This window comes from Armigeres subalbatus, chromosome 2 (genome assembly GCF_024139115.2).
Source record: "Armigeres subalbatus isolate Guangzhou_Male chromosome 2, GZ_Asu_2, whole genome shotgun sequence".
NCBI classification, from domain to species: Eukaryota; Metazoa; Arthropoda; class Insecta; order Diptera; family Culicidae; genus Armigeres; species Armigeres subalbatus.
Window position 1 is genome coordinate 268,083,826 of NC_085140.1, and position 72,089 is coordinate 268,155,914.

A 72,089-nucleotide genomic window follows, 5' to 3' on the forward strand; every position below is an offset into this window, starting at 1 on the left:
TTTCTTCCCTCGGATTCGTCGTCTTCTTCTTCTTCTTCTTAATCTTATTGGCATTACATCCCCACACTGGGACAGAGCCGCCTCGTAGCTTAGTGTTAGCACTTCCACAGTTATTAACTGCGAGGTTTCTAAGCCAAGTTACCATTTTTGCATTCGTATATCATGAGGCTAACACGATGATACTTTTATGCCCAAGGAAGTTGAGACAATTTCCAATCCGAAAATTGCCTAGACTGGCATCGGGAATCGAACCCAGCCACCCTCAGCATGGTCTTGCTTTGTAGCCGCGCGTCTTACCGCAGGGCCCTTTCGTCGGATATTTTACTTTTCAGCATAAAATTCTGTATTTAATTCTACAAGAACTGAATGAGTATCATTGTTCTTGATTGTAAATTGTGCCGTCCAACTGCAAATCACTGTTTTTGGATGTTTCTGCATACATTTTTGCATATAAACTTCCAACGAATTTAGCACCGCCCAAACGTTGGCCGATTTGGCTGAAAAGTTGGCCAGAGCATCAGGGCATCAAATAAAGCCGAATAAAAAGGCGGCCCATCAAAAAAATTGAAAATTGACGTAGGACTTACGTCTTTCTTTACTATACTGGGTGTCATTTAGATTTTTGGAAATCGAGAGCGTTACGCTGGAAGGGAAGATTTCAAACGATACTAGCGCCTTTATCTTTCGATGGATTTTCAATATTTATATATCAATCGACTCGGACACTCTCCAGCAATTTGCATATTTCATTGAAACTTAAGGTTCTTAACGATAGACTATTGAAAATGTCAATTCTTGTCAAAGCTACCAAAAATTTCATATGTAATCAATCCCGTGTATTCCTAACACGGACATCAGAATGCGGTATCTCACGGGCCTTCGGGTCTAGCGGAAGATTTTCTTCGTGTATAAAAGAAGCAGTGCCTGCCGTGTGCGAGCCATCTCCTTTTTTTCGAACATTCCAGTTCGAGACAGCAACACGTACGGACGTGTTTTTTGCTCGCGCATTTTTTCGAAGTGTTTTTCTCGTTCTTTCGCTGTTTACGTTTTCGCTTGTCGCGTTGGCGTTATTTTCTCCCGGACCCGTCATGGGAGACTCGGTGGCCGATTCGGTCGCTGGAAAAGTGCCTAAGCGCACTGCTCTTGGAGGCGCGGGTAACCCCTCCAAGCAGCTTTTGCAGAGCAACGTGTTCTCGCCGTTGCCGCTTGATGACGCCGGCAATCCGCCGAAAAAGAGGAAGAAGCAGCAATCGCAGCTGCCGCAGGTGCAACCGGAGCGGAAGGAGAAGTGCCCGCCCGTGTTTGTGAAGGGCGATCCGCCGGATTTACGACCAGCTGAATTCGCCAGCTGATCGCTAAGGGGTTGAAATGTACTTTTCGGCTCTGCAGCGAGGGCGTGAAAGTGATGCCGGCCAACAGGGACCATCATCAATCCGTCGTGGAGTTCCTCGAGGTCCACAAGTATGAGTACTACACTCATGACCACCCCGGCACGAAGCCGCTCAAGGCCTTGCTGCGAGGACTTCACGACATGAAGGAGGAAGAGCTCCAAGCAGAGCTTGAAAGTTGCGGACTGAAGCCAGTAGCCGTCCACAAGATCGCTCGTCACGACAAGGCGAGGAAATATCGCGACCAGCTTTACCTGATCCATCTGGAGCACGGTTCCACTACCTGGAAGGACCTGAAGCTGGTTGGCGTTATAAATTACACCGTCGTTGACTGGGAGCGATATCGGCCAGTGCACCGCGATGTCACGCAATGCACCAACTGCTTCAATTTCGGGCACGGCACCAGGAACTGCCGCATGAAGCCGCGCTGCAACAAGTGTGGCGAACCCCATCCGACTGACGAGTGCGACAAAATGGAGGTGGCCGATCCCAAATGCGCCAACTGTGGCGACAAACATCGGGCTACCACAAAGGGCTGCCCAAAGCGAGCCGAGTTCCTGGAAATCCGGAAGAAGGCTTCCACCAGGACCATTCCGAAGAAGAACCGTGTTCCTGTAATCAACGAGGTGAACTTTCCAGCTATCCCGGCTCCCCGTCGTGTGATTCCAATACTCCCATTGCTACAGCCGCACAAGCGACTGGCAGCGGCAGCTGCATCGGTCCAAGCTCCAGCATCGTCGGCACCATCCACCAGCGAATGGCCCCCGCTTCCTCCTCCTGGGTTCCGTCGGCAGTCGGAAAACGAAGCCGTCCCACCGGAAGAATCTGCCCCGCTGTACACTCCGGAGCAACTGATGCCGATCTTCGCGCAGCTCGCCACTCGACTGCGCGGCTGCAAAACCCGATTCGACCAGGTCTTCACACTTGGCATGTTCATCATTGAAAATGGCTGCTAGGGTGGGCCTGGTCAACTGGAACGCTTGCTCGCTAAAGAGCAAAACAATCGAGCTGAAGGATTTCCTTGAGGAGAAGGAAATAGACGTGGCGTTCATCACCGAAACGCACCTAAAACCGGAGGTGAACATCAACATCCCCGACTTCCGCATCGTGCGACTCGACCGGCCGACCAGGGGAGGTGGTGTGGCCATCGCTCTTCGCTACAACATCAACTGTCGTCTGCTTCCAAGTTTCCAGCTCAGTGTCATTGAGGCCATCGGTGTCGAAATCACCACTTCGGTCGGCACAATCGCGCTCATCGCGGCGTACTGTCCAACGCAGGCCAAAGCCGGCGATGGATCATCGGCTGCCCTTCGGAGGGACATCGTCAAGCTGACGCGGAGGCAAGGCCAGTATATCATTGCCGGCGACTTGAATGCCAAACATCAAGCCTGGGGCAACAGTCGCGGCAATCGAAACGGCACCATCTGGAGCAACGACATGGAGGAAGGCCACTACACGATCCTGAGCCCGGATTTCCCCACTCGGCTGAGTCGGTCCGGTGCCCACGCAACGCTCGACCTCTACATAACAAACCTGAGTGACCACGTCTCGCAGCCGGTTGTATACCAGGAGCTCAGTTCGGATCACTATCCGGTGGTGGCGGAACTGGGCTCCTCGGTCAATCGGCACCAGCAGTTACGGCGGAACTACCACCGAGTGAACTGGCAGCGTTTCCAGCAGTGCGTCGATAACACCGTCGACTACGAGGTGCGTCCGGAGACGCCGGAAAGTATCGACCGCCAGCTGTGCGCTATCGAGGAGGCGATCACGGCGGCCCGAGAGCAACACGTACCGACGGCTCGGCAGGTAAGCAACTCCTTAAACATCGATACACTCACCAAAGATTTGATTCGATTGCGGAATGTCACTCGCAGGCAGTTTCAGCGTACTGGACTGCCTGAGCTTAAGGCACGCTGCAATCGAATCACAAAAATTATCAAGGCCAGAATGGTGGACCTCAAAAATAACGACTTCTCGAATAAGATCCGCACTCTCCCAGATTATGCTAAGCCGTTCTGGAAAATGACCAAAATTCTAAAATCCAAGCCTCGGCCCATTCCACCTTTGATCCCACTAGACAATAATGGCTCTAAGGATCGCTTGATAACTCCTGTAGAGAAGTTCACTGAAATAGGTCGTCGCTTCGTCAGCTCACACTTGGCAGAACATCGTCAGTCCACACGAAGCAGACGTCAACGAGCATACTAACAACATCCATTTGATTCCCAACGACTTCTCGGAGGAGTTGGAGATTTCAGCTGGCGAATTGACATCCTATATCAAATCATCGAATAACATGAAGGCCCCAGGCTTCGACAGCATCCTGAATCTCGAGCTCAAACACATGAGTGCTCCGTTCTTTGAGCACCTCTCGCTGATCTTTAATCAGTGTCTCCGGCTTAGCTACTTCCCATCGTCCTGGAAGTCAGCGAAAGTCATCCCATCCGGAAGCCTGGGAAGGATCCTTCCTCCCCAAAAGTTATCGACCCATCAGCCTTCTCTCAGGGTTATCCAAGCTATTCGAAAAAGCTATTCATCATCGGTTACTTGAGTCTGCCGAAAATCTCAACATCTTGCTCGAGGAACAGTTTGGTTTCCGACGCGGTCGGTCAACTGTACACCAACTGACCCGAGTTACCAACGTCCTCAAACGGAACAAGTTTGTCTCGAAAACATCCGCCATGGCCTTACTCGATGTCGAGAAGGCATTTGACAATGTATGGCATGATGGCCTGGTGTACAAACTACAACGCTACAATCTTCCCAGCTACCTGGTGAAAATCATCAACAATTACCTGTCGGCAAGGACATTCCGGGTCTCAATCAGCGGAGCGAGTTCCAATGCGCACAACATCGTCGCAGGCGTTCCCCAGGGCAGTATCCTCGGGCCCCTGCTTTTCAATCTGTTCACCTCCGACATGCCAGAACCTCCAGAAGGCGGCATTCTGTCTCTGTTCGCAGATGACACATCCATCGTCTACAACGGTAGAGTGATCAGAGCGCTAGTGGCAAAACTCCAACGAGGCCTGGATGCCCTGACAGAGTACCTCACCAGCTGGAAGATCTGTATCAACGCGGCGAAGACCCAGGTCATCATTTTCCCCACTCCAAATCCCTAAACTTGTTCCGCCTGGGGACTGTAAAATCATCCTCAATGGCACGACCGTGGAATGGGCCAATGAGGCCGGCTACCTTGGCTTGACCCTCGACAGCAAGCTTATTTTCAGGCAACAGGTTGACAAAACGGTGACAAAGTGTAACGTCTTGTTGAAACTATTGTACCCTTTGATCAACCGCCGGTCGTCATTGTCCCTGAAAAATAAGCTTGCTGTCTACAAGCAAATCATCCTCCCTGTGATCGAATATGGCATGCCGGTCTGGGAGAGCTGCGCTAAAACCCACCACCTCAAACTTCAACGGGTCCAAAACAAATTCCTGAGGATGATCCTCAACACCCCTCCCAGGACAAGAACATCCGAGGTCCACCGTCTGGCCGGAATAAAAACCTTACATGAACGCTTTGGTGAGTGTAAAGAAAAGTTTAGGGTCCGTTGCTTGCATTCGGATCAGGCTTCAATTAGGGCGCTAGTTCCAATCTAGGTTATCAAATTTCTTATTGTAAATATTAGTGTACATAGTAGTTAGGTTATCATTCTCATTCTATGCTTGGTGATGATCGGATGCAGTGGTGTTGGTTGCGATCTATGCAATTGCCTATCGCATCGCTCGGAGTTAATGGCTAGTGGCCAATGATGGCTGAGGCAGCGAGGGCAACGGTGGTGGATGAAGAATAATAAAATTAGATGGATTTGGTCTGCTCATCCACGAAAAGTGATTGGTTTCATAATCCACATGATCCCGGGATGGGTACGAGTCATGGCATATGACGGGCCATATGTTAAGTTGTGCTTGGTACTAAATGACACGTACATTAAAACATGGTTATACTATAACAGTGGGCTATACTATAACAGCGGGCAGCAGGGACTATGTCCAATCCCTCCCCAGGCCATCTGCGAGTTGTGGGGCTTGCCTAGGATGTGGTGGGGTTTGACAGTGGGCCCTGTTAAACCTCTATAAAAAGCTGCATGTATCCGCAAGTAGGCCCCACCAAAGCGACCGTGTGCCGCTCAAAGCGCACAAGCCCAAGTCCTGGTGTTAGGTGGGACGCTAAACAGCCCTGACACGACGGCCCTCCGACGAGACAGGAGGTTTGCGCAGGCCCAATAAGCCGCCTAGAAAACCAATCATTACGAACAATATAAGAGATAATGCGACTCGATATAATCGACAAAGACCTAGGCGACGAATACAGGACCACGATTGGAAGCTTGGAACATGGAATTGCAAGTCGCTAGGTTTCGCAGGTTGCGACAGGATGATCTACGATGAATTACATCCCCGCAACTTCGACGTCGTGGCGCTGCAGGAGATTAGCTGGACAGGACAGAAAGTGTGGAAAAGCGGGCATCGAGCGGCTACCTTCTACCAAAGCTGTGGCACCACCAACGAGCTGGGAACCGGCTTCATAGTGCTGGGTAAGATGCGCCAACGCGTGATTGGGTGGCAGCCAATCAACGCAAGGATGTGCAAGCTGAGGATTAAAGGCCGTTTCTTCAACTATAGCATCATCAACGTGCACTGCCCACACGAAGGGAGACCCGACGACGAGAAAGAAGCGTTCTACGCACAGCTGGAGCAGACATACGATGGATGCCCACTGCGGGACGTTAAAATCGTCATCGGTGACATCAATGCACAGGTATGAAGGGAGGAATGTATAGACCGGTCATCGGACCGGATAGTCTGCACACCGTATCGAATGACAACGGCCAACGATGCATAAACTTTGCAGCTTCCCGCGGAATGGTAGTCCGAAGCACCTTCTTTCCCCGCAAAAATATCAACAAGGCCACATGGAAATCACCTAACCAAGAAACGGAAAACCAAATCGACCACGTTCTAATCGACGGTAAATTCTTCTCCGACATCACGAACGTCCGCGCTTACCGCAGTGCGAATATTGAATCCGACCACTACCTCGTTGCAGTATGCCTGCGCTCAAAACTCTCGACGGTGTACAACACGCTTAGCAGTCGGACTCGCCGCCTTAATATCCGGCTGCCACGAGACGGTAGACTAGCCCAAGAATACGCGCAGCAGCTGGAAGTGGCACTCCCAACGGAAGAGCAGCTAGGCGCAGCGTCTCTTGAAGATGGTTGGAGAGATATTCGATCCGCCATTGGTAGCACCGCAACCGCTGCACTTGGCACGGTGCCCCCGGATCAGAGAAACGACTGGTATGACGGCGAATGTGAGCAGTTAGTGGAAGAGAAGAATGCAGCATGGGCGAGATTGCTGCAACACCGCACGAGGGCGAACGAGGCACGATATAAACAGGCGCGGAACAGACAAAACTCGATTTTCCGGAGGAAAAAGCGCCAGCAGGAAGATCGAGACCGTGAAGAAACGGAGCAATAGTACCGCGCTAATAACACACGAAAGTTCTATGAGAAGTTAAACCGTTCACGTAAGGGCCACGTGCCACAGCCTGATATGTGTAAGGACATAAACGGGAACCTACTTACGAACGAGCGTGAGGTGATCCAAAGGTGGCGGCAGCACTACGAAGAACACCTGAATGGCGATGTGGCAGACGAAGATGGCGGTATGGTGATGGACCTGGGAGAACGCGCGCAGGACATAATCTTCCCGGCTCCGGATCTCCAGGAAATCCAGGAGGAGATTGGCCGGTTGAAGAACAACAAAGCCCCTGGGGTTGACCAACTACCAGGAGAGCTATTTAAACACGGTGGTGAGGCACTGGCTAGAGCGCTGCACTGGGTCATTACCAAGATTTGGGAGGAGGAAGTTTTGCCGCAGGAGTGGATGGAAGGTGTCGTGTGTCCCATCTACAAAAAGGACGATAAGCTGGATTGTAGCAACTACCGCGCAATCACATTGCTGAACGCCGCTTACAAGGTACTCTCCCAAATTTTATGCCGTCGACTAGCACCAACTGCAAGGGAGTTCGTGGGGCAGTACCAGGCGGGTTTTATGGGCGAACGCTCCACCACGGACCAGGTGTTCGCCATTCGCCAAGTACTGCAGAAATGCCGCGAATACAACGTGCCCACACATCATCTATTCATCGACTTCAAAGCCGCATATAATACAATCGATCGGGACCAGCTATGGCAGCTAATGCACGAACACGGTTTTCCGGATAAACTGATACGGTTGATCAAGGCGACGAATGATCGGGTGATGTGCGTAGTTCGAGTTTCAGGGGCATTCTCGAGTCCCTTCGAAACCCGCAGAGGGTTACGGCAAGGTGATGGTCTTTCGTGTTTGCTATTCAACATCACTTTGGAAGGGGTAATACGAAGAGCAGGGATTAACACGAGTGGTACAATTTTCAATAAGTCCGTCCAGCTATTTGGTTTCGCCGACGACATAGATATTATGGCACGTAACTTTGAGAAGATGGAGGAAGCCTACATCAGACTGAAGAGGGAAGCTAAGCGGATCGGACTAGTCATCAACACGTCGAAGACGAAGTACATGATAGGAAGAGGTTCAAGAGAAGACAATGTGAGCCACCCACCGCGAGTTTGCATCGGTGGTGACGAAATCGAGGTGGTAGAAGAATTTGTGTACTTGGGCTCACTGGTGACTGCCGAAAATGACACCAGCAGAGAAATTCGGAGACGCATAGTGGCTGGAAATCGTACGTACTTTGGACTCCGCATGACGCTCCGATCGAATAGAGTTCGCCGCCGTACCAAACTGACAATCTACAAAACGCTCATTAGACCGGTAGTCCTCTACGGACACGAGACCTGGACGATGCTCGTGGAGGACCAACGCGCACTTGGAGTTTTCGAAAGGAAAGTGCTGCGTACCATCTATGGTGGGGTGCAGATGGCGGACGGTACGTGGAGGAGGCGAATGAACCACGAATTGCATCAGCTGTTGGGAGAACCACCCAAGTAACAATTTACATGCTTGTTAGATTTATTTAATTCTTATAGCGGATTTATGACAGCAGTCACCATGGCTAGTTGCTCAGATTTATTGGCGATCTTATTGCTATCAATAAACCTCTAATAAATCTGTTCGAAAAGCTTCAAACGTCAAATGCCGACTGGTCTTGTTAGCAGCTCTACGGTTGTAACGAAGAGCATAATAAGTCCAATTTTCAAAGCTTGATCAAAGCCATAATTTTGGATCGTAATGTGGTCAAATGAATAACCCCAATAAGAATATTTACATTGCAAAGGGTTTATAACGGTGTTTAATAAGAGCAACATTTTTCTGATCGAAACCTATGATGGCCATATTGGAAATGGAGAACCATTTTCAAGTCAGTGAAATTCATCACTGGAATTTATGATTAGACGGTGTTTTCGCCGCAAAAGACACGTTTTTGGTAAAGGGTATAAAAAACAAACATATGTGGGTGTAATATCAATTAGTTTAGTGAAGATTTACGTTATTGATATTATAATAATTTTAAATTCATTGCCCAAAACTATATTATTTTGCGGGCGCGTAGTGCTTAATCTCATTTTTGCACTAGCTTTCACCATGAAATCGAGCGCGCACCTCATTTCCATGAAAGTACATTGGAGAAAAAACTTAAAAAAAGTATTATTTTGTAGTCATCCTCATCATGATTTTCATCAACACTTTAGTTTGTTATTATTTGTTTGCAAGATTTTGTTTCTCTTTTTTCAATGCAAATTTTTGACAGCTGCCGCAGCCAAATTCCCTTTTTTTGCGGGCGGCTTGAAACGGATTTTTATATACTCTTATAAGGGGTTTATAGTGGTAATCTAGAGAGGGCCACTTGGACATATCTTACTCTTAAAGTGGTCATCAGAAGGTAATCCTGTAGTAATGGGTTTTATTGTCAGTTCTTGTAATGCGATCTTGAAAACCATTTCTAGAGCGGAATAAAACTTTAAATGTTACTTGGGCATCCATCGTTCACACCGCGAAAATCGGACGACTGCGATGGGCCGGGCACGTAGCCAGAATGTCGGACAGTAACCCGGTGAAAATGGTTCTCGACAACGATCCGACGGGCACAAGAAGGCGAGGTGCGCAGCGGGCAAGGTGGATCGATCAGGTGGAAGATAACTTGCGGACCCTCCGTAGACTGCGTGGTTGGCGACGTGTAGCCATGGACCGAGCCGAATGGAGGAGACTCTTATATACCGCACAGGCCACTTCGGCCTTAGCCTGAATAAATAAATAAAATAATATACTATAACAGTTCTGATTTCCTAGCAAAAAAAAAATCAACAACAATGATGAGAATAAAAATTGGATTAAAATAATTACTTCCATTTATTCACAGAAGGCATTAGCAATTAAATATGCACAATCAGCAATAGTGTTAATATCCATTTTCGGTTAGAAAATTTCGCTGTATTACATGTAAATGTTTTGAAAAAGTCCGCAAAAAATAATTTCCAGAAGAATATTGTTTTTTTTTTGTTTGCTTTGTTTTTCATTTTCTGAGAAATTATATTATTAAACTTGACGTAGACTTCTAGTTTGGAATCAAAACATAATATAATTTTTCGTTGACGTATTAACAGTACCTCCTCTATTTTAGTAGGGTTACTGCTCCTTGACTTGTTTCTTATTGTTGTGATTTTTTTCAGCAGTAAGCACGCATGTTATCAAAAAGAAGCAACGGAATTTGTGCTGTATTTCTTTGTTTGGTAAACGGGTTCATCTAAAATAGCACATTTTGCCCAAGTCTGAAAATTTTATTAATAGAATTTTAAAACTTCAAATACTATCATCATTAAGAAATCTTAAGTAAATAAGGGCTTAATAGTTAGAAACAAAGCAATTCTAATTATGTATTTGTTTATTAGTTTTATTTCCAGAAGCTTTAAATAAACATAGGTATTGCTAAAAATTCTACACAGCATGGAAGTTGTCGTTTCCAATATCAATATTGCGCTTTTTGCACTTTATAAGAGTTTTGCGAGATTTTTTTTTCTCACAGTCATCTTTTTCTCACACTCAATACACTCAAAAAAGTTTGATTTTCCGTGTATAATATTTGTGTGTGTGCTCAGTCTGAAAACAAATAGACGTCAAATCATGGCGGGAATCGATTTAGTGTACACGCTTGCATGTGACTAACGAGTAATGGGTTATAATTGGGTAAATTTCAGTAACAAAAATCGATCAACCCGAAATGAGAGTGAGTGTGAGAAAAAGAAGCGGGCAAATCACAATCTACACATAACTTTTCAAATTGGTGAAATCGGCAATACACCCGATTATTTTTTTACACGGGGAATGCGTTCCGTGTAAAAAAAGTTTTCAGTTCAAAATCTGACAATCCGTGTAAAAAAAGTTTTATGATTTCTCTACGAATCATGCAAAATGGAGCAACTTTGCAAAAATTTTGTATGGGATTTTTTTTGCACGGCCGTGTAAAAAAATCCGTGTAAAAACAAAATCGGGTATACCTATAATCAAACTCCATAGATCCAAAAGTTAGAAGTCGAATGTAAATACGTTGCGTTTATGTAAGTCCTACGTCTACTCGCGGTTATGTTAAAAACATTACCCATCGCTAGTTTTTTCATTATACACAGAAAGAAAAATCACTATTGAAATTAAAAAAAACCGTTGGTAAAAATAAAAAGTTGCATTGGTTCTTTTTCGTAGAGATTAGCAAAAGTTCAAAATAAAAGTACTTTAACTTTTGTGGCAACCATGAATGAAAAGTTGTAAACCGTTCTGAAATTAAAAGTTTGAACTTTTGAAACAAAATTGTAGAACTGTCAAATCAAAATTGATACACTGGAAAAATAAAAAGATGTTTTCTTCATTAAAAATAGAATAGAATTCATTTTAATTTTGTTTTTTAAATTTTCATTTCATTTATTTACTCATTTCCTACCTTTCTCCGAGACATTTTTTTTATTTAAAATCAATATGAAATGTCGGCGATAGGTACTATGCTCCACTGACTGGCGATAATGGACCTTCTGGAAGTTCTCGCTGAAGCAGGTTTCTGTCGAAATAGGCATTCTCTAAAACTTCCATCGATTTTGCCTGACGAAAACAATGCAATAATAATAATAATTTAGTATTCGTCTGTGTTTATATAGTAAATAAGAGTATTTGTGACCTACCTTGTGATTTTCGTTACATTTGTATGCATTCTGACGTTCTGCTAGCCATTGATCTTTCTGTTCTAAAAAGCAAAAAAAATGCATATAATATTTACTGCTTGTCAGCTCGTCCTTTTATACTGTAGGCATTTGGCCCCGAAACTTAAGTTTGTTTTTCACCTACCTTAAGAATTCTTGTTTTCGATGATAACGATTCAATCGCAATTGGCCTCTATCAGTCAAAGGGCAACACAGCAGCCGTTCTTTTATTTCATGCTTCTTCTTCAGGTGAAAGATAATGTTTTCTTTTCCGCCGACATCAGATGGGACTTTTTTGACAGCAGCTGCTCCGGGAACGAGCGGGTTCTGAATCCTGTTTATTTGACAACTAACAAGTTTTCTGTTTGAAAGAATGAACTTTTGAATGTGCTATCAGTTAAGGTGAAGAGTACTTTTAAATCAAACGAAAAACTTTCACAGAGGACAAATTTATTTTCATTTCAATAAAATCGAAACACCTTTCTAAATAGAAGTTCAAAATTTTTAATTGAACAATTTTTGTTTTTTCTGTGTAGAGACATGTTACAACTGCGAACTTTAGATTACACCCAGGTTTTTTTTTACACGGTTGGAATTCATTAATTTCTCGGTTAACCTGAACTTTTACAGCTTTTTAAATACCCCCTGAATTTTCTTTGATTTTTTGTGAATTTTTTCGTGGGGTTAACTCATTGTTTCATTGACGCTGAAGGTCTTAAACGACCAAAACCAAACCGTGTAAAAAAAAACCTGGAAGCTTAGCTCATTATCTTACACTAGTTTATTTGTGGACGCGATAGCGCCCGTGGCAAGTGTTTTTTTTGTTTCAATTTTTTGAGTGATATATACAGGGGTTAGACAAAAAGGTTGAGATAGGTAAAAATAAGTCGAAATTCAAATCAGCATAACTTTGCGTATAATAATCCGATTTTGATAAAACCAGGACCATCAGAAGCGCGCACTCTTCTAGTATACTGTCGCCCTGCAAAACCTGAGATTGGTCCTTGGCCACCGGAAATGTTCCGGGTTTTCCGAGGGTATGTTCAAGATGCATTTTTTCCACTGCTTGTCATTTTAAGTGACGTTAACTTTCATCACGTTTTATGCTTTCTCCGGAAACTAGAACTAATAGGCCGGCCAATGGTGGCTGTAGATCGAGAATCCATCTAAACTACACAGAGATACGGCCATTTCCGTAAAAACGGTACCGGGAACATGATGAAATGATAACAGATCGGAATAATGCAAATATGAGTATCTGACTTCATGGATTTGCGAGACGATGATTACAGGAACATTTCCAGAATGATAGTGTCTACTGCCACCCTTATAGCAGGTTCCATGGGCTTTCCAGGAGGGGCCGGTTTTGGTACCATCTGGAACCATGCATATATGGTCGTTAAAATTCATGTTTTCCCAAGACGATGGATATAGGATCTTTATTAGAGATATATTGTGAGGGCTGTGAGACTTTTGTAACAAGTTCCGGAAGTTCTGCGAAAGTGACATTTGTTCAGGGTGTATGGCCAATCTCGTATCGTTTTCACGAAAATGGCCATATCTCTGCGTATACCTAATGGATTTTCAATCTACAGCCAGCATTATTCAGCATATTAGTTCTAGTTTCTGGGGAAAACATAAAACATGATGGCAGCAAACGTCATATAAAATGACAAGCAGCAGAAAAAATGCATTTTAACATACCCTAGCAAAACCCGGAACACCACCGGTGGCCAAGGGCCAATCAGAGGTTTTGCATAAGGCCAGTATACTAGAAGAGTTTCCGCGTCCGATGGTCCCAGTTTGATCAAAATCGGATCATTCTACGCAAAGTTTTGCTGATTTGAACTTCGACAATTTTTTGCCTATCTCAACCTTTTTGTCTAACCCCTGTACTTTTCTGCATTTAAAAAAATCAAAATTTTCAACGTCTGTTGTCTGTGATTTTTTTTATCAAATGCTGTGTCTGGTTGTCTAAGGTTGTCACTGGTTTTATTTTCTGCATCTGATAGTAAAAAGGAATTGAAGTGTTAAATATTTTATTTTTTGTGAGAATTTCCCCGCGTGCTGCGTCTGGTTGGCTAGTCACCGGACAGACAAACAGGGCTATTATATATATTAGAGTCCTATAAGAAGAGTAACGTCATGTGCCACGTTTGACAGGTCTCCTGCTCATTTGGAACGCGCTTTTGTATGGAACTGACAGACGATTCTGTTCCAATTCTGACACTTGACGACACTGTTATTATAGTCACTGTAATATATATGATTACTTTGATTCTTACCATGGTTTGAACTACGAAACATCTAAATTATCAATACAGTGAACGTTCGCTAATTGGGGTTTTTCTAGTTGGGGCGCTTTTTAGTTGGGGGTTCGCTAATTGGGGCGAAACCCAATTAAAAAGCAGATAAACGTCAGAATGTGATGTCAACCACACGTTGACGTTTTGTTTCCGTGTTTGGCGGGATCGATATTTTCTGGCGCGTAAAATTTTCCTTTGTTCAATGCAAAAAGTAAACAACATTGACGCTTGTTAAAACGCCCCAATTAGCGAACGGCATTCGCTAGTTGGGCTGAGGTTGTGCCCCAATTAGCGAACGATCACTGTATTAAAAAATGGATTTTTTATTATTTGGAATGTAAACAAAATGCTCCAGTTAAGCGCATGCAGCGCTCCTGGCGGACAGCAGAGCAGTAGATAATGACTGCATTACAAGTTCAAACGACGATACATTTTAATTCAAATCGTGATGATCCGTTTTTACCTGAATTGTATGAATTTTACTATTTTAACTATTTGAAACTGATTCTCGATTGCACAATGATGTCAATACATTACAGATAAAAATAGCTTTCTTTTGATATATTGATCTCACTCCTGTGTCATGATCATGAAATGCGACTTTAACCGATTCAATACGGATTGGTCATATATGACCCAAGTAGAAAATCAGCTGTCAAAAATCAGTTTTAAGAGATAGAGCCTTGCTTTTTTCAGCAAAAATGTTCAAAATTAACTGTTCCATCCAAGAAAAATATTGCCCAGGTCAGGCTACGATGATCTAGAGCATCCAAACTATCCTTGAGTTCTAATTTTGATGTTCTAAGAAATCAACACCATTTTTTACTACATTCTGGTTAAATAATTGAAATTGAAATGCTTTATGATAATATCCTGCGCCTGTCCAGCGGTATAACAGATCTTTTCCAATATCTACGATACTTCAAACAGTTCTTGAAATCAGAGCTTAATCAGAGGTCAACAAAAAGATCTACGATGTCCACACTATTTTTATGAGTTGGAACAGCTCCACGGTTCCTCATTACACTATTACAGATCCACCACCGAATTCATTCGACATCTATGACACTCCAAACTCTCCTTGAGCTTAGATCTTAATATTCAAATCGATCAATATGAAGACCTTCGATGTCCCCACTTGTTTTATGAGTTGGAATAGCTCCAGGGTTTCACATTACATTAAGCTCATGTTCTCGTTACGGTGGATTCATTTTTTTGTGGGTGGTTGATCGGCCACCAATGTTGCTTGTGTTTGACGTTTACACACTACCGCCATCTGGTTGCCGATTGTACACTCACAGTGCATTTAGCATTGGGCCATATTGGGCGATAATGTTTCTATGACGATGATTTTGATTGCATTTTGTTCTAAGTGAGACGCCTGTTTCTCTGTGGTCGAAGTGTGCACTCATATTGTTTATCAAAGGGGCGGGGCTTATGGTTTTACTTCATTAGATACAAGAGAGCTGGTACTGTGACTGTAGCAAATTCATGACCAGTGAAATTTTCTCGCTAGGTTCTGAGTTTGGTTATGTGCTGTTGTGATTTCAAATGCGTATTATTGAGACGAGTAACAAGAGAGTTGATCACAGATGAACTTTCTTCAAACTATAAAAAAATACTTGACATGGGTCGCGGGATCATGGCGACAGTGTCGTGTGATTGCTGCAGACCAAGGACGGGAACGGTTAACATTTCTTTATACCATCCTTCGTGTCATGTAGTCAAAGAAAAACAAAACCACGACAGTCGCAACAGCAGCCACGGCCAAGCATACGACAGTCAGCACATGCCTCTATTGTTTGTTTTTCTCCCCACATTATTGTTTCCGTAAAATATTTTTGCAACGTATGACCGTTTTTTTTTAAAGAGACAAATATTCATTTATTTACTCCTTGCTCAATTTATAGATGCGGGCAGCAGGGACTATGTCCAAGGGCTTGACGATCCCTCCCCAGGCCATCTGCGAGTTGTGAGGCTTGCCTAGGATGTGGTGGGGTTTGACAGTGGGCCCTGTTAAACCTCTATAAAAAGCTGCATGTATCCGCAAGTAGGCCCCACCAAAGCGACCGTGTGCCGCTCAAAGCGCACAAGCCCAAGTCCTGGTGTTAGGTGGGACGCTAAACAGCCCTGACACGACGGCCCTCCGACGAGACAGGAGGTTTGCGCTGGCCCAATAAGCCGCCTAGAAAACCAATCATTACGAACAATATAAGAGATAATGCGACACGATATAATCGGCAAAGACCTAGGCGACGAATACAGGTTCACGATTGGAAGCTTGGAACATGGAATTGCAAGTCGCTAGGTTTCGCAGGTTGCGACAGGATGATCTACGATGAATTACATCCCCGCAACTTCGACGTCGTGGCGCTGCAGGAGATTTGCTGGACAGGACAGAAAGTGTGGAAAAGCGGGCATCGAGCGGCTACCTTCTACCAAAGCTGTGGCACCACCAACGAGCTGGGAACCGGCTTCATAGTGCTGGGTAAGATGCGCCAACGCGTGATTGGGTGGCAGCCAATCAACGCAAGGATGTGCAAGCTGAGGATTAAAGGCCGTTTCTTCAACTATAGCATCATCAACGTGCACTGCCCACACGAAGGGAGACCCGACGACGAGAAAGAAGCGTTCTACGCACAGCTGGAGCAGACATACGATGGATGCCCACTGCGGGACGTTAAAATCGTCATCGGTGACATGAACGCACAGGTAGGGATGGAGAAAATGTATAGACCGGTCATCGGACCGGATAGTCTGCACACCGTATCAAATGACAACGGCCAACGATGCATAAACTTCGCAGCCTCCCGCGGAATGGTAGTCCGAAGCACCTTCTTTCCCCGCAAAAATATCCACAAGGCCACATGGAGATCACCTAACCAAGAAACGGAAAACCAAATCGACCACGTTCTAATCGACGGTAAATTCTTCTCCGACATCACGAACGTCCGCACTTACCGCAGTGCGAATATTGAATCCGACCACTACCTCGTTACAGTATGCCTGCGCTCAAAACTCTCGACGGTGTACAACACGCGTCGAAGTCGGACGCCGCGGCTTAACATTGGGCGGCTACAAGATGGTAGACTAGCCCAAGAATACGCGCAGCAGCTGGAAGTGGCACTTCCAACGGAAGAGCAGCTAGGCGCAGCGTCTCTTGAAGATGGCTGGAGAGATATTCGATCCGCCATTGGTAGCACCGCAACCGCTGCACTTGGCACGGTGCCCCCGGATCAGAGAAACGACTGGTATGACGGCGAATGTGAGCAGTTAGTGGAAGAGAAGAATGCAGCATGGGCGAGATTGCTGCAACACCGCACGAGGGCGAACGAGGCACGATATAAACAGGCGCGGAACAGACAAAACTCGATTTTCCGGAGGAAAAAGCGCCAGCAGGAAGATCGAGACCGTGAAGAAACGGAGCAACTGTACCGCGCTAATAACACACGAAAGTTCTATGAGAAGTTAAACCGTTCACGTAAGGGCCACGTGCCACAGCCTGATATGTGTAAGGACATAAACGGGAACCTTCTTACGAACGAGCGTGAGGTGATCCAAAGGTGGCGGCAGCACTACGAAGAACACCTGAATGGCGATGTGGCAGACGAAGATGGCGGTATGGTGATGGACCTGGGAGAACGCGCGCAGGACATAATTCTACCGGCTCCGGATCTCCAGGAAATCCAGGAGGAGATTGGCCGGCTGAAGAACAACAAAGCCCTGGGGTTGACCAACTACCAGGAGAGCTATTTAAACACGGTGGTGAGGCACTGGCTAGAGCGCTGCACTGGGTCATTACCAAGATTTGGGAGGAGGAAGTTTTGCCACAGGAGTGGATGGAAGGTGTCGTGTGTCCCATCTACAAAAAGGGCGATAAGCTGGATTGTAGCAACTACCGCGCAATCACATTGCTGAACGCCGCCTACAAGGTACTCTCCCAAATTTTATGCCGTCGACTAGCACCAACTGCAAGGGAGTTCGTGGGGCAGTACCAGGCGGGTTTTATGGGCGAACGCTCCACCACGGACCAGGTGTTCGCCATTCGCCAAGTACTGCAGAAATGCCGCGAATACAACGTTCCACACATCATCTATTCATCGACTTCAAAGCCGCATATGATACAATCGATCGGGACCAGCTATGGCAGCTAATGCACGAACACGGTTTTCCGGATAAACTGACACGGTTGATCAAAGCGACGATGGATCGGGTGATGTGCGTAGTTCGAGTTTCAGGGGCATTCTCGAGTCCCTTCGAAACCCGCAGAGGGTTACGGCAAGGTGATGGTCTTTCGTGTTTGCTATTCAACATCGCTTTGGAAGGGATAATACGAAGAGCAGGGATTAACACGAGTGGTACAATTTTCAATAAGTCCGTCCAGCTATTTGGTTTCGCTGACGACATAGATATTATGGCACGTAACTTTGAGAAGATGGAGGAAGCCTACATCAGACTGAAGAGGGAAGCTAAGCGGATCGGACTAGTCATCAACACGTCGAAGACGAAGTACATGATAGGAAGAGGTTCAAGAGAAGACAATGTGAGCCACCCACCGCGAGTTTGCATCGGTGGTGACGAAATCGAGGTGGTAGAAGAATTTGTGTACTTGGGCTCACTGGTGACTGCCGAAAATGACACCAGCAGAGAAATTCGGAGACGCATAGTGGCTGGAAATCGTACGTACTTTGGACTCCGCAAGACGCTCCGATCGAATAGAGTTCGCCGCCGTACCAAACTGACAATCTACAAAACGCTAATTAGACCGGTAGTCCTCTACACGGACATTCGTAAGTACCCATTAAATGGGTAACGAATACCCATTTTTTCAAAAGGTTCTGAAATGTCAAAAAATGGGCATTTTTCTGATGACATAAAATGCATATTTTTACCCCATTTTGAAATATCTCTCCTCGAATAAAATAATGGGTAAATTTGGCCCATGTAGTTAATTATTCACCGCTGTCATATTTGTATTTCTCCGAAGCCGTGTTTGAAAAAAAAGCAAGTAAGCTCACAATTACTGTATTTAGAAGTCCATCATCCATGTTCCAATATGGGACGCTTCCTTAGATGCTCCAAAAGAGGAAGACATAACCACCGTCACCAAAAAGTAAGTTTTTCTTCAATTATTCGTCACTTACCCTTTTGTAGATACATAACATTTTTATCAACAGTTTTTTACATTTCTACAACTCGGAAGCGGTTAGCATCCCTCGGTACACAAAGGGATTAAGTATTTGCCAGATTTTCACCTCACAAGAAGTTGGCTACAAGGTTGGCCGTATGCGGACAGGAAAAATCAAAACACCTCTTCAAGGAGGCACAAAAGCTCGGTTTCTTTCAACTTACTTATATCCAACATTGATGCGTTGCAATAAACATAATGAATCCATTGTTTTTATCCATTACTCATATTTTCCCTAATTTAAAACATTTCCGGGAGGAACATGAAATCTGCATTACATAACCTCAATTTAAATAGCATGAAAATGAGGCTTATTTACTCATTTCAAGAATAGAAGCCGAGAGTGAAAAGTACCCATTATTTGAAGTTTAGTTAGAGTACCCATTAATGAGTAAATCGAGTTTACCCATTAAATGAGTTATGCCGCTTTTCTTCGAAATGGGTACGAAAATACCCATTAATGGGTACTTGAATGCTTCCGTGTACGGACACGAGACCTGGACGATGCTCGTGGAGGACCAACGCGCACTTGGAGTTTTCGAAAGGAAAGTGCTGCGTACCATCTATGGTGGGGTGCAGATGGCGGACGGTACGTGGAGGAGGCGAATGAACCACGAATTGCATCAGCTGTTGGGAGAACCATCCATCGTTCACACCGCGAAAATCGGACGACTGCGATGGGCCGGGCACGTAGCCAGAATGTCGGACAGTAACCCGGTGAAAATGGTTCTCGACAACGATCCGACGGGCACAAGAAGGCGAGGTGCGCAGCGGGCAAGGTGGATCGATCAGGTGGAAGATGACTTGCGGACCCTCCGTAGACTGCGTGGTTGGCGACGTGTAGCCATGGACCGAGCCGAATGGAGAAGACTCTTATATACCGCACAGGCCACTTCGGCCTTAGTCTGATTAAATAAATAATAATCAATTTATAGATAAAATCTAATAAATCTGTACTTTACAGACTGTTCGCCACAGGCATCTAAACCCGATTCTTTTCTTTTTGCGCTGCGCACGAGCCGAAACAAGAAATCTCATGCAAATGCTGACCGCACCTCAAGCAGTTTGAGCAACATTGACTCCACCCCTCGTATAATCAAACATCCACCATGTCCCCCAAACAGTGGCACGAACACTCAATTTATTCGACCAACAATATTACACAACGAAGCCAACTTCAACACCAAACTTAAAAAATATATATGGGGGTTTATGCGACTTCACTACAAACGCTCAAACATGTTCGGCGAACTTTGACTCTGCCCCCGACAGGTCAAATCAAAGTCAATCCTCTTTGATTTTTCCCAAGCGGCTCAACTGTCAAATCTCGCGCTTAGTTTCATAGGGGCGTAACTGCATTGATCGATTTCTCTTCGTCGATGTTGTCTTTTTATTATTGTACCGAATTGCACTAGTTTGTCGATGATTCAATGGTTTGGCGTTATAAAGGATGATTGTATCTTGCACCAGAATCAATAATCACGGTTGTAGCTTTTGAAACATTTGAGTTATTAACAAAATATAAAATCGATTGATAGAAATCGATCAATACAGTTTTACGAACATTGACTCCGCCCAAAAGATATTTTAGTTACTAGATAAAGATTGTCGCTGTCGTCGCTGTCCGGAACATCTTTTGCTGGCGAGGATAGGGGAGCTAAATGTCAAAGAAGGAAAATCCATACGATTTGACAGGTATGTACCACACATGTTTCGGACAGCAGAACAAAGGGAACAGTAGCGACAATCTTTATCTAGTAACTAAAATATCTTTTCTCCGCCCCCAAGAAAACGCTTCGGTTGCTGCTTTGTCTGAACGTGCGTGAAGTTGTTCGAACAACCATTTGACAGTTGCAGTTAAAACGGTTTGATTTTGGTTTGAGTTGTCGGGGGTGGAGTCAAGGTTCGCCGAACATGTTTTAGCATTTGTAGTGAAGTTGCACAAACCCTCATATATTTTTTGATGGTTGGTGCTCAAGTTGGTAAAACTTGATGGATGTTTGAATAAACGAGAAGTGGAGTCAATGTTGGTCAAACTGCTTGACCGTGTGTACGTTCCATTAAACAAAGCAGCAACTGAAGCATTTTCTTTGGGGCGGAGTCAATGTTGTTACGCATAAGGGTGGGGGAAGTTCTGTAAATTGTTACAGATTGAACGAGTGGGTGTGGGGTCCATAAAAACAACGTTTCTTTGCGTTACGTAAAATTTGAAAAGATCCTTACCTTATTTAACTTCCACTGCGCTGAGGGAAAAATCACTTGTTTTGTGCCTCAAACCTTGACGCGCAAGACAAAAAGCAATAATTTATTTAGAATATAAGTCGTGCCCTCTATATATCAGTTAGAGGAAAGCAAAAATGATCATTTATTTCATACCCATATAGATAAAATGTAATAGAAGTAATATAAGATAAATGTTACATAATAAATATAGTTTCTTCCGTTAGAATAGTTGAGTTGAAGCTAAAGGATAGAGACCATACGAAGTTCATCTATTTGCAGTTCAAGCATAAACCTAACAAATTATTTTGTTTCTTTTACACGGGACACCCAACGAACATTACGAGGATCTAACTGACCGTAGCAAATCTATTGTAGTCTACTTCTATCGAAACCATCAATACCAAGCAGAATCCAGACGAGCAGCACCAAATTCAAACAACTTAGCACAAACTGGAAAATGTATATCTTTGCCAGCTTGAGCGAGAGAGCACCTGGTGATAATTTATTTATTTCACCCCTTTCCCATCGCAGCCGTATCCGACTAAAGAAAAAAACTACCGTAGTGATTTTGCAACGCTCGCTCGATGCGGCACCTGTGGGCCATCTCAAACGTGCATCAACTCCCCGGAAAAGGGTTTCTTTTTCTTCGAATCCGTTGAAGCGTGTCCTTTTTTTATCTGTCTCTTCGGGAATAATGTTGGACAAACACATGATGCACTCGACATTGTCCATCCGCATCCGTTCGGTGTTTTCTGGGCGAGGAAACCCCTGGGCCAAGTCCTACAGACGCTTCGGTGATCGGGAAGGGAAAGTGCAACCAGATTTCAAATGACGTGGAACTGCTTTCTCCCAGATTGGGAAGGGTTTCCCGCTTTAAATCAGCTACCGTATCGTTTGTCGTTAGTAAGTGCCGAGGCAACAAAAGAAGAAACAAAGGTTTTTACCATTTCCCATTGTAAAATTGTGGCACGGGTTCCAGATGTCCATTTAGCGTGGGATCATTACTTCCCAACAATGTGTACACTATTGCTTGTTGGTGTTACGGAAGAGTTGTTTCGTGTAAAATGTTGGATATTTTCACTTTGCTCAGTTTTGGAAAAGTGCTAGTAGAGTTGATATATGAAATGAGTATGGAAACAAAGTCTTGTCTAATACAATCTTGCAAAAACTCACCTTCTAACCACGATTAGCTCAATTATAACGTTAACTTGAAACCAAAAATAGAAATGATATACCAACAAATGAATTATAAAACAATTTGGGCAAAGTCAGCAATACTTTTCAGTGAAGTCCGTTGGCCAAACTTTGGAGAACACAGGACGCCGTCGAGACAAGTTCTGCTATACTCTGGTTTACGAGGTGAACACGCTCCCCGGCATCGCGGAGTTGGCTTCTTACTAAGCGCTCAGGCACACTCTGCGCTTATGAAGTGGGAACCTATAAGTGAAAGGATAATTGTTTCCAGATTTAGAACACGGATCCGAAACCTTACTATAATCCAATGTTATGCGCCAACCGATGCTGCCGATCTGCAAGACAAAGAGAACTTCTACAGTCAACTCAATGCCGTCGTAGATAGAATTCCGAAGGGTGATATCAAGATCTGTTTGGGCGACTTCAATGCGAAGATCGGATCCGACAACTCGAACCATGAGCGCATTATGGGACGCCATGGTCTCGGAGAAATGAGCGAAAACGAAGAGCTGTTCGCAGAATTTTTTGGGAATAACGACATGGTGATCGGGGGATCGCTCTTCCCTCATCGACCGATTCACAAGGTCACGTGGGTCTCCCAAATCAAATCGACCACATCTGCATCAGCCGAAAATGGAAACGGGGCCTTCTTGATGTACGGAATAAACGTAGTGCCGATATCGCGTCTGATCATCACCTCCTCATCGGCGAAATACGCCTGCGCATTGTGCGGATTCGTCGGCAGGAGGAAAGAGTTGGACGACGATTCAACACACGCCGACTGGAAGATGCCACGGTGAAACGGTCCTTCGTTGAAGAACTGGAGACGCGTGCTGCAGATATTCCGGAAGGTGGCAGCGTTGAAGACCAATGGACTGCCATCAAGAATGCCTTCATCGCCACCAGCAAGAACAATCTGAACGAACTGCGCACCCAGAGAAAACAATGGATCACCGATAAGACCTGGAGGAAGATAGAGGAGCGAAGAGAAGCCAAAGCCGCGATAGAGCGATCAAAAACCAGAGGAGCCAAAATTTTAGCCCGTCAACGATACGCGGCTCTTGAGAACAAAGTAAAACGCTCATGTCGACGGGACAAGCGAGCATGGGCAGACTCTCGGGCCGATGAAGGAGAGAGAGCCGCCGAAACCGGGGACATTCGCGTCCTCTACGATATCTCACGACGCTTAAGCGGGACGAAGATGAATGCAACGATGCCTGTGAAAGACGCGAATGATAAGTTACTGACCGACCCAACTGACCAACTTAAACGCTGGTTCGAGCGCTTCAAACAACAACTGGCACAACAAGTGCCAGCCAGGCCATCACCACCTCGGCATGATCTGCCTAGGATCCGACGTATAACACGCGTCAATACTGAAGCTCCATCACTGTTAGAGATTCAAACAGCCATCCAAAGCATGAAATCGAATAAAGCCCCAGGGGTCGATCGCATATCAGCCGAGATGCTCAAAGTTGACCCCATGACATCCGCTCAACTACTGCATCGTTTATTTCGTAATACCTGGGACACCGCAACCTTCTCGGTCGACTGGATGCAAGGTATCTTAGTGAAGGTGCCCAAAAAGGGTGACCTGACTGTATGCGATAACTGGCGAGGCATTATGTTGCTGTGTACCGTTCTCAAAGTTCTATGCAAAATTATCCTGGCCCAGATTCAGGAGAAGATCGATGCGAGTCTCCGGCGGCAGCAGGTTGGATTCCGTGCCGGAAGATCCTGTGTGAACCATATTGTCACGCTCCGTATCATTCTGGAGCAGGTCAACGAATTCCAAGAGTCCCCTTACTTGGTATTCATTGACTACGAAAAAGCTTTCGACCGTCTCAATCACGAGAACGCAAGGGAATTCCTGAGAAAATCATCGGCTTCGAAGCACAGTACGAGGCCTTTTCGTGTAGAGTGCTGCACAATGGGGTCCTGTCCGACCCTATTCGGGTCGTTGCTGGTGTGAGGCAAGGATGTATTCTATCACCGTTACTGTTCCTCACCGTAATCGACGAGATTCTGGTAGATGCGATTGACCGTGAACCAAACCGCGGGCTGTTATGGCAGCCTATAACCATGGAGCACCTAAACGACTTCGAATTGGCTGATGACGTTGCACTTCTCGCGCCGTTGCGCATGCAACGTCGCCGTTGCTGATATGCAGAGTAAGCTCAACGACCTTGCCGAGCGCTCCTCTTCGGCAGGTTTAGTCATAAACGTCAACAAAACTAAATCGTTGGATGTAAACACGGTGACTCTTTTCAGTTTCACAGTAGCCGGGCAACCGGTGGAGAATGTTGAAAGCTTCCAATATCTTGGTAGCCAAATGGCGTCAGACGGCGGTACCAAGATCGATATAGGCGCACGGATCAAGAAAGCAAGGGCTGCGAGTTTAAGAAATATCTGGAAAAACAGGCAGATAAGTGAACGCACCAAAATACGAATTTTCAACTCTAACGTGAAATCTGTGCTGTTATACGCTAGCGAAGCATGGTGTGTATCAGTGGAGAACACTCAACGGCTGCAGGTGTTCATCAACAGATGCCTGCGGTATATAATTCGGGCCTGGTGGCCTCACAACTGGATCTCAAACAGCGTGCTCCATCATTGTTGTCACCAGAGACCGATAGCAACAGAAATTCGACATCGGAAGTGGGGTTGGGTCGGCCACACTCTACGTAGGGGCGGAAACGAAATCTGTAAACAAACATTAGACTGGAACCCAGTCGAACATCGCAGCAGAGGCAGACCCAGAGGCTCATGGCGGCGAAGCCTCAATAAAGAAATAAAAGAAGTCGACCGGGCAACGCTCAGGATGGAGATCTTTCAAGTCGGCCTTTTGCACCACCGGAGGAGTACAGGATCCAAAAGTAAAAAGTAAATTCGAAGATCGATGATGAATGTAATGAAATTTACAATGAATTTCGGCAGAAATAGCATCCCGTGTTGATACAATAATTCGTCAAAGATTTGAATTAATTTATAAGTATTTAGAAAACTTGTTGCGGATGGTAGATTTTAATACATTTTTTTTATCATAAGATATGCGCACGATGATCAAAATTATCCCGATTTTATTACAGTTCCGCATAAAAACCGTACAGAAACTGTATAAAATTTTAGCTTATACAATTCTGGAAGATAACAATTCAACCCTTGTTTTAAAATCTTGCAGTTTTGTGTTATAATCATTTCATACAATATCTGTATTAAAGCTTACATTTCTTGTACTTGCAGGATTGTATATGCCAAAATTTTATACAATAATTGTATACACTTGTGTTAACATGTATCTCATTTATATTCATGAATCAATTAAAAATTTTGGGTTTGTATACAAGACACGACACGACACGACGACGTAAACTACGTAAAACTAAATACAGTACACTGGACCAATCATTGCGCTCTATATAGAAGAGAAGGAACCATTCCACTGACACTACTACTCAGCTTAAGCAGCTCATCCCACTCTGGTAAATAGTAGAGAAGTTCAATAATTGATAATACCCTAGGCAATTACCAAGAATGGAACACGCGGTATTATAGGGGATGCATGATACATGAAAGAACTATAATTTTCAATAGCTTAGCATTGATAATCAAAAGTTTCAATACTACTGGCAAATTGGTAGATAATTGATTGATATATAAATCTCTAAGAGATATCAATAAATTAAGGGAGATTTAAGTTAATCAATTAACAAATAATTTATCTTATCCTGTTCATATACTTGACAGTGAGCTTTTAGGCCATTGAGATGAAAAGTAGGCTTTGAAATTCAAACAATACAATTCAAAACCAAATCGCCACACATCAAACGGAGTTTTTGGCGCTATTTCTTTGCGTGTAGAACATAATTGCCCCAAAAGTAAGTGTGTTTTAATTGCAAAATTGCAACTCATAAAGTAACGTAAGTGTAATACAAATCATAAAGATCGCTTCTCAGCGTGCGTATTTACCTATTTACAGTGGTTGTTTAGTCAAACAGTCTGCTTCAATTAAAATTTTTAGTTAAAAAATAGCTGTATGGATTTTGATCATTTGATTCGAAATCCGTCCACGGTGGACGGATTTCGGTTCAGGGGGTGTTAATTTTATTCATTACTAGCAGGCCCTACAAACTTCGTTTCGCCTAAAATTGATTTATTCTCTGATTTGTAGAAATTTGTGTTTCATTTGTATGGGAGCCCCTCCTTCCAAAGTGGGGAGGGGTCTTGAACCATCTTAAGAACCTTCCCCGGCCCGGAAAACCCCTGTGTACGAAATTTCAGGCCGATCGGTTCAGTAGTTTCCGAGCCTATAAGGTTCAGACAGACAGAAATTCATTTTTATGTATATAGAAGATATATAGATGTATATAGATTTTATCATATTTGTCGTAGTTTCTAATGTAGAGGCGTTCGTGTTTGTGTATCAACCAATAAACGTTTCATTTGCATTCTGTTCCTACTTTTTAGAGACTTTTTCATATACTGATGTACGGATTTTGATGCCCCACGGTACAACTTTATAGACAACATAGGCCAAGCTAAGTTTATTGAAGCAAAATATTTTTTTATGGCAAAATAATTTTAATGGTTGCAGCGCCGCTAGCATTCTAGTACTTAAAACTGGAAACACCTTCGGGAAATGCTTCGTTTTTTTAAATTCCTTGTCGATTTTTTTTGGAATTCATTAGAAAATTTCTTTACGAAAACTTTAGAGGACACTTAAAAGAATTGTTTGGGATATTCCTACGAAAATTCCTTCACAGATTCCTTTACGAATTTCTTTGGAAATTTTTTATATTTTTTTTGTCTTTATTATCAGCCCGAGGCTGGCTCGTCTCGTAGAAATTTTTTATACATTTCTTCAGGAATTTATTTAGAAATTATTTCTGGAATTCCTGAAGGAGATTACTCCCAGTATTTAAATTTCTCCAGTAGCTTCTTCGGAAATTTCTAGAGAGTTTCTATTAGCAACTCTTCTACAAATTCGTTTTACAAAAAAATTCCAAACGAATTACTTTCGAAATTCCTTCGGGAATCTATTCATAAATTCATTTTAAAATCCTTCTGAGGAATTCTTTGAAAAATTCTTTTAGGAATTCGTTCTAGAATACCTTTAGAAGTTTCTTTAAAAATTCCCCTAGGAATTCCTTTGGAGAATCTATTCGGAATTGATTCGGGAATTCCTTCAAAAATTTTAAATTCAGCAAAAATCCACAAATTTCTCTGTTTGTTTTTCTTCGAAAATCCTTCATGTTCCCCTCCGGGAATTTCTTTAATAATTTCGGAAATTCGTCCTAATTTCCTTAATAAATTCCTCCAGGAATTATATCGTAGAGTCATCTTCAAAATTCCCCCAGGAATAATTCAGAAAATAGCGCTTATAATTCCGGACGCATAGTCGAAGCACTATCAATCCTCCCAGGATCCACGACCCTCAGTACGCTAGACTGGTGTTTTTATCCAACTAAGTTATTAAGGACCTCCGTCGGCCGTCGCAACTTAGCGGCTACTGAAGGCCGGCGGAGGTACTCCACCCGAGCAAAGGCATATAACTGAAATGATATCAAACTGATAACAGGATTAGTTATCCTTATTATCAACTTGATATTTAGTTATCAATCATGTGATTAACTGATAACTGAATAATAACAAAATGTAATATCAATACAAATTTGAAATTTTCTTCTAAATTTCGCGTCGTTCAGATATCGGGTTTAGCATTGTATTCTTTCAAACATATTGTACAGCGCATAAAAAAATCTACTCTTCCGCTTATTTTTCAACGCAACCAAAAACAAGCGCCAGATAGTCGCCTGAGAAAAACTTACCTGTAGCAAAAAATCTACTTTGATAATTTTGAAATTTTGACCGCCACGTGGTGGTTTGTAGCGATGAATGCCAGATCTGTAGAAGCCTTGAAAAAATGATCATGAAAGATGTCATTTTGTTGCAAGGCACAATACTGACTTCTGCTAAATGTAACCGGCCTATATGCTATGAATATAGTGTGACAAGAGCTGTTTCCAAACACTGAACTGAAATTTTCGTCTAAGCAGACTGTGATTTTCCTCGTTACTAACGATATCTACTGATTTGTTTGTTTCTCTGCCAACAAAGGAATTTTCACAAAAGTTTAAATTTTCCTATTTGTTTTACTATGCTTATTTACTTTACTTTCATTTCAGGTGTCGTTGAATAATGAAATATGTATCTAAAAACCAAGCATTGTAGTTTAAATAAGCAATTAAAATGGCCTTGCAGCTCCTCGAACATATGATCCAAGGGCATGTGCTCATTCAGCAACGGTGAATGGTCTTGACTAACCGCAATATAATTCGTCTTGGGATCCACAGTGCTTATGTATATGGGGAAGCGGAAAATTTAACTAGAAGTGTCGGATAATCAAGAAGTTTCAACGATCTCGCATGTTGTGGATAGAAAATAATCATGCTCGCACTTTAGTCGAATTAGCAAAGTGCTCAACCAAAGACTAATTGTTCAACTATTGACAGTTTAAACCTAGGTTTGAACGCAAACGAGCAAGATCATCTGCAGTCAAACCTCCAATAGTCGATGTTGAAAGGACGGTCGACTCATGGGAATATCGAGATGTGAAATAGAAAATCCTTTGGAAGGTGTTTGAATGAACCATCACAGTGGCAAAAAATATGTTCAACTAGTCAACCCGGCAGACATTGTAAGCGAAAATGCGCGCTGTGGACTAGGTACCCATACGAAATTTTCATACAAATCCTAATTCCGCGTGGCCCGGACTCCCACATAAAATTATGTACCAAAATCCACCTTTTTCGTACATTTAGGGCCCCCGAAAACTGTCCGGCCCTGGATCCACAAATAATTACATTTTTTCACGGAATAATTCTTCCTGGGATCAGCAGTGTTTATGTTTATATATGCATATGAAAACATGAAATGTTTCACTGTGGAATGCAAGGTTGTGGTTTAGTTTGAATAAAACTTATAACCGAAATCGATTTACAGCATGGCGCTGATAGCAACCTAATGATTGATAATACAAAAGAGAAAAACTGACCTAAGCCTATTATTTAATTGGTCACAACTGAAAACAAAATGTATTCAATAAAAGACGATGAACTGTATTTATCCTAAATGATTGCCGAATCGCTATTTTGAATTAAATTCATTTCGGTTATCATTTTTGTTATGTTGACATGTAATTCAACCAGAATGATAATAATGCTAGTTATCAATATAACTGGATAATTAAGTTTGTTATTAATAAGTTATTCTGCTTTGCACTCTGTCCAGCCGACTGTTATTCACATAAATGGTTATGACATCATGATGTGATTATAAATAGTAAATGCAAGATCGTAGAAAGCGTAGTGCTCTTCTCTCCTGCTCCTTAAGAAAGCGTAATTGGGTGAGTGCCTAGAGACGACGCCGTACAATCATTCGATTCGAGTTCGATTCCCAGTGAATGCCAACATTTTTTTAAATGCGTAACGAAGTCGGAAAAGAAGATTTAACTATTTTGGTCTTTAACAGTGATGGCTGATAACTAAATAATAACTTAATTTGTTATTTGAGCGAATAACATGTATACCAAAATGTGTTATCAATTTGGTATCGGTGATAACCTAATTTGTTTTCAGTTAGTTATTACAGGAACAAAATTCTGGTATCATTTTTGTTATGTTGGCTGTTAATTCAGCCAAAATGATAACAAGTTCAGTTATCAATATGTTCGATAACCGGATAATACAATTTGTTTTCAATTAGTTATTCATTTTTGCTCGGGCAGTGCAGCTGCTGATAAAGAATGTATGTAACTGCCAGACAATTTAAACCTACTCATGTTCATTCTAATGTGAATGTGCGCTACACACATGTGGAAACGTTGGTTTGGGAAATGGTTTGTGAGTGATTCAACCATGCGTCCGATTTGGGTATTTCGGGCTCATTCAGTAGCCGGAAAGTTGCGAAGGCCGACGGAGGTTCTTCGAAGCTTAGTTGGTTAAGAGCACCAGTTTCGCGTACTGAGGATTGTGGGTTCGATTCCCATCGAAGGAAAGTGCTACTATACATTTTTTAAACGAAATCTTCCAAAAAATGTACACATTCAAGTTTGAGTTTTCAGAACATTATAAAGATTTTTTTTGGGAGATCCTTCTCAACATTCAAGTTTGCCAAAAATCTTACTACGCACCAAAATGCTACAGATCGTACATGGAACAATATACACAACTATAACTGCTTATAAGTGCCGCCTCTTGGAAGAAGAACTCATTATATTGAGCATTGCTTTGTAGTCCTTGACATCCTGAACTACTTTGCCGAATACAACTTTAGTGAAGATAAAAAAGGTCTCACGCTAGAGCAATATATCGCGTATTTTATTCTACAAGCACACACACCGTGTCAATTGTTTCTAAAGATGTATGTTGTATTTATGTATGTAGTTGAATGGGAAATGGAAGCTGTGTTTTAGGACTTCGTTTTTTAGTGAGCCCTTAAATATTCCTTCTATTGCCTATAAGCCATAAGGTCATTCGAAGTCTTGATCAGCTCTGAAGAAAATTGGGTAATCGAAACGTGCATATTGAAGGCAAGAATATCGCTTTAAGGATTTATTCTAACTCATATTTACACTTTTCTGGTCTGATTCTATCATATACATCGGAAAAGGATTCTCTAGTAATAATATAACTTAAGTTTCAAGCACAAATGAAAATTTAAACAAATCTCAACTGATGCCATCTCTATATATTCTTATAATGAACAATCGACTCATATGTGTCAATAAGATAACAGAATCTCACCACTTTCATTCTTGTCTTAATACTTGTTTCAAACATTGACCAGTTCTCGAGCTTAAGCTACTTGTTATCCACATATCAAATAAATATTTACACTAGTTCACTGTTAACTGCACACGGCTTGCAAAATTAAGCCACTAATTCTTCTTATGCCGTAGCACTTTGACTGTGTTCTTCTTGACGCGTTTGTATTTATTATTCTTTTTCTCAACGAAAATAGGTTGCTGGATGTACACCGGATATGGAGCAGGAACGTGCACCGGGTAAGGTTTGGGCACTTCCACGGCCACCTGGTGAAAAACGGGCACTTCAACCGGCAGCGGATAGGGCACTGGCCGGTCCACTTGCACTGGGACAGGTTTCTCGACGTAAACGGGAATCTTTCGCTCCACCACGATCGGTATTTTCTTCCGGACGGCTACCGGGAATGGAATCTTCACCGGTACGGCAACGTGCTTTTCGACTTTCACGGGATACGGCACCGGAACATTTTTGGTTATGGTGACCTCCGTCAACTGCTTATGGCCCCACTGGTTGGCTTCCGGGGACTGTGTGTCAAAGATATGGTTCGCTTCGAAGGCTTCACTGGTCCCGGGAGGAAGTTCCCGCTTTTTCTGCGACACTGAACTCGACGAGTCTCCGGCACTCCAACCGACGGCCAATACCATCAGTGTGAGCACGTGCTGCGAATTCAAACGGAAGCGAATTGAAACTTTTTATCAGTATCGACAGACCGAAACCAAACCCGCGCGTGGGTGCTTTTTTACCTTCATTCCGTTTCAATATTGGTGCGTTCGGTGGGCTGGAAAAAGGTGCTTGCGATGGTTTCAACAGTCAAAAGTGAAATGGTTATTGCCTAACCGTGGCTTGTTGTATTTATATTTTCTGTCCGTTTCACTTTCGTTTGACTTGCAAAAGCTACGCTTCCCCTGGGCCAACTTAAGTTTTCCATAATGTACGATACTAGGAACGCACTTTTAAATTTAATTGTTTTCCAATACTGACCTGTGCAGTTCGGACTTGTGTGCGTGTGGAAGATAATTGAAGGCTGCGATTTACTTAGTTGAGGTGCCAGTGGTTCGTTAAAAATTAAATAATGTGAAATAATTGCAAAATTAAGGAAAATCAGCTCATGTTTGAATCATTCGAATACATTCACAGCTTGAAATTTTCATCAAACATCAAAAATTAAATTTGGTACACGCTCCACAATATTATGGGATGACTTCTACCAAAATATTGCGTTACGTTACATTAATTGAGGTTTAGTATGCTACTCCTTCATATATTCTCCCGAGCACCTTGTAATTAGCATATCTGGGATTCCCGCGTGATGGAAAACAGAATCAATTCATAGAGTGGCATTATGTGAACCGTGTAAGAGCTGTACATTCTGGCGGTTTGCCTGCTACCTCAGAAATGATACTACATATTGTTGAAATAACAATTGAAATCTCATTTGATTCGTCCTCGTTCCGATAAACACGATTTTCTCCATTTATTGGTTACCGATTACATGTAGGCAGATTAAAATATTTCTCGCCCGCAATTCTCCGGATGTCGAGCCTACAAACGCGAACCGAACTGGATTCCTGCTGGCTGATCTCTCGAAAACTGTAACCAATAACGATTAACGTTTATTTGAACAATTTCGGTCGGCAACAAAGCACACAGCAATGTGTGCCGCCCGTTCACCTAAATTAAGTTATTGTTTATTGGTGGAATTATGACATTTTCAATAACATCGTCCTAAGCGTTCAGAAATTAATGCCACCGACTGAATTTTGCATGCAGCTATTGGCTATGAATTAAATTAGAGACATATTTTGCGATTAGGATGAAATCTGCACCGAAAACCCATCGCCATCGACGATTCAACGATGCATGGGCGCCAACCGCCGCCCCCGCGCAGACCCCGAAATGATGTGGTTGAACAGTTTTGTTTCATTATTACCTGTTATGTGGGTGGGTGGGTACCATCTCTGCAAGATGGTATCGAAAATCAAATGGGTTGGGTTCATCGTTTCGGAAAAGGTAACGATTATCGTTTGAAGGGGTGATTTGCTGAGGCTTCTGTTTAATGCAAACGATGTAATCCAATCTGGTTCGTATTATGCACTTCCAGTTATGCTCGATCTATTGGGGGATTACTGCGGAAACGAGGTCTAATTTTGTGGACAATATTCTAGGTAGCTTAGAACAATGGCTTTAGGGGAATATCTTTCTCGAGCTTTTGTGTTTCTCGTTTAACGTGTAACAAAAGGGCTATATGTTCACTGTTAAAACGGGTTTTCCTTTCTCGTACACTAAGAACGTGTAAAGGCTATATATTCGCTCAAAAGAAAAAACTTTTTAAAAGAAGCTGTGAGACCCATAGTGTTGTATAAGTACCAATCGACTCAGTTCGACAAATTCAGGTGCAATTTCTTCTGGAGCCCCTAGTAGGCCCGACTTCCAAAGATGCATCCGTTAGCAAGGATCCAAGGCAAACGAATTCATCGACCACCTCGAAAGCATCCCCGTCTATCGTAGCACCGCAGTATTTTTTTTTTTTTAGAAAAAAATGTTGTACAAAGTTGATCGGAATGGTAAGGCCATCATTATAGTGCCTTCGAAGAATTGGTTGGCTCATTTATTTAAGAAAAAAATATTTTGCGGTAAACTACAGAGTTGTAGCGTAGCTTATTCCAATAAGTTCTGCTAAAAACTTACCGTCGTGCGGGGCTTCTTTTGATTCCGGGGGCTACTTTGGATTTGTAGTTTTTTGAAAAAACTAAACGGAAAAAATACCAAATTTGTAACAGAAAGTTGCCGTCCAACTATCAACAAGACACCTGATTGGTGATAATGACAATTTTATAGTAATTTTCGTTATAATTCTTGTTTTAAAATGTCCAAAGTAGCCCCTGATTTTTCAAAAGAAGCCCCGCACGACGGTATTCTGTAGCTCTTGAGTTGACTGATTTAGAGCAATTTTACCTGCTTGGAATGGGGCGTTCCTAAAAAAACAGTAATTTTGAATTAATTGCATATTATTCGGCAACTCGGCCGTACGAAAATCATTTGTTAAATATCTTGGCTGTGCATATGCACAGCACATGTTTCGAAATGGACAAATTGATATGAAATTTGCGAAAAAGAATCCACGTGTCTTGGAGGGACTCGAACACTCAACCTCCTACTCTCTAGATAGGCGTGATAACCCCTACACAACAAGACCACTTAAAGGTCACGTTTGCGGAAAAGCCATCAGAATCCGAGTACCAGCCTCCACCGCGGTTAGCTCTTTTTTGCAAATTGAATATCTTTCGGATGCTTGATTTGTCCAATCGTCACTTTTGCTTTACTGTTGTATATCCACAGTCAAGCGAGCCCACCTTTTTTTATTATTCGAGAAACATCATATCAAGTGTGGTCTTCCACCGTCATTAGTCGTCTGAGTACACGCGACCGCATGCGTAGAAAACAATCACACTCATCGAAAGCTTTAGCCAAGCAAGCCTTCGACACAGCAGAGTGTGATTGATTCGCACTATATACATAATTCAAGAAGTCGCGTCGAACGTAACTTGTTGCGAATAAATCGGATGAGTAGTACTAAAAAAGCTATTTTTATTATAAACTTTCGAAATTAGTATTTTGACCATAACTTTTATTCTAGTTATAGATCGATCAATTTTGAATGGCAGCAAAATAAAATTTGTATGAAGAATACGAAATTATCCATAAAAATTAGGAAATTGCCAATAAAGAACTAAGAGTATGAGCACTAAATAAATATAATGTTTCCACAAATAATGCAAAATTTTCACAAACAATAAAGAATTTTCTACAAAACAATAGTAAATTAACACTTTTGAAAGCAAATATTGCAACTATAACAGAAGAGTTTTTCATTAAAAATCAAAATGTTCTACAAAACAAAAAATCTAAATTTCCATAAATGAATCAATATTAAAATAAACAATTACAAAATTTTCAACATTTCTTTATTGGCAATTTCTTATTTTTTATGTAAAATTTCTTAGAGGGTGTTTTTATTTTAGTCATTTTAAATAGGAAAAAAAATGGAATAGGATTTCTCGCCGAATGCGCCTTGTTGCCAGCAAATCGGCCACGGCATGAAAAGTGGGCGACACTTTTTACATGTTTTTTGAGTATTTTTTAGGGGCAGCAGGGACTATGTCCAAGGGCTTGACGATCCCTCCCCAGGCCATCTGCGAGTTGTGGCGGCTGCCTAGGATGTGGTGGGGTTTGACAACGGCCCCTGTTAAACCTCTATAAAAAGCTGCATGTATCCGCAAGTAGGCTCCGCCAAAGCGGCTCAAAGCACACAAGCCCAAGTCCTGGTGTTAGGTGAGACGCTAAACAGCCCTGACACGACGGCCCTCTGACGAGACAGGAGGTTTGCGCAGGCCCAATAAGCCGCCTTTAAAAATAACCATTACGAAAGACATAGAAGATTATACGACTCGATACAATCGGCAACGACCTAGGCAACGAATAAAGGATCACGATTGGAAGCTTGGAACATGGAACTGCAAGTCGCTAGGCTTCGCAGGTTGCGACAGGATAATCTACGATGAATTACATCCCCGCAACTTCGATGTCGTAGCGCTGCAGGAAATCTGCTGGACAGGAAAGAAAGTGTGGAAAAGCAGACATCGAGCGACTACCTTCTACCAAAGCTGTGGCACCACCAACGAGCTGGGAACCGGCTTCATAGTGCTGGGAAAGTTGCACCAACGCGTGATTTTGTGGCAGCCAATCAACGCAAGGATGTGAAAGCTGAGGATAAAAGGCCGTTTCTTCAACTATAGCATCATCAATGTGCACTGCCTACACGAAGGGAGACCCGACGACGACAAAGAAGCGTTCTATGCACAGCTGGAGCAGACATACGATGGATGCCCACTGCGGGACGTCAAAATCGTCATCGGTGACATGAACGCTCAGGTAGGAAGGGTCATCGGACCGGATAGTCTGCATACCGTATCGAACGACAACTTTGCAGCCTCCCGCGGAATGGTAGTCCGAAGCACTTTTATCCCCCGCAAGAATATCCACAAGGCCACATGGAAATCACCTAATCAAGTAACGGAAAACCAAATCGACCAAGTTCTAATCGACGGTAAATTCTTCTCCGACATCACGAACGTATGTCTGCGCTCAAAACTCTCGACGGTGTAGAACACGCGTCGGATTCGTCCGCCGCGGCTAAACATTGGGCGGCTATAAGACGGTAGACTAGCCCAAGACTATGCGCAGCAGCTGGAAGTAGCACTCCCAACGGAAGAGCAGCTAGGCGCAGCATCTCTTGAAGATGGCTGGAGAGAAATTCGATCCGCCATTGGAAGCACCGCAACCGCTGCACTAGGCACGGTGGCTCCGGATCAGAGAAACGGCTGGTATGACGGCGAATGTGAGCAGTTAGTTGAGGAGAAAAACGCAGCATGGGCGAGATTGCTGCAATACCATACGAGGGCGTACGAGGCACGATTCAAACGGGCGCGGAACAGACAAAACTCGATTTTCCGGAGGAAAAAGCGCCAGCAGGAAGATCGAGACCGTGAAGAGACGGAGCAACTGTACCGCGCTAATAACGCACGAAAGTTCTATGAGAAGTTGAACCGTTCACGTAAGGGCCACGTGTCACAGCCCAATATGTGTAAGGACATAAACGAGAACCTTCTCACAAACGAGCGTGAGGTGATCCAAAGGTGGCGGCAGCACTACGAAGAGCACCTGAATGGCGATGTTGCAGCCAACGGTGGCGGTATGGTAATGAACCTAGGAGCACGAGCGCAGAACATGCGAAATCCATGGAAATCCAGGAGGAGATCGGCCGGCTGAAAAACAACAAAGCCCCTGGAGTTGACCAACTACCGAGAGAGCTGTTTAAAATTTTCTAGGGGGGGCTATCCAGATCCTAGATGGGGCTATAGCCCCCCCTAGCCCCCCTGTAGTTACGCCAATGCTGTTACAGCTGTTTTGTATAAACATAAAAGTTTTCATATTTCAAGACAAAATTTTCAAAACGACTTATCAGCTTTTGTAAACAAAAATTCAAACGACGATTTGACGAATCTGATAGCTCTCCCACGCAAACTAACACCATCAATAGGTAGAAGAAGGCTTCCTCTACCTGTTGAGGGTGTGGGTTTGCGTGGGAGAGCTATCAGATTCGTCAAATCGTCGTTTGAATCTTTGTTTACGAAAGCAGATAAGTCGTTTTGAAAATTTTGTCGTGATTTGATGTGCTTACCTTTATCAGTCATTGGAATCTTTCTATTCATAGTAGAGACAATTCTTCTCTTACAAAAGAAAACAGACTTTGTTTATACCATTTTTATTTTTATTCTAATGATTTCGTTTTGCATTTCAACAAATGTTTCAAATTTTAATCTACAAATATCATGAAACTATTCATGGTAGATACATTGTAATCATCCTTAGCGTATTTTTTTCTTTGCTTACATACTATTATTTCTATGCTACCCTTTTGCTTCCAGCACACATGTTAACAACTTGAATAGCTTCCGTGTTGGGCACCTTAGAGGACAATACACCGGTTGTCCCGCGGATATGTGATTCACAGCATGCTTCATTATTTTATTCACGTCACTGTCTTCAAATTCACACGCCACAACAAGGCATTTCCTTGCCAACCCTTTTTTCTCACGGCAATGCTGTAGTTCCAGATGCTTTCTGAAAGCAGCAAATGAGCAGAAACGAACAGCGCCGGTAGCGACGGGACATTTTAAAACCTTTGAATTTCGATGAATTTTCACGTGACTTAAAAATGAATACACATCGCGACACGTCACATCGCAAATTGTGCACTTTACTGTATCCTCCATGATCAACCAACTCACTTGTTTTCAATTTATTTTCCGTTTTTTAAATTGAACGACGCGACTCGAGAATTATGACACGCACAGCATGGCAGCCATCTTGTATATTTCTAGGCAAGCGATTACGCGAGTTTACATCACATCATGTAAAGTTCATGGTTCTGACATTCAAATTTCCAGAACTTACTGAACTTTCATGATATACGAGTTAAAGTTTGCCAATGATAAAGGAACGGAAATGTTTTTGTACATGTTTTGTCACGCTCTTGGTCACGCTCCATTTATGTGCATGACTTTCAACACAAAGTTACATTAAAAAACGGCGTGCATGATTATAAATTACATTATTTTATTTTATTACATTGCTTGTAATGTTCATATTTTTTTTGCTGTATACTAAACAGAGCCCTAGCTTAATCCATTTTCCTAACTAGGGCAATAAGTTGTGGTAATTAGGGATTCATCGTATTTAGTCCCTGCTACCAACAGCAGTCTCAGAAATAAAACATAATGAATGTTACCTTGCAGACAGTTGAAAGACTCGAATTCCTCTTGTTTGAGGCTAAACTGTATGCAGCGGAAACAACTTTTCAAGCAATTAGTTAAAAAACCTCGGTACCCGTCCCTAGGCTGAACTGACTGTTGGAAAAATCGAGTTAGGGGTTTAAATACGTACTAACTCTTCTTGAACTGGTGAACAATGGTAGTGAGAGGAACACACGTAAGTTCTTATTACTGAACAGATCCTCTTGCTTCAAATGGACTTGTAGAAAGAGCTAAATCCCGGGTTTTAAGAGTTTTACTGGTGATATTCTAGAAGCAAGACAAGGATGCGGCTAGGGCTCCGATGCATGGCCAAAAACAGTATTACTGTTCTGTTTTCTCAAGACAGGATTGATTTCCTATTGATAAGGGGCGCGCCTTCAATGGGATTGCTCTCTGTGAAGGGTTTAAATAGCGGGACCTTGTCATGGTGCTCTTGAGAAAACAAAAAAAAACAACTGTATCGAAACCGATACTGCATTGCTTATCAATAGTAATGGAGTAATTCGACATGCACTTCAACACTAAGGGTACGGGTAACGCTACAATAGATCTAATAACTGGTCGCAGTGGCACACCCGAACAGGAAAAAAAAAATGGTGGGGTGCAGATGGCGGACGGTACGTGGAGGAGGCGAATGAACCACGAGTTGCATCAGCTGTTGGTAGAACCATCCATCGTCCACACCGCGAAAATCGGAAGCCTGCGGTGGGCCGGGCACGTAGCCAGAATGTCGGACAGTAATCCGGTGAAAATGGTTCTCGACAACGATCCGATGGGAACAAGAAGGCGAGGTGCACAGCGGGCAAGGTGGATCGATTTGCGGACCCTCCGCAGACTGCGTGGTTGGCGAAGTGCAGCCATGGACCGAGCTGAATGGAGAAGACTTTTATGTGCAGCACAGGCCACTCCGGCCTTAGTCTGTTAATAAATAAAAATTGAGTATTTTTTCTATTATTTTGGCCATAACTTCTAATGCCATAGTCCGATCCGGCCAATTTTCAATAAGCAAAAAAAATGGGACGAGATTATCCGTCGAATTCAACTTGTTGTGAGCAAATAAATTAAGGGTAAGTGCCTTAAAAATGCTCGAGACTTTTTTACGCATTTATGGCGTAGAAAAAAAGGCATTTTGTTCATAATTTTTTATCCCGCCGTACCAAACTATCTACTAAGGGACTGTCCATATAACACGTGGACAGGTTTTAATCAGTTTCAGATACCCCCCTCCCCCAGCGTGGACAATTCTTCATATAAATTTTCAATAATTTGTATGAACCATGGACAGTCGACATACCCCCTCTCCCCCCAAAATTATCCGCGTGGTATATGAGCAGCCCCTAAGGGGTCGTACACTTATTACGTAAACAATTTTTCTGGGATTTTCGATCCCCCTTCCCCCCATGTAAGATTTGTTACATACAAGTGATTTTTCATTTATATGGTGCGTAAGAAAACGACATACCCCCCCTTTCCCTATAAATGCTTACGTAATATGTGTACGACCCCTAAGTGCTCCACGTTCACGAGACTTGGATAATGCTCGTGGAGAACCAACGCGCACTGCGTTCTATCTATGTTGGGGTACAGATGGAAAACGGTACATGGATGAGGCGAATGAACCAGGGATATACCCGATCAAGAATGCATAACAAAATTATAACAAGGGAGTTATTTATTTCAGAAAAATAATGTAACAAAATGTGTTATAAAATTTGCTGGTTAGTTGTTAAAATAACAAAATTAAATCAAAATTTCCTCTAGCCGTAACATAATTATATCAGAGGTTGTTACCTTCATTTCAACATTATAACAACCGTTGATATGATTATGAGGTACAAAATCTAATTTCATAGTAATTGCCTACATCACCTATAAAATGTGGTACGCTACAACGCCGGATTTCCATCCATAATGTAGACAATTAACTTTGTACTAGCTATTAACATCGAGCATTGATTCAAGTTATACTGGAGGTGATTACCTCCGCTTTTCTTTCAATACAAAATGCATGTAATTATTTTGTGTAAATATACATAACTAATGTTGTTATAATTTTGATATGAAATAAAACTGGCCGAAGACACATTTTTATCGAATTATCTAATTATAACACACGTTGTTTTAAATAACAACCATTGATAGAATTGAGTTATAATTTTGTTATGGATTCCTGATCGGGTAGCGCAGCTGTCAACCCCATACAGATGCACCGTAGTAAACATGAATTTGACATTTTTGGAAATTTTGAGAGTTTTGGGCATTCATCGGTGATTTTGACTTTTGCTATACCCCTGGAATGAACCTATTATCGTTTAAAATCTTACATAATTTCGTGATGGTCCTCAATTTAAAATTTTCGTCTTACACCCTACATCCGAGTCTTCGTCAAAAAATGCCAATAAAGTATTTTGGTACATAAGCATGCTTTTATCGATCAATCACTTTAAGAAAAACACGCAGTAGTTTATCATGTGCAGGATTTCACCAAGTGCATATCTCTTGATTTATTTCTCAAGAATGTTAAACCAGTGAGTTTGGATATTACCTACTGTGCGATGTAAGGCAAAAAGGCTAACGAAAGAATAAACCAAAAGAGATTTGAAAGTTTGTCCTATAAATTTTCCAATAACTTGAAATGAAGACACATTCCTTCCTACATACCGTTTGTTCATGAGGCAGTCAGTTTACAGGGACAATCGACCGAATCGTGCCGAAGAGAAAACCTAAAAGAAAGACTTACAGGCTTCCGTTTCCGCTCGTTACTCTGTCCAGTACCTCGTGTGCAACGGCAGCCGTGGGTGGAGGGAGGCTAACCAGCAGCGGATTCCACGAGAGCTTGGTAGGAATCGGAAATCCCACCTTCACAAATGGAGTCGAGAAAATTCCCACTGTGGCAGATCGTTCTTTATTGCCATTGTCGCAGCCGTCATCTTTTCGACTTTTTTTCTCCACCGTAACACCAGCTCATATTTTCTTTCGCCGTGGCGGGAACCCGAAGCAAACACTAGCCACATATGGTGGATGGTGGAAAGCACGGAGCCAAACCGCATTCACAGTCATTCGGGGCAGAACACTTCGACAGCGGGATGCCACCGGAGTGGGATTGTGGGGATTATAAGTTTATCTCTTCACCAGAGTGTAATTGGCAAATATATAGTGTGAGAAATAATTTAAAAATATTTATCTTGGCAGCACGACTGAATGGTAGTGGAGGAGATGTGGGCAGAAGGTCTACCAATAGATTCTTCCGATTGGAAGTCGGTGTCGACATGGGGGATTGCAAGTGTTGAATGTGCTTATCAGTGATAGATGGGCAATGCGCCGGAGAGAAAGTTCCGACTGAATTGAATTACGTTCGATGAAAACATAAGCTTAAGAAGCAAATAATTTAATTACTAACAGTAATGAATGTTATTGTTCCACGCTTCTACAAATGTAGTAATGCTGAGGTATCTGCCGTCGGACGCATAAATGTCACATGTTACAAACGAGAAAAATGAGAAAAACGCATTTGAAGTTTCAAAATGCATTCATCCGATTATCGCATAATTTCGCTTTTTTATTGACTTTAACGCAATAAACTATAAAACAATATTCATAGGGTATCCAATCATGGTTTGAACCAAATGGTGGGTGTCAGATGAGCCGTCAAAACAAAGTTAATTTATTTCATTAAAGCGACATGTTACAACTGCAATTTCTAGTTTATATGGAAGCTTAGTTCATTATCTTTCTAAAAACATCCTGGGTGCACATATTTTTGCTTAGTTTCATTGAAAAAACTTAATAATTACATAACTTTGATTCGTACCATGGTTTGAACTACACTGTTCATGGTTTGAACTAAATTCGTACCATGGTTTGAACTACTGCAGCAGCTCCTAAATATAATACTAATCACATGCATGAAACGCTGAGGAAATCTATAGAAAAGCAAATTTGCTTTACTATTCATCTTCTCGCATTGGATTAGTAACTCGAAACGTGTGAAAATCGTCTAAATTATCGATATGAAAATTGCGATTTTTTCATATTGGAAATGTAAACAAAATGCTCCAGCTAGGCGCATGCAGCGCTCCTAGCGGACAGCAGCAGAACATGACTGCATTTACAAGTTCAAACCATGGTACGAATTTAGTTCAAACCATGATCAGTTTTTACCTTGTATAAATGTTACTATTTTAACTATTTAAAACTGTTTCTCAATTGTATGATGATGTCAATCGATTACAGATAAAAATAGCGTTCTTTTGATATATTGATCTCACTCCTGTGTCATAAAATGCGTCCTTTACGAGCTTTTTGAAATTATGCCACTGGTGGGGGGGATTTAGCACAAATTCAGGACGTTTTTAAATCGCTCCATTTTATTACTTAAACAATATATACGAATGTTTAAATAAACTCTATCACTTCCAGTATACCTAAATATGCCATTCATACTGTTTTAGGTTCATTTCCTGCTAATGAGATGGTAATTTCTACTGATTTCAAAATGGTTCAAACCATGATACGCTTTTCACTAGTTCAAACCATGATTGGATACCCTATTCGTTGGGCCGGACTGAAACATTGCCAAAAATAACTATTTTTTCCACGTTTTTCTATCAAACCCCGAATGTGACACTTATGCCGCGAAATTCACTGGTCAGGCGAAAAATGTACGCATATTTGTCACACCGTGAACTGAGAAATAGTTGTTAATTTGTTTTTACATTTCGCGAGCGACGATTGTATTTCTTTGGTGTGATTTTTTGCTGTCGGTAGAAGTGGAACCGGAAATGGATTATCCAATACAGACAATCCAGTGGCGCGGGATCGGAAGAGGACTTCCTCGGGTTCGATTTAAAAAAAGAAACAGGTGATCGTTTTCTGTTTGCGGAGCCGGCAAACGTTCCATTACCGGTCCAAGAGGTTGAACACCCGGTTTTTAGCGGCAGTGGCGTAGTTTCCTTGCCCGGGAAAAGGACATGCACTTCATCTTCAACGTCCAAAGGAATCACGATTGTCTTATCGAGATGATTTTGACAAAGTGCTACCAGGTGAAGCAGTTTTTTTTCTGTGGATTTGCAAAAAGTTCTCAATTATTTGTAAGTTAAGAACTTATTTTCTAGGTCATATGGCTTCCACGGTTGGATTGCTTCAAGAGCAGCCTGTTTGTCCCTACATACGAGCATTCCCATGGTCTGCGTGCATTTGGTCCGAGTCAGTCGCACAGCCAACGAAATCCTTAGCTGTTTCTTCAAAGTTAATATGAAGTACGCTGTCCTGAAGACAATTATATTTTGGTTGGATAATTGTTGTTCGCAAAATAAGAACTGGAATTTATTCCATCACATTACCCTACTCATAAACAGTAATGAAATTCAAGTCGAGCGCATATTGTTGGAGAACTTTGAATCGGGGCATACGTTAAAGACCGCTGACTTTTTCCATGCGGCGTTTGATTCCAAAATCCGCCATGAACGTGTCGTCAGTTATGAAAACTTCAAGTCTGTGGTTGGCAATGCAAAGAACAATGTTGACGTACTTCATATGCAAGCAACTGACTTCTTCAATGCTCACCGTTTTGGAGTATACGATAAACCACTGCAAGCCACGCCCGTACGTGGATTCCATGCGAAAAGTGGTGTTTGAAAAAAAGTCGTTATGAACTTGGATACGCAAACAATATCAACAGTAAAGACCTTAAATACTGCTAGTTGTTTTCCAAGAAGGAATTAATGTTGGTTGTAAAGGATTCATCCTCTTTTGATTTGATACAAATGTACGTTGGCAAAATGCTCCTCAAGGAATTGAAGAAGAACAGAAAACTTCTTTAATGAAAGTGGTTCAACCTGTTGTTACCGAAGAGGAAAAATCGTTTTTCATTGATCGTCCGACGAAGCAAGAAGGTCCTGATTAATTTTTGTTCTTGTTTCATACTTTGAATAAATTTTATCGCCATAACATGTCACAATAATTGACTTTTACAGAAAAAGAAAACGGGTTTGCTAAAGGGTTCCCCTTTATCACATTTTTATAGTCCATGAATATTTTAATTATGTCACAGTTTCATTCTCTTATTCACGTTATATTTGGAGAGGTTCTGGACAATATAATACCTCCCCTCTTTTTTCATGGACAACCGTCCATATACATTCTGAAAGTAGGGAAAGACCTTGCATACTTACCAGCCATCCTTCTAAATTATTTACGTGGATTGTAGATGACCCTAAAAGCATGGTATATTTTATGGACGGACCTCAGGAAACATCACGCAGTGCTATGTGTCTTTTTGTGTGATTGTTATATCTCTTCTTTTTTTTGTGTGACAAATATGCGTCCATTTATCCCGGTGTGACAAGTATGCGTCCATTTGTTCGAATGTGACAAATTGACTTCAGATTTTTTCGAGTTTTCTAGAATAAAACCTATGTTTTGACAAAATATTTCAAAAACACGTATCAAATTATGACGTTAGACATCAAAACCTCAAAAATGTTAAAATGTAACATGTGACATTTATGCGTCCAACGGCAGTATACACTGTATCAAAACACCGTTCGTACAGTGATGGCTCAGATAAAAACTTTTTTTTAAAACATATTTAATGAACTAAACAAACGTCACATTCGTTCCAGGAAAAAGTACGATTTATGCTTATGTTTTCAACAATAAATTAAACAAATAAACAATCTTTTCATTGAACTCATTATCAGAAAAAAGATCCAAAATAACACCAAAGCATTGTCCGTACAGTGCTCAATACATTGTCCAAAACTTTCTATTGAAACTTCATATGCTTATTGGTTGCTACAATTACGCTCTGAAGATGCCTTTTCATTGATTTTGCCAGTTTTTTGGGAAGAGATCTACAGTCACTTTTCTATGCGAATTTTCTTAAAATGGTTTAAGTTCTGTATCGTGTGATCGGCAACTTTCTTTCCAAGGATCCCACAGATTCCCACTTAGTATCCATAAATGTCAGACAATAAGAAAGAAATAAGTCATTCAACATTTGGAGAATTACCGTATCTATAATGACATGCTATCTGGGACAGTTCGTGAGCGAGTGCAACACATCAATGATTAAGGAGTTATATCTGACGACACACTAGCCTTCCGTTTCCCCTACGACAACGTGATTTCTAAGGCAAATCAACAACTTGGCCAAAGGATTTCGTGACCCATATTTTCTGCGATCGCTTTACTGTGCGCTTGTACGATCAACACTGGAGTTTACTGCCACTGTCTGGTTGCCCTTATCAAACCACTTGGATCTGGAGGATCGAATCTGTGCAAAAAAAAGTTCGTGCGCATTGCTTTGCGCAAAATTCCTTGGTGTGATGATCAACATTTCACTCCTTATGAAAACCGCTGTTGGCTGCTTGGGTTGGATACTTTGGACGTTCGACGCCGTGTGGCACAGGCCTTGTTCTTAGCGAAAATTCTCAATGGTGCTTTGGCTCTCCAGCAATACTTAACAAGATAAATTCAGCCTGATAAAGTCAGCAAGTAGAATCATAAGTACTAGAATGCTAGTGGCGCTGTAGTCATTTAAATTATTTTGCCAAATTATGCTTCAACAAGCTTCATAGCAATCAAGCGCTTCCGAGAAGCTAAAAACGTTTCGGAACTTAGAATTTTTTAGGTCTATGTCACCTATGTTGGTCGGTGGGCAGCAGGGACTATGTCCAAGGGCTTGACGATCCCTCCCCAGGCCATCTGCGAGTTGTGGGGCTTGCCTAGGATGTGGTGGGGTTTGACAGTGGGCTCTGTTAAACTTCTATATAAAGCTGCATGTATCCGCAAGTAGGTCCCACCAAAGCGACCGTGTGCCGCTCAAAGCGCACAAGCCCAAGTCCTGGTGTTAGGTGGGACGCTAAACAGCCCTGACACGACGGCCCTCCGACGAGACAGGAGGTTTGCGCAGGCCCAATAAGCCGCCTAGAAAACCAATCATTAGGAACAATATAAGAGATAATGCGAGACCGTGAAGAGACGGAGCAACTGTACCGCGCTAATAACACACGAAAGTTTTATGAGAAGTTAAACCGTTCACGTAAGGGCCACGTGCCACAGCCTGATATGTGTAAGGACATAAACGGGAACCTTCTTACGAACGAGCGTGAGGTGATCCAAAGGTGGCGGCAGCACTACGAAGAACACCTGAATGGCGATGTGGCAGACGAAGATGGCGGTATGGTGATGGACCTGGGAGAACGCGCGCAGGACATAATCTTACCGGCTCCGAATCTCCAGGAAATCCAGGAGGAGATTGGCCGGCTGAAGAACAACAAAGCCCCTGGGGTTGACCAACTACCAGGAGAGCTATTTAAACACGGTGGTGAGGCACTGGCTAGAGCGCTGCAGTGGGTCATTACCAAGATTTGGGAGGAGGAAGTTTTGCCGCAGGAGTGGATGGAAGGTGTCGTGTGTCCCATCTACAAAAAGGGCGATAAGCTGGATTATAGCAACTACCGCGCAATCACATTGCTGAACGCCGCCTACAAGGTACTTTCCCAAATTTTATGCCGTCGACTAGCACCAACTGCAAGGGAGTTCGTGGGGCAGTACCAGGCGGGTTTATGGGCGAACGCTCCACCACGGACAAGGTGTTCGCCATTCGCCAAGTACTGCAGAAATGCCGCGAATACAACGTGCCCACACATCATCTATTTATCGACTTCAAAGCCGCATATGATACAATCGATCGGGACCAGCTATGGCAGCTAATGCACGAGCATGGATTTCCGGATAAACTGATACGGTTGATCAAAGCGACGATGGATCGGGTGATGTGCGTAGCTCAAGTTTCTGGAGCATTCTCGAATCCCTTCGAAACGCTCAGAGGGTTACGGCAAGGTGATGGCCTTTCGTGTCTGCTATTCAACATCGCTTTGGAAGGGATAATACGAAGGGCAGGGATTAATACGAGTGGTAAAAAATTTTCAATAAGTCCGTCCAGCTATTTGGCTTCGCCGACGACATAGATATTATGGCACGTAACTTTGAGAAGATGGAGGAAGCCTACATCAGACTGAAGCGGGAAGCTAAGCGGATCGGACTAGTCATCAACACGTCGAAGACGAAGTACATGATAGGAAGAGGTTCAAGAGAAGACAATGTGAGCCACCCACCGCGAGTTTGCATCGGTGATGACGAAATCGAGGTGGTAGAAGAATTTGTGTACTTGGGCTCACTGGTGACTGCCGAAAATGACACCAGCAGAGAAATTCGGAGACGCATAGTGGCTGGAAATCGTACGTACTTTGGACTCCGCAAGACGCTCCGATCGAATAGAGTTCGCCGCCGTACCAAACTGACAATCTACAAAACGCTCATTAGACCGGTAGTCCTCTACGGACAAGAGACCTGGACGATGCTCGTGGAGGACCAACGCGCACTTGGAGTTTTTGAAAGAAAGTGCTGCGTACCATCTATGGTGGGGTGCAGATGGCGGACGGTATGTGGAGGAGGCGAATGAACCACGAGTTGCATCAGCTGTTGGGAGAACCATCCATCGTTCACACCGCGAAAATCGGACGACTGCGGTGGGCCGGGCACGTAGCCAGAATGTCGGACAGTAACCCGGTGAAAATGGTTCTCGACAATGATCCGACGGGCACAAGAAGGCGAGGTGCGCAGCGGGCATGGTGGATCGATCAGGTGGAAGATGACTTGCGGACCCTCCGTAGACTGTGTGGTTGGCGGCGTGTAGCCATGGACCGAGCCGAATGGAGAAGACTCTTATATACCGCACAGGCCACTTCGGCCTTAGTCTGAATAAATAATAATAATACCTATTTTGGTCGTTTTGTGCCCACCCTTGCTTCGAAAACAGGACCGCTCCGATACCTTCTACGAACCGGATCACAATACCGTTGGGGCCAAGAACAAAGTTCAGCATTCAAAGATATCAAAGAATCAGTATCAAATATTGAATATTTAGGTTCTTTCAATCGTGGTAGCCTCACGAAGCTTGTGACAGATGCTAGCTCAGAAGTTTGTGTCAGAAGGGTTAGGTGCTGTACTCCTGCAAGAAAATGGCAATTGCGAAACTAGAATAATTGCGTTTGCTAGCAAAGCGTTAACTGATCTGGAGTGAAAATATTTCCAGACGGAAAGGGAGACTCCAAACACCTCCAAGCATACGATTACGAGATAAAATATGAACCAGGATCTAGTAATCTGGCTGATTCCTTATCTCGACTATCACTACCGTCACCCAAAGCGTTTCAGCAAAGCAGTTTCAGATGCAGTTCTACTGAATGAAGTAATACAAGCGACCAAGACTGACAAAGTCCTCCAGGAGCTAATTAATGCCTTAGAAAAAGACACATGGACGGATCGAAGAGTGCCGTGGTCGCAAGTGGACGTGGAAAAAAATGCTCCGTTACGTCAAACAATAATAATCTTTAACATTATGTTTTCGCGTGGGGAATTTCATCCGAAAGTGAATTTATGGTCCTTAAATACCAAGTGATACGATTCGCGAGTTAATTTTAGTTTGACATTGCGAGTTTCGTTGATTTCCTGGGGCTTGATAGTGATTTTTGCAAATTGCACTCTGATTTTTGCCCGTCATCAGTTAATTGATCCCATTCAGATATCCAACAAAACAAGCATGGGGAACGAAGAAGATCATGGAATTCGTATAGGTATATACTATGCACTCCGTAGGAATATATGGTGAGCTCGTTTCATGCTTTCTATTTCAAGACGTTTTGTAAAAATTTCAAAGCCTTTTTCACAATCCCATAACATCCATGCATCGTACCGTGGTCCAGACTGAACACTTTACACCTACGAACTTTACACTACGGGTTTTCTTACGTAGCTAACCGCACGGCCACAAAACCCATCATTTGTTTTAGATTCGATTGCCCTCGCAAATAAATGATAGATCATTTACAATATGGAAAAAAAATGTAGACAAACGAACAGATGTATGGAAGGATAAAATCAACGAAAAAGTATATTTAGTGGGAAATCTACCATTTTGATTGACATGATTATATCTACAACTAATATTTCTACATTATTATATTCATTACAGTACCGATGACCCGATATAACATATGTCAATTCACTCATTACTCGAATTTTGTTTATTCATCCTCTCTAGGAGATGAATATTATAATCATCGATTAAACACATTAATCTAATTAATTCCTTTATATTCATTTTAACTTGCCTTATGGCATTGTTCATATTTATCAAATTATTTATTTTCATCTCATCATTTCATTTTATGACTGGATCTAGGACCTAACTCATCATCTCTAGTCGGAAAAATTTAGATTCTGGTTTGCAAATCTATTCGTGACATTGAAAACATTTTTCATATACATCACATTCTTTCCTCAAAATATTATCATACATTATCATCATTTTTAAATCATAATTATCATTAGCTGTATGTATCCGGCATTGATGAAAGGGAATAATAGCTGCGGCGATAATTTATTCATTTCTTTATTTATGACATTTAGTTCATCGATAAATACATATAGTTACATGTTATATTATATTGTTCATAAATATGATTTATTGATTTATGTAGATGGATACTTTTCGTCACAATTGTACTGAATTTGATTCCCGAAAGCAAGAAGTGTTGCTAATTTTATTATTAGCATGCTGGATTTCATTATTATAAGCAGATTCTCTGTAATTCCCGGATTTCGTTACTCTGTAGCCACCATTATTTTGGTCATGTATACAGTAGTATATCGAAAGGAGAATAAGAACGCGATTTGGCTACACAATTGAGGGGAGCCGTATGACGAGTGAGAATTGAACCAGGATGGAGGGTAGTTTACATATATAATAAACAAACTAATTTTATAAAAAAATATTTAAATATCTAGGACTATTCTATATATTCATACAGGAAACTTTAACTCATCGTACACTGCGTAACTTTGAATATTTTCTGACACGATGCTTCCTGATATGAAGAATATATATATTTTATAATTTTTGTTTACATCATATATTCGATGACTCCGATCCATTACAGTTGACCAATTATTCCTCTTGTTTATTAAATTTTGTATATTGTATTTTTGAGATTTCTTCATATAAATTTTAACCCCACGGTCTACAATGCTTCCTATCAACAATCCTCATGCAACGGATCAAATATATAATTCAACATCTTTTGATTTGCAATCCTATGTCTTTGCAAACAAGGCATGACATAATATTCATTAGATTTATTGTTAATATTGTATTTTTATTATTAACCGTTTGTATTTGTTACATTCCTTACATTACTTCTATTCCAAATAGCGATATTTGCATAAATGGATGATCCCTTAATTTAACACTTCCAAACTTGACTGTATTATTCATTATATTTTTAAAAAAATATTTTTGTTTCCCTAGCTGCTAGCACATTACTATTCTTTATCTATCCGTTCTTCATTGCTTAATAAATTTGAAAAAAAAATCGTAAAATTCAACACTAAATACGTACAGGGCATCGTTCGCTGCTATTGCCGCGGATATTGTGGGAGTCCCAGATATCCGGTTCACGCTTTAGTTGGCAACGGTGGCTCTTCTCGACCTTCTACTTCCTGAGTAGTTAATACGAATAAGGGCGTCCTTGTGAAGTTTTGCTGTACCTGTTACGAACAACTAGTACATCCCATTCCCCACACTTTCTGAAGAAACCTTTCTTGCTTCAGAAGTGATTCCTTTTTAACGTACTGGTCTTCGTAACAAAAAGGGCACCATTACGGATCATGAGATCTGATCAAATTATTCGTAGTACTACTTGATCACCGCCCCCAGTTGGGTGAGGAATAGAGGATGACACACACACACACACTTAGAAAAAGACACATGGACAGAAAGCGTTAAAGGATACAAACAGTTCAAGACGGAACTATATGCGGCTGCAGGCGGTGTTATGCGTGGAGATCGTCTAGTTATTCCCGAAATTCTACGATCTCGCATTGTTGCATGTGCACACAAGGGACATCCTGGGATGACTGTCAGGAAGCGCCGCTTACATCAAAAGGTGTGGTGATTGAAAATGGAGGAGCAGGTGGATAAATTCGTCAAGAGTTGCAATCTTTGCACCATGGTATCGACAACTGGACCTCCAAAACCTATGCAAAGAACTAAGATGCCTACAAAACCCTGGTCGGAAATTGCCATTGATTTTCTCGGACCGCTTCCTAATGAATACAGCTTACTTCTGCTAATTGACTATTTTAGCCGGTTCGCGGAAGTCATTATTATTAGACAAACTACATCAGAGCTTACGGTGGAATTTCAGACGTTTGGAATTTCTGAAGTTCTTCGATCGGATCACGGACCACAATTTATAAGCGATTCAATGAAGAAATTTTGTAAAGAATTTGGAATCGAGCAACAGCGAACAACCCCATATTGGCCACAGGCCAATAATGGCGAGGTCGAGCGTATGAACAACACCATATTAAAGAGACTGCGTATAAGTCAAGAATCAACATGTGTTGACTGGAGATGGGACCTGGGAAACTTTCTTCTCGTGTACCATTTCACCCCTCATTCCACAACTGGAGTTGCTCCTTCAATACTGATGTTCGGGAGAATCTTAAGGGACAAGCTGCCAAGTTTGGATGGGAGAGTAACTCAGATAACGGAAGGAATGAGAGACCGAGATTGGGGTAGAAAGTTACAAGTAGCTGGAACAACAGATAAACGGAGAGATGCGAAGAAAAATATTCCGAAGCAAGGTGACACAGTAATAGCGAAGCGTACTATGAAGAAGAACAAGCTCTGCAGCAACTTTGGGACAGAATTGTTCGACGTCATAAGTCGCTCAGGAACCGAAGCTTAAATCAAATACAAGCAACGTGTCCTATCTTAAACCAGTTGTTTCTGATTCAACTATCGAATCCGAATCAGGTACAATGGAGATATCGTCTGGTAACCTTACGTCGGAAGAAAATAAGAACCAAGAAGATACGGAGAAAACACGAGACCGTCGTCATCCTAGAGCCCCAATGTAGGTACTTGAAGGACTACGTAACATAGATTGATTTTAATACTAAGTAAAGGGGGAATGTGGTTTCTGACATGTAGATGTTTAGTGATGCAAAGGTAAGACGTGTAAGAACAAGTGTGCGAGTGCGAGAAGAGCTGAGAGTCAGTACCAAGGCCATTTCGTATGTATAGGTTAAACGACTTCGTCAGTACATGGGAATAACCAGCGCGGGTGAAACATTAATTTTCAGTGCGAAACGTAAACCAACGAGCATAAATTCCATACAAAAATCCATGATGGCTGAGTTGGGGATATTGACAAGTCAGAACACTCCCCAATAAATGCATCCTGGTCAGTACTAAGCGTGTACAGAACGAACGGAAATAAAGTGTTGTCCTCTTAAGTATCAAATACGAAGTTTTTATTAGTGTTCCGAATACACCAATTCCATCGGAGGAATCCTCACAAAGAGCATCATTCAGAATCAATGTAAGAAAATCCTCTTTGCCCAACTTTATAATTAGAAACTTTGTATAATAATATAATAATATTTGTATAATAATTAGATTGAACGATAATTTTTACTCTTATGAGTCATCAGAGGTCAGATGACGATTAATATGAAATAAATAAATAAATTAATTGATACGAACTTTCTGATTTCATCTGCTCAGCTGAAAGAATTAACAATTTGACGATAATTCATGAACTGTATTAAAAATCGACAAAAATGCAATTGTTACAAATATGCGATCATGGACAGTACCTGACCTTACTTACCTTGCCTTGCAACTTTTCGTCTATATGCTGTGTTGAGGTGAGAGCAGGATCGGCCTTTTAAAGGATTCCGTTTTTAATAAGCTTGAGCCTTGGTGCTCAGCCGCTCTTTAGTCTCTATTACCTTACTAGTGTCTCAATATTCAATCATTTCTTACGAATGACAGTAGCAACAATCTTTCAAACTATTTGCCCTGTTTTAAATTATGTTCAACATTCTGAAAGTTGTTAATTTACAAGCATTGTCTTGTCGCAGAAGGGTGGCCAAACGATGCGTTGACAAAACTTCTGCTGACGATGCTTTACATTCAGCATTCCATCGAAGCAGAAGCATTCCTAGCAAAAGCGCAAGCCATCACCGCTTCTATCTTTCACGTCCAGATCCAGCCAGCCAGCATCAGCAGTCACGCCGGAGCTACACTCTTGGAGTCCCATTGCAATCTGAATGTACGTCGTATGTATAAATTCGAAAATTTGTCGCCTAACCAGACCGCAAAATTCATGTACGGTAGATAAATTTCCCCAAAGGCAACCACCCCGTTTTTCCGAAGCAAGTCATAACTTGCCACTGCACAGCCAGTATAATAGCACTGCTTAATGAAGTTGAAATGTGTTAATTTGGAAACTTTGTCTCTCGAAAATCGAAAAAGATCGAAAACGGTACACCCATTGCAGCAAACACTTGGGTCCTGCTGGCTATATGCATCTGAGGGTGTTGCTCTGGCGGTAAAGCTTGGACCATCCTTGCTCTGCATTATAGTCAGCAACTTTTCACACCACTTAGTGCACGGTGATCTGAATAAGATAAATATCTGACCTTTTACTGTGCTCATTAGACAAAAAATCGGTTCAAATTTATTTATTTTCAAAGTTATTTTTTGTTACGATGACGCCATTTTTGAAAAAAAATTGGCAAAACCTGTAATGGCATATGCGACCAAGGCAAATTCATCATAGCTTATATTTGACCAAGTTTGTAATGTAGTCTGAATTATGTCAAATAATGTCTTGAATACACAAAATCTAGACCAACATTTGAAAAGGGCTGATTCTTTGTCTACATATATAGCTATATATGTGGACGAAGAATCAGGAGGAATAAATTTTGGCTGTTACGCCCTTTTCAAATGTTGGTCTAGAAATATTCCCAACATTTTCGAAGAAACTTTTTCCTCAGCATAAAAATCCCACTTTTTGCTCTTCTGAATCACCGTGCACGGGAAGGTAACACGTATGGGGGCTGCAACAGATAAAGGATCCGTTTCTTACCGCTCAACGGTTTTGAAATACTGAAGCTCTGGTTGCGACGGCGTACATGATTCGGGCCAAGATTTTTGAATAGAACACTGCTCGGCTGAAATACTAAGTTGTTCGAGTGACAGAAGAGACCCGTTTCAATGCATTTGAAATCTATGCATTCAACCCACTTTTCCTCACGTCATGTGCTAGTTTGAGGGGGAAATAAGTTGTCCCATGGTGCAATACCGCAAGCTTATTTATAGTTTGAATGCTAGTTAGGTACTATGAATTCGGTTTGTTCTATTGATGGTCTTGTTAAAAGTATTTTTTGTCGAATCGCTTGTGGTGCAAGATTAATACTTTTCATTAAAAAAACTCTCTCTAATAGCCTATTTACAGTACGAATAATAAAGTGGAGACAGAAAATTGATTGTATCAGCTTTGGCATTTAGTAGTGATGAATTCCAATTAAGAAAAAACACTCTAATAAAATATTTTAAAAAAAGTTGCGTTTTGTTAGGATTATATAATAAATGCGCTGATAAATCCGATGACGTGAAGAACACGTTTTAAGAATGTCTTGATAAAGCCTATGAGAGTGCCCAGAACATGACGTGAAAATTGTTCTCGGAGACGCCAACGCTCAAGTCGGTAGAGAGGACTTTTTCCGCCTCTTATAATCTGTAGGGAGAGCCTTCACTCCGCTACCAGCGACAACGGCCTATGGCTAGTAAATTTCGTTGCTGTCAGAGGTATGGCGGTGGGGGCAGCAGGGACTACGTCCAAGGTCTTGACGACCCCTCCTCTGGGGTATGTGAGTCAGGGAGAACTGCCTAGGACGTGGTGGGGTTTAGCAGTGGGCTCTGCTAAATCCCTCCCAAAAAACCACAAGTGTCCGTAAGCAGACTCTATCAAAGCGACTGTGTGCCGCTTAAAAAGCACAAGCCCAGGGAGTGCCATCGGCACATCAGGGTTGATCCCAGTAAGATCCTGATTATGGTATACTGGTTGCATGTTATTGGACTTTGTCTTTGGATATTGAAATATTGTGAAGCGAGGGCTGGTAGTCTGGTTATTCTATTCTCTTAGTAAGGCCGGATGGCACCGACCTGAAACGGCGAATGGGCTAATGGTCAGGCTGTCTTCCGTCCCATAAAACCGTGGCGATTCTTGTAGCACGCGGTACAATCTTGCCACTCAGTTGCCAACTGAGTGGGAGTAGCGCAGATCTGGATCTGAGCACGAAAGTGTCAACCTTCGCACGGACTCCCTGCATGCCGCAAGGTATGTATAGATAACCATGGAATCGTGAAGGCGACTACACCAGCAGGATTCGGCAGGAGCCGCAAGGGAGACCCAACAGAAATGAAGTCTTCTAAAAAAACCAAATCGATGCAGGATGGAGGAGTGGTGACTGGCGGAAAGGAGAATCGGCGGTGAGCCAGACCGAGGAACTCCGCAGGAGGATGGCCGTGACAGGGGCGACTCCGAAGTTTAGTAAGGTTACGCAGGAGGCGAACCTGAAAGTAGCTACCGAGAAGTCAGCAGATCCTAAGCGGGAAAGAAGGGAGAAGGTTGAGCGGAAGGCTGGCCCTCCCAAGTCGGAGAAACTAGTGCCTCTACCAACGAGGACCACTGAAGCTCGCCCTGGAGGGAGGTCGTGAACCCCAAGAAGGTGAGGAGGAGACGTCAGCAGGCCACAAAGAGGACGGTGCGCAGCACCACTGCTAAAAAGGGTAGAGCCCAGGAGCAGACGGGTGTGCCTTCCAATGGCAGTGGCAAGCGTAAAAACAGAGACGAAGCGATTATCGTCAAGACTGACGATAAAAGCTACGCTGAAGTCTTGAAGGCCATGAGAGTTAACGATAAACTTACTGGGCTCGGAGGGGATGTTAACTGCATCCGAAGGACGCGAAAAGGCGAGATGATTCTCGTCTTGAAGCGGGATGCTGCTCAGAAGAGTTCTGAGTACAAAAAGTTGACGGAGGAGGTCCAGGGTGATGGGGTTCAAGTAAGAGCCTTAAGCCCAGTCTCGAACATCCAGTGCAAGGGCCTGGATGAAGTAACCGAGGCCAGAGAGCTTGTCGACGCACTGAGAGATCGGTGCAATGTTGAGATCCAGGAATATGCGGTTCGGTTACGCAAAAGCTACGCGGGAATGCAGGTTGCCTCATTCCAAGTACCTAAGGCTGAGGCCAAGAAGGTAATGGATAGGGCTAAACTGAAAGTGGGTTGGTCGGTATGTCCGCTAAGTATAAGCCAACCGCTTCAGACCTGCTTCAGGTGTCTTGGCAACGGTCATAAGTCTTATGACTGTAAAGGACCTGACCACCAAGCTCGCACCTGTCAGGCTGCACCAAGGTATCACGGGTACAGCCAACAGACATCTTACTCTGTCCAGGCCTCTAGAAGGATCCAAACACGCAGGTAACACAGCTAAACCTAAACCACTGCGAGGCGGCTGAACTGCTGCTACAACGGTCGGTTACGAGGTGTAAAGCTGATGTAGCCTAGCTGTCCGATCCATACCGCATCCCTGCTGGAAACAGAACTTGGATTGCGGATAAGTCTCAGATGGTACCCATCTGGACTTGCGGGCGATACCCCATCCAGGAGATATTATCATCACCTGATGATGAGGGTTTCGTCATAGCAAAGGTAAACGGTGTTTACTTTTGTAGCTGCTACTGTCCTCCCAGGTGGAGTACAGTGCAGTTTACTAGGGTAGTCGACATTCTTGCAGCGAAACTAACTGGTTCAAAACCATTAGTTGTAGCAGGCGACTTCAATGCGAGGGAAATGGACTGGGGATTCCGGTTCACAAACGCTAGAGGTCATACCCTACTAGAGTCGCTAGCGGTATTGAACGTAGTCCTGTTGAACGAAGGCCAAGTGCCAACGTTCAGGGGACCGAGCGGTGATTCATGCATCGAAGTGACCTTCTTCAGCGTGGGGTGGACGGCGGATCCAGAATGGAAGGGAAATTCGGAAAAATCAAGAAATTCGTTTTATGGTCCGGTATACCTCCGTCGCAACCACAAGGTGGATCGGCAAAACTGATCTACAATGGCGCACCTCGCAGTTCAGCCCAGAACTCTTGGAGGAATCACTACGATGGGAGAGATGAACAACGAGGTTAAGTGGCGACGAGTTGATCGATGTACTAATTCGTGCATGTGACAATGCCTAGCAGGAACAAACCTCCCGGAAATCGACAACCAGCGTACTGGTGGACAGAAACAATTGCAGACCTTCGTAGAATCTGTCTTCAAGCTAAGTGAAGGTTGCGTCGAAGGGTTGTTTCCGAGGCATGAATCATTGAACTGATCCGCTACACCGTACGAGTCAGTCGACGTGGTACCGCCAGTGACTAACGAGGAGCTTATCATTTCGATCGGTAACGGATACGGCTAAAAGATAAAGAAAGGCTTGAACAGGCGCGGTATTAGGTACTGTGCATTGATTACACTTGATGTAAGAAATGCGTTTAATACCGCTAGCTGGGTAGCTATTGCTGATTCCCTGCACCGATTGAGAGTTCCGGATTGCCTGTGTAGGATACTGAAAAGTTATTTTCAGAATAGTGTGTTGATGTACGACACGGATAGACTAAGAAACCTTCCACGTAATAACTGTGGAAGTGCTTAATGAACACTAAGCTGCGAGGCGGCACTGTCCCAGTGTGGGGATGTAGTGCCAATAAGAAGAAGAATAAAAAGATACGACACGGATGCTGGTCAGCAGTCGATCGAAGTGTCAGCGACTGTTTTACAGCGATCGATACTCGGAACGGTTCTGTGGAACATTATGTACGATGGAGTATTACCAATTCAGCCATTGCATTGATAGACCGAGCAATCAAATTAACAGCCGCAACAGACAGGCACAACACCATCATAGCAGTACGACAAATTCTTAAGAAGAACCACTATCCACAATGGTTCATCGAAAAGATGCTCAAAAAACGAATCCATCAGCACTACAACACTCTACAGCAAAACAAAGACAAATAGGAGGAAAACAAATTTGTTTCAACACCATATATACCCTGCTTAAGTGAAAAATTATGCAAAATTCTAAAAAAGCATAACATTACACTAGCATACCAAACACGAAACAAAACAAAAAACACTATATTAAGCAAACTAAAAGATCCAATCCCCAAAAACAAAACCAAAAATGGTGCGTATGCGATACCGTGCGGCGCTGGTGATAAAAAAGTGTATGTGGGTCAAACAGGCCGCATGTTGGAAACGAGAATCAACGAACATAGAACCAGCATAAGAAAGAAGGAGTCGAGGATGGGTCTTGCGCAACATCATTTGACAGACGGACACAACTTTGATTTCAACAACACAACTATATTGGAACAAATCGAAAACCAGGAGAGCAGGTTAATCGCGGAGGCTTTCCACATAAAACTGATGGGCAATGACGTGACGGTAAATCTGCAACGAGAATGCGGTGGTATAGACTCGGCCTACAACGCACTAGTGTGCAAAATACGATCGTTGAACAGGCGAAGTCCACTCGGCAGAGACGATGACGCACATGGGATGTACACGTTTTTTTTTCAATGTAAGTGGGTGAAAAAGAAAATTGTATTTAACTAAAAGTAATGAATAAAACATTTTCGCAGATCTGATGATGGCTGAATGGAGTAAGCCGAAACGTTATTAAAAAACGAGAATTGTGTGTGTCGTTTTTCACCGAAAAAAATCAACAATCTAAATATATAAAACCAACGAATGCAGTAGGGGCATCTGTGGTGCAGCGAACACTTCGCGCACCCCGACAACTAACATGTCACGGGTGAGCTGCGAGGAGCTCCGTATGTAGATATAGAGGTCATTGCAGATCATGCGCGTTGGTTGCTGTCGGGGTGCTCGTCTCCAGCGTGAGATTATGATACGGACCGCTAGGTTACTATCATAGCTTGCGATCGACGGGTGGTGAGGTTACCACCCTTGAAGTCGATGTTGTGTGTATTAACGTTGAGTGCGTTAGCATAGGCGTGAACGTTCTCAATTGTTACCATAGACCCCCCCCATCCCCCACATGGTCTGGCCTAATTGCGGGCCGAGGGTGAGAACTGGCGAAAGGGTTTTGGTTTTAGTGGGTCGGGTAGGAGTTACATGACATACCATCCCCACATTCCCATGGGGATCGCAGTCTAGGGCAGTTCACATTTCAAAAATGTTCGAAAATTCCAACTCCCATATGTCTATTAGCATCATTTTGATAATATAGGAGTCCTGGTAAAATTTCAGGCAATTCGGTGGACATTTAGGGGTGGCGCGAAGTAAATTTATGTTTATATGGAAATTTGTATGGGAAAAACTTAAAATTTATTCAAGTCTCCCTACAACTTTCAAATCGTGATGAATTCAAATAAACATCCCCAACCTCCATTTTTGGAATCTATTTGAGCTCAACCAGTGGGTAACTCATTAATTTTGATTTATATTTCCACTGCTACGTTGAGGTTAATTACACCATTTTAGCCATTTATCTCATATTCACACTGTCAATAGAACCGTTCAATCCACTCATAACTAATGTGTTATCCGGAGGTCTCATTTATATAGATTCCAATAAGGGAGGTTGGGAATGTTTATTTGAATTCATCACGATTTGAAAGTTGTAGGGAGAATTGAATAAATTTTAAGTTTTTCCCATACAAATTTCCATATAAACATAAATTGACTTCGCGCCACCCCTAAATGTCCACCGAATTACCTGAAATTTTGCCAGGACTCCTATATTATCAAAATGATGCTAATAGACATATGGGAGTTGGAATTTTTCGATCATTTTTTAAATGTGAACTGCCCTAATCCCCACACAACCTGAGGTGTCTGGTTGCAGATTTCCGTTTACTTTACCATTGATCAATAACAAAAAAGGGCCTAATTAGACGTCGAATAAACCAAGGGGGTAGCCCGGTAGCAACTATGGTAAGGTATAATGTAATTTATAACTGATTTTAAATACAGGTAATCTTCGATATAACGTACACTTTGAAAAATAATTTTAATTTGGGTAGTTATTGCAAAATAATTTACTAAAACTAAATTGTTATGATCATTCATGTAGGGATGACATTACTGTAAGGAGTCTAATTTTATCAGCTAGAGACATTAATTACTGTTTTCAACAGTTTGCACTATCCTCAAAATTCTCCCAAAGTATTGGATGACATTGAGTTAATAAGGTTTTAGGCATATTTTATGGACAAATGTCTTGTTGACAGTGGCGTGCTAGAAAATTGGTCTGGGGGGGGTTTTCTGAACAATTTTTTTCTTCGAAAAAAAAATTTCTTCTAAAAATGTTGTCTCTGGGGGGGGTTTTATGCCCAAAACCACCCCCGTGGCTACGCCACTGCTTGTTGATATTAGTCAAAGTCAGAATTGATGACGTTTGATGATTGTTTTCAGGTCAGATTATTTTTAAATTAATCCTAGAGGAAATTTCTGGAAGACCTGCCAAAATATGTTCTGCCGAATTTTGTGGAGGAATTCCTGTAGGGGATTGTAAAAGAGTTCAAAAAAAATTTCCGAATCAATTCTTGAAACAAAAAGTCTGATTGAATGCATCAAGGAATTTAAAAAAACTGAAGAAATTTTCGAAACGAATACGTAAAGTAATTTCTGGAGGAATATTTTAAAGAATTTCCAATGGAATTTTTGAAGTAATTCCTTAAAGAATTTCCGAAAGAGTTTCTTGAATGCATTTTTGAGCAATTCCTAAAGGAAGGAACTCCGAATAGAATTTGCGAAGAAATTCCTAGATTTTTACAGGAATTCCTTCGAAAATTCCTTCAGGAACTCCTTCCAGAATTCCTTCTGGAACTGTTCCATTTGGAATTTCTCCTGGATTTCCTTCGAAAACAGCCCCTAGCAATTGTTAATTCGAAAAATGCACCAGTAATTTATTTTAAAATTCCTCCAAAAAATCCATTGAATATTACTCCATGATTTTTTTCGCCGATTCCTGGAAGTATTTCTTCAAAACATATTCCTGAAATGAATCCAGTAATTCCTTCGAAAATTCTTCCAGGAATTCCTTCGGAATATCCTTTAGACATAAGGTCAATACTTCCACATCGAATTCTTTCTTTAATTTCTTTCAAGGAAATCCTAAGCCTCCGAAAATTCCTGCAAGAATTCCTTCGAAAGCTCCTTGAGCAATACTTTTAGAAATTGTCTCCGGAATTTCTCAAAAAATTCTAGAATAAAATTCGAAGAAACTCCTGGGGAATTTCTGAATGAATTTGTAAGTGTTGGTTTTGTTATGTGATGAGTGTTGCCGAGAAATTTGTGAAAATGTAGTCTAATGCGTGAATTGTTTGTGAATGGCAGGTAAAACACGTCTTTATGTGCAGGTTTTTCCAGTAACTGCAGTAGAGCAGGGCATGATTAGCCTCCACCACCCTATATATAGCATCCAACCACTCACCATAGTCCTCCAATCTAACACCAGAGGGCCAGATGCCCCTTCGTTAAGTAGCCATTAAGGGGTGACATAATTGGGTCGATACTATGAGACGAAGTGACTGACCTGGAAAAGGAGGTCATGACTCTGGGATGCGGTCACTATTCAAAAGTATTTTGCAGTGAATGGATGTTACAAAGCTACAAAGTTAACAAAGTTGGAAGTCGAAGAGTAGAGAGGAAAGTGTTTGAAACAAGAGAAGGCGCCCCACTGTTTTTGGATTGAAAGCCCCATCGAGAACCGCCGTCATTCCCTGGTTCCGTAGTCGGCCTAATCCGGCATTGTTTCCGCCGATAGTCGATCGGCCTTCTTATTGGTCGAGTTGCAACGAAGCAAGGAGCGAGGAAGATCCCCAAGCCACCCCGGCGATACCACCGGTAAGCCCGCAGCGATTAGAGTTGCTCACTGCCCGTTCGTCAGCTACACAAGGAAGGAAGGAAAGAAGAGGTGTAGTGCAGTGCTACCAGGAAGAGGAGATCTAACGACAGGTTAACTAGCTTTCAGAGAGAGTGAAGACAGAAGTGAATAAAGTGTCGCCAAGTGAAGCTCTGTGGTTTTCCCTACATTTGATTGCGAGAGTTCCCTGTCCGCGAGTTGCTTGAGGTGAGCGTGCCGGCCCTGAAGCTATTGGTTAGGGAGTCTCAGCTAGAGGTGCGAAATCTCAGTCTCAGTGACTGAGATAAGTAGGATATTGATACCCAGGCTTGACAAAACTCCTCACCCTCCTTAGAGTCAAATAAAATCATCATCAGCAAAATGCTGCCTTCGCATCCTCACAATTGAGTAGAAGCGTAAAAAAGCAGAGGTACAAAAACGCAGAGTGAGGAAAAGCAAAATAAAAACACATGTGAGTGAGGCGTCAGGCGAAAGAGCATTCATTGAGTCTCCGGAGCGACGCTTTGTATGTGAAAAAATCTTGGAGGCTGTTTTGAGTGTGAGTGTAAGTGAGTGACGCACCACAAGAAAAAGATGAACAGATAGACTCGCTCTTGTTTTGCGACGCACATGCTCGGGTTTAATGATGCACAATGTTCTGAGTTTTGATGCTTACTTCTGCTCCTCAAAAAAACTCTTGCTATTGCTTATTTTCTACTAGGCGAGGAGTTTTTGGCAAGCCTGGATACCATTACCTGTTCACACTCACTTTCTAGCAGTGAAAACTGAAAATGGTTAGCAGCAACAATCAAAGATAAAGTAAACAAAAGACCTTTCCTCATTGCATACGCAGCCCGCAGTAACAGTCCATTCAGATCACTCGCTGGTGCGTGAAAGTGACGACCCTATATAAATGAATGGGTGAATACTATCCGTTGGAAGAAAAAGACAGGAAATTTGAGCCGAATGATCATCAGCTTCAGCCCGCTGTGGCAAACCGAGTTAGCTAAGCTATTCCTGTTTTGTCTTTTTGACTGAAAGGCATCGCACTCAGCAGGCATAGTTGATAAATTGCAACACTCAGCATAGCGCTGGGCATACTTACCCGATAATTACAAATTCCTGAAGGATTTTTCAATTTAACTCCTGAAGGAACTTTCGACATTCTTAGATTTCTCCAAGAATATCTTTGGGCATTGCTTCAAGATTCCTTTCAGGGATTTCTTTGAAAAATACTCCGGAAACAACTTCGGAAATAAATCTCAAAATCATTTTTAAATTCCTCCTCAATGTTTTCTTCGAAAATTGAAAAAATGAATTTTAAGAATTACTTCAGAATCTACCTCAGGAGTTTCTTTGGAATTCAAACCTTACTCCTGGAATTCTTTCGGAAATCCTTCGAATTTTTGAAATATATTCACGAATTTCTTTTATACATTCTCCGGAAATACCTTAAAAAACTCCTTTAGAAATATCTACGAAAATATTTTGTTAATTCTTTCGGATATTCCTTCGCAAATTTCCTTTGGGGATTTGTTTTGGAATTCCTTTACAAATTCCTTGGAAAAATTATAAGGTTTTGAAAATTCGCGAATTTCTTCGGAAGTTGCTTTAGATTTTTTTTAAGGAATTTATTTAGGTGTTCGTCCAGGAATTCCACCGGAAACCCCTTTGAAGATTCTTTAACAAATACCTTTAAAAAAATCTTCAGAAATTCTTTCAGAAATCTCGTTAGCATTGAATTCAATTTCTAAATTAAAAAAAGACGTTATTAAAAATTTTAAAAAATCAGGATTTCCTAAAGAACTTTCTCTCCTTTAGAACTCTCTCCAGCAAATATTTTAGAAATATATGCAGGAAATTACTTAGAATATTCCCCATTTTTCAGTAACTTTTACAGTAATTTCTTTAGAAATTCCTTGGAATTTTTCTCAGAATTTCTAGAATTTCTTTAAACATTTCTGAAAAAAAATTCCTTCAAAATGTTTTTCGGTAAAACCAACGGAAAATCCTTCGGAGAATTCTTTCGATTTTTTAGGAATTCCTAAAAAATAGTTTGAAATAGTTTGGATGAGACCATTTAGTATTTCATGGGAATTAGTTTAGGAATTCTTTGACTATTTCGTTGGAAATTCTATCAAAAATTCTGTTGGAAATACTTTCAAGGAAGTATTGAAATTTCTGGAAGAATACATGCAACAAAATATCGGATAGAATTCAGATATTTTGTATGGTTTTATTGAAGAAAAGAATTCCTGAAGGAATCTCTGAAAAAATTATCAAAGGGATTTCTGATGAAAAATTCCATCATTTCTCTAGATTTTTATTCGGGATCTTCTCTAGAAATTTCATTGGAAATTTCGAATAAAATTGATCAAAATTGGCGTGACGTCAGATTTTTTTTCTCAAAATAATGTTTGCGTAGGGTTTCTTACCCCATTCCCGGCCTAACATGCGTACGACTGCATTATTTAATTGATATTTATGACAAGAAGCAACTTTTCCTGAATTTTGTGGGCTGTATAATATTGGGGTTCACTTCTGCTTAAAAAATAGCTATTCGTGCTAAATATCGTTCAAAAAAGCTTTTATTTGATTTAAATTAACGAGGTGCAGCACTCATTTCAGTCATAGCGATTCCCATTCTGGCATACAAAAAAACTAATTCCCGGCCTAAGCAAAATTTCACTCAATCTCTCAACATTTTACTCTCATTCTCTCTCGGGACGGTAGAAAATGCGACGTAAACAATCATTTTTATTTAGTTGAGAAGTTATATTTACTCATCCAAATTTCTTCCAAATACTTAAAAACAATATTTTTTTCACCTTTTAAAATCGAGAGAATTATAAATAACATGATAGCGTCAACGTATTAGACAATTTTCCTATTAACGATGAAGGATTATTTTCATAATCCTGGACTTTTGGCAGCACGGTGCGGCTAGAAGTTCTTGTGCCGAGGTGAATTTTTGTTCGGTTTGAGAATACATTTTAAAATGTATTCTAATATGTTTAAATAAGTTCTAGTGAAACGAACAAATAAGAATAATTGTAGTGCGTGTGTTTAGAATTATGGTGTGGTGATTAACAGCTTGAAGCGATGGTTGTACCGTTTTGTAAAAGTGGAAAGAATCACTCCGGCTCAGTGGTGTGGCATCGGAGAGCGAAATTTTGAATACATTTTTATTTTGTACAATTGGATCAATTAGGAGTAAAACAAGTGATAGAAAAATATTGAGTATTGTGAAAAATAAATGGGAGACTTTTTAAAAATTATCAACCATAAGCCTACGACTTCCAAACAGTATAAATCATTAGTTTTCTGCGCAGTGAGCCGGGAACCGGGTCCATAGGCCCAAGTAGTGATTTACCCTATATAGTTAAATTTCAGTGAAAATATACAATTTGGTGAGTCACGTGCCCCATCGTGCCCAAGTTTAAATGCACCAAAGATCGCGGATACTCAATAAATGTATATTCATGCAAGCAGTGCAACGAAAAGCAATCTTTGTGATTCCCGTGCCTCTTGGCCTCTTATTTCCTGCGCTTTATATAGATAAATGATGAATTTAATTCTTCGGGTCATTTTTCTTTCACACTGCTAGTTTAGCCTTATATAAAAAAATAATATTCGCTCATAAAGTACATGATAGTACAACATTCAAGTAGTATAAATCAAGGATGATTGCTCATACTTCGATATAACGTACAATTCGATAACGTACAACTTTGAAATCGATATGTACGTTTTATTGAAGTTTACCTGTATATGTTGAACGGACAATTATTATTATTATTGTCTTTATTAGTGAGGTTTTCGGCCCTGGGCCGGTTCACCTCGCTGAACGGACAATTCAAGACAAAATTTTCAAAACGACTTATCTGCTTTTATAAACGAAGGTTCAAACGTCGATTTGACGAATCTGATAGTCCTCCCACGCAAAACAACACCATCAATAGGTAGCTGAAGGTTTCTGCTACATGTTGGTGGTGTTGGTTTGCGTGGGGGTGCTATCGTATTCGTCAAATCGACGTTTGAATCTTTGTTTACAAAAGTAGATAAGTCGTTTTTGAAAATTTTGTCTTGAATTGTTTAACACAGTGTAAGTGTAGTCCACCTTATTGCCTGAAAAATTGAACTTGAATTTGAAACTTAAAGCAATAATTTAACAGAAATTTGATTTGAAAATTATAAAGAACTTTTTAGTGGAATGTTTTCAAATGAATAGAAATTTTCAGATCAATAATATTTATCGCATATTGATTTTTTTTTCTTGCCGAAACAAAAACAACAAGGGAGCTAGTTTTGACGTTATGCCGCAAGTTTTTCTCCCATCACTCAGGATAAATCAGCATCAATGACACGACACGGAATCGCGTCAAACGGTGATCGAAACATGCTCACAGATAAAACATAATTTATTACCCCAGGAAAACACGTAGCGAATATTTCGGGGAGCTCGATTGTCACCGTCTAGATTTCCACTAATGCCCTTCTGGGATCGTCTGCTGGGAAATCCCGAGCAAACACAAAGAAGTCGGTAGTGATTTTGATTTATTGCTTTATTTACACACCTCTTGTGGATGAAAGTGCGACTATTGTGTCGTCTATGATATGAAAAATTGCTTCACCAAGGGGATTGCATTGGAAAAAATATCCACATGATGATGCGGGACTTATTTTATTTGGACCCGCTTGCTCATTCGTAATTTGTGAGCTTAATTTCATCTCAACAAAGTTGACTCAAGATTGATTAAAAACTTATAGCCGTATTTCGATGCCACCGACAAAGTCATGGTTCCTTCTGTCTTTATAGTTCGAGGATGGAAGGCGGAACCGATCAGATTATCGGATGTTGGTCATTGCGGAAAGTTCTAGCCGGAGGATGGGGTTGACCGATTGTAGAGCTGTATGACGGGAAATCATAAAATATAATTGGATTATAAAACAAATTTATAGACGACCAATATATGAGCTGAGACGGAGCGGAAGTTTAATTAAAAATCAATAAGTTAATTAAAGAGCGCACCTGTCCCACGCGGGAATATTGCTTTCCTATCCTGCTCCACCTATCGTTGACGGTAGACGGATGCTCACATTGAAACAAACACATGACACCAGCGCCAGCGGAAGGATTCGACTGAATTTTGTGGCTTTTCCCGTGTGTATTCAGGAATTAAACCTCGCAGGTGGAGAGAGAGCATAAAATTTAATGAGCCCGTCCCGGTTGGAGTACCGCAGTTTCGTGGTCTGGCTTGATCCACTTGCTTGATTAAGTTTCTAAAATAGACCGGGATAGATTACCGAGTGAAGGGTTTGCTGCGATATGCGAAAGTCAGTCTGGGTCTGGAAAGTTTATTCGAAATTTGGAGACGTATCCTACGAATACAAAAAAAAAATCAATACACAATTGCATTAGCATGAATAAATGCATTCAGCACTTATTGTGAGTTGATTACCATGATAACGTTTCATAAAAGATATATTTAAACATACACAATTATGCAAACCTATTATAGCAATATGTAGTAGCAATCAGGTCATCGACATAAAAGCACGAATAAATAGTCATTTTTTCTAAATCTTTTCAGATCCCAAGATATTCAACAAAACTGGTTCTACCATATAGCACCGCCCAGCGGATGTATTGCGAACTAAACAGTTTTTTAGTATATTAGTTTCCATCCCCAAACAGCTGAGTAGAAGACGAACTTTCAAAATCCCAAAATCCATCTGGTGGTCAATCATGCTCATGCTCATTCAAGTTCTCGTAGGTATTATGAAAGTTGAAGCGAATCAAGGATGGTAAAATAATTTCGAGAAGATTTGAAGACGTTTCTACAATTCAAAATATATAAATCTGGCTGCTTCTATTTTATACTTCTTCTATTTTATATTTTATATATTATATGCACGAATTCTTCAAGTTGTGCGATGTTTCATATTCAAAGGCTAATTTCCATATTGAATGGTGATGAACATGATTCAAACTACTTACAAACAACATCAAACTATATCGCAGTTACGCCGGAGAGATTTCCACGCTAGCATTCAATCCTGGCTTTCCTTGTCTCAAAAGTCAAACCCTTCGACAATCCTCTTCGTAACAGCATCGAAACCTTTCAAATTTCAAATTCTTCCCGTCCATCAGATTTATTCAGCCTCTCACCAGCCAGCACCAGGTTAGAATCTAATTTCATTATGCATAGAGTAAGTAAGGCCCCACATTCGCACCGCTGGCTGCATCTGTTATGCATCTCTGGGTATGACGAACGAGCACACTTCTGCTTATGATGATGCGCTGGCGAACACGACAACGACGACGATGATGATGATGGTGATGTTCCATTAAAATATTGTAAATGCTTTTACAGAGATTGCTGGAGATGCATAAATTCTGACTGTTGTTGGTGATGGCTGCCGCTGACGCTGATGCAGCTGACGATACGATACAAGACCCAAACCCTACTTACCCGACGCTCGCTGTGCCACTTTCCACCGCGGCCTTGCAGCTGGATGCTCCTGCTCCTGATGGCTCCCATCCACAGAATACCACAATTTACTCAACTCAATCAGGCCTCATCACGATATATATTTATGATTCGAGTCGAGGCACCGGAGGACGGCATCATAAAGCACTTCAAGTGCACTGCAGGTTGAAATTGAAGCGCTATTTTGACGATGTGATTACGGCGAAAATATCTTGACGCCCTTATCGAATCAACGTGCTCTTAGTGTTCCTGCAGATTCGATTGAACAATCACTAAAATTCGCCTAATATTATTATAAGTAAATGACAAATGGTCGGTGAGCGAACGTTCCAAAGACAAATGATCAGAGTACATAGTATACAAAGAAGGAGTCTCTGAAGTATGTAAGAACAGATGTTCAATTACCTACTCTACTCAACACTGGATCCCGCTTCTTGACGAATGCGGGAAATACCTGAAGTTGGGGTCCCTAGTGACCCGTGTGCAAAACATTTATGCAGCTTTACAATCCAGCACCAATGTTTATTTGGAGACTTGTAACGCTGGGTAGACTGGTGGACACTAAAATAAAAACTCCCCCTAAAAAATAGAAATTTTTCATAAAAAATTAGGGAATTGTTAATAAAAAATCAGGGTTTGTGCAATAAAGAAATATAGAATATCCACAAATCATTCAAAATATCCATAAACAATTGAGAATTTTCCACAAAACAAAAATAAATTTACACTTTTAGGTGCAAAAATTGCAATTATAAACGAATATTTTTTCAAAAAGAAATTAGAATGTTCCACGAAAAAAAAACAAGATTTCCATAAATAAATCAATATTAGCAATAAACAACTACAAAAAAATATTTTTCACATACATTTTTTTTTAATTTTCCATAAATGCCTCGGGCTGAAAGTCTCGATAATAAAGACAAAAAAAAATAAAAATTCCACAAAATAATCAATAAAGAGAATAAAATGAAAGTTTCCATTCAAATTCTTTATGGAAATTTTATTTTGTTGCCGTTCTTGTTAAAGGCTGGTTTACAGTTCAGAAAACGTATCGCGGGACTTGATCCCCCATGTATTTTCAATGGAGCTCGAGATTTGAAATCCTGAGGCGGAAAACGGTTTCGCAAGAAAATAACTTTTTTCCCGAGGTGTGAACCTAACGGCGGAATTTTATATGGAAACCAAAAAAAACTCTACAAACATTTTTTTCTGCTGGAAAAATTCATCCGGAATTATTTCCGTGCAGGTTTTCAAGTTTGAATCGTGTCGCTGTGTTGGCATGAAAGCATATTAAGGACAAGCATCTCGGAATCCAAAACAAAATTCACTCGCGTTGTCAAGGGCACGCCACTCAATATGAAAGCATCGCACAACTGTTATTTTCATTATTCCACGCATGCTGCGACGCAGCATAGCTGAAATAATAAAACCAAAAGTTGTCCGCTGCCTCCGTATTGAGTGGTGTGCCCTTGAAAACGTGAGTAAATTAAGTTATGGATTCTGTGATGCTTGTCCTTAAAAATGTCTTAGAAAAATAAATATAATCAAGTTTTTCTGGAAATCGACTATTTAGAAGACTTCGGTGATGATGATGTGCAAAACTATACCCATAAATAGACGAAGAATATTAGCAATGACGGATCGCAGTATTTTGACATTTACCAAGAGCGGTGGCCATTGTCAGATGCAATGAGCTTCTTCTTACCCTCTTATGCATGGACCGCGTACACTCACAATGTCTATTGGAGATCGTACGGCAGCAACTGCACTTAAGAAACACGGGGACGAGGAAGAGTGCTTGGAAGAGGTAACTGCCTGAAAGTTTGGTCTTTTGTCTCATTTTCTAACCGAATTTTAAAATCACATTCCAGAGCTTCATAGTTTCGGCGACACCATCAATCTCTCGAAACCGTGTTCGTTGCAATGAAATTGTAGACGAAAAGTTGTCTTCTGTAGCGACGACTCTGTCTAATTTGGTGAATGCTCGAGCAAATGAAGATCGCATTGAACTTAAGTTCAAGGAGTTCCACGTTGAATTGGACAAAACATTGCGTAAAATATCATTTTTGCAAGGAATGCAATTTCGTATCGATATGATCAAGCAAGCTAACGAGGTTTTGGAAAGCTCGGAAAACTGAATTTAAAGATAGTTGAGCATGTCAAATTTTGGCAATTCAGCATAGTCTGATAAGTATTTTAATAATAAAAATCACTAGATTCTTGGCTAGATTATTTTCAGTGTAAGAAGCTAAAGATGTTTACTGGTTGTTTTGACGTAAACTACGTTTAAGGGGAAGACTCGAATACAGACAGGTGGTCGGCACGACGCCATGTTTTTGCTGCCAACTTCTCAAGGTAAAATTTATGGTAGGTAGTATTTGTGTTGTTTACTAACATCTAATTTGATTCACATTGGGGTCCAGAAATGTCAATTGGAGAATGTTGGCTGCAAAACAAGCCCATTGTGCGAGATAAGGATAACACCCACCTGAATTCAGATGTAAAATGAAAATTTCCAAATTCGAAACCATCACGATATAGACGAATCCAAGTAAAAATAAGAAGAAGACACACGACGGTGTTAACTTTGACGGATCCTACAGTACAGCATAGGGAGATAATTTTAAAATGCATTTAATAAATTCTAGACAAATTGTAATTAAAATCTGATTGATGTAGGATACGGAAAAAGTTCTGAATTACATATTCGGAAGCTTATCTCAATTTTTTGAATATTTTCCAAAAATGTATCTATCATACAGTTCGGAACTTTTTCCGTATCATACTTCAATCAGATTTTAATTGCCTTTGGTCTAGAACTTACTATAAGCATTTTAAAATGATCTTTCTATGCTGTGCTGTAGGATCTGTCAAAATTAACACCGTCGTGTGTCTTATTCTTATTTTTACTTGGATTCGTCTATTAGGCGAGATTTCAAACGCTAGCTCTTTTATCTGTCGATGGATCTTCGAGATTTTATTATCAATCGAATAGGAAACTCCCAGGAGTTTTCTAAAACCATTGAAACTATTGATTATCAATGAAACTATTG

The 72,089-nt window shown here is 41.6% G+C and overlaps 1 protein-coding gene and 1 long non-coding RNA gene across 2 annotated transcripts; both read right to left on the minus strand.

Annotated features, from left to right (window-relative positions):
• Positions 1-11,211: 11,211 nt before the first annotated feature.
• Positions 11,212-11,877, minus strand: LOC134216324 (uncharacterized). Its single transcript, XR_009980616.1, has 3 exons — positions 11,724-11,877; positions 11,561-11,622; positions 11,212-11,480 (listed from the first exon to the last, which is right to left on the minus strand). It is a non-coding gene; the product is annotated as an uncharacterized LOC134216324 (long non-coding RNA).
• A 19,186-nt stretch (positions 11,878-31,063) lies between these two features.
• Positions 31,064-32,155, minus strand: LOC134216320 (mantle protein-like). Its single transcript, XM_062695234.1, has 2 exons — positions 32,058-32,155; positions 31,064-31,973 (listed from the first exon to the last, which is right to left on the minus strand). The coding sequence occupies exons 1-2, from the start codon at positions 32,061-32,063 to the stop codon at positions 31,428-31,430; spliced, it is 552 nt and encodes a 183-aa protein (XP_062551218.1). The 5' UTR covers positions 32,064-32,155; the 3' UTR covers positions 31,064-31,427.
• Between the last annotated feature and the right edge of the window lie 39,934 nt (positions 32,156-72,089).